This window comes from Nicotiana tabacum, chromosome 1, assembly GCF_000715075.1.
Source record: "Nicotiana tabacum cultivar K326 chromosome 1, ASM71507v2, whole genome shotgun sequence".
Lineage (NCBI taxonomy): Eukaryota > Viridiplantae > Streptophyta > Magnoliopsida > Solanales > Solanaceae > Nicotiana > Nicotiana tabacum.
The window spans coordinates 69,084,149-69,156,237 of record NC_134080.1 but is presented as its reverse complement, the minus strand read 5'-3'; the positions used below and the strand labels follow the sequence as shown (position 1 = coordinate 69,156,237).

Here is a 72,089-nt window from a genome sequence, read left to right as displayed (position 1 = left end):
ATTAAGTTATGACAGTGTTGCACCCACCAGTATTATGTGTTGAATTTGTTGTAAGATAATTGACATCAGTCCAAGGAAAAGATTATTTGGAGATTATAAGGATTATGCTATTTCACAAGTAATGAGTAAATTCGTGAAGGTGAGAGGGGAAGCAAGTCAAAGAAAATAAATTTTCGTCCAAGTTTGGCATATTGGGATAAAATTCGGGCCGACCGTTAATATCTGGATATTTACAGACTAGTACCATACAACGTACCATATGACCATGATAGTAGGATGTATAAAGTGTATTAAAAATAAGTAAAATTTTAAGTAATTTAAGATAATTTTTAATTATGTGGGTAATTGGTTAATTACCGGGTAACGAAACACTACCTAATTACCTAATAAGTGGATAAAGATTAAACCTTCTCAACCCCATCCCCATATGGCGGCGTGCCACACCCTAAAGAAATGACTCTTAGTCATTTCTCTTTAAGTGGCTTAATGTGTTAATTACACATTCACGTCACTTTCCAACGTTTTCTCTATCAAAGTTTCACATTCAATTCTTATCACTTTACAATTCTCATCTTCAAACACATCAAACCAGAAGCTTAATGTGTTAATTACACATTCACGTCACTTTCCAACCTTTTCTATATCAAAGCTACACATTCAATTCTTATCACTTTTCAATTCTCATCTTCAAACACATCAAACCAGAACATAGCAAAAGGAATCCAACGTATCAATTTTTGCAACCAAAAAGAATCCAGCGGGCATTATGAAAATTATAGCAAGGTAAAAAATTTCGGTTCTAAAGGAGTACGGTGCAACCTTTTCCAAGAACATCATACGGATTTTTCCCTACTCCAGGTATGTTAAGGCTATACCTTCTTTCTTTTTGGAATAATCCATACAATATAAATGAAACGAGCAAAATACGCAACTTTCATAAATGGCTCTATTCATAGAAATACTAGGGGTGTCTATATTCTTGGTTCCCCATGTGAATTATTATTATATCTTCTGTTCATGAGTCTCAAAAAAACACATATTCGATAAAGTTTATCCAAAAGGCATATTGATTTTTTTATGGAATTCCGAAAAAAAATCTTATTAACGTATTTCTTATGCATTTCATGCATTTATACATATGCATTGACCCATGACCAGATGGCGTTATATACGCGTATATATACCTGATCAGCTGGTATACGTTGATGATTTTGCCCACAGTAGACCACCACTCTCCTTCGCGAACGCGTAGAATAAAATCACCACCACAGAAGACACCCTTCGCGAATGTGATACACCCTCCGCGAACACGATGAATAAAAATCTCCGCAACAGAAAACCAACAAAATTTGCAACTCTCAAAAACCAAGAATTGGTCCGTTAATCACCCCAAACTCACCCCGAGACCCTCGAGACCTCAACAAAATATGCCAACACATCCCATAACATCATTCCAACTTGTTCCAACCTTCGAAATGCTCAAAACAACATCAAAATATCGAATCACCCTCGGATTCAAGCCTAAGAATTTCAAATCCTCCGAATTCCGAATTTGATCAAAAAGTCTATCAAACCTCGTCCGAATGACCTGAAATTTTACACACATGTCACAAATTACACGACGGACCTACTCCAATTTCCGAAAGTCTATTCTAACCCCGATATCAAAATTTCCACTACCAACCGAAAAATCTCAAAATTCCAATTTCGCCAATTCAAGCCTAAATCTACCACGGACCTCTAAAATATATTCCGGATGCTCTACCAAGTCCAAAATCACCTAACGGAGCTAAGCAAATCATAAAAATCCAAATTCGAGATCAAATACTAAAAAGTCAAAACTTGGTCAAACCTTTCAAACTGAGAATTGTTCTTCCAAATCTATTCTGATTATCCTCAAAACCAAAACCAAAGATTAGTCCGTTAACCACCCCAAACTCACCCGAGGACCTCGGGACTTCAACCAAACTTGCCAACACATCCCATAACATCATTCCAACTTGTTCCAACCTTCGGAATGCACAAAACAACATCAAAACATCGAATCACTCTCGGATTCAAGCCTAAGAATTCCAAAACCTCCGAATTTCGAATTCGATAAAAAAGTCTATCAAACCTCATCCGAATGACTTGAAATTTTGCACACACGTCAAAAATGACACAACGAACCTAATCCAATTTCCGTAATTCCATTCCGACCCTGATATCAAAATTTCCACTACCAACCGGAAAATACCAAAATTCCAATTTCGCCAATTCAAGCCTAAATCTACCATACACCTCCAAAATACATTCTGGACGCGCTCCCAAGTCCAAAATGACCTAATGGAGCTAACCAAATCATAAAATTCAAATCCGAGATCGAATACTAAAAAGTCAAAACTTGGTCAAACCTTTCAAATTTAAAGCTTCAAACTGAGAATTGTTCTTCCAAATCTATTCCGATTATCCTGAAAATCAAAACCGACAATTTATATAAGTCATAATACAGAACATGGGGCTAGTCATGCCCGATAACGGGCGAGCGAAATGCAAAAGCTCAAAACGACCGGTCGGGTCGTTACATCCTCCCCCACTTAAACATACGTTTGTCCTCGAACGTGCCCGGAGTTGTTCTGAAAACCATCAAATCGATGTGTAACCTTACCATGCACATACCCGGGGGTGATCCCACGTCACCCTATCTCATATAGGTCCGATAACAAAGTGTAACTGAAATTTCACAATCCAACCTAGCCCTTAAACCTTAGAACCACATTTCCACTTCTGAAATCATCTACAGGATCATAATCTCACATCTATACTCTGAATAAGCCCGAACAAGTTGTAACAAACCATACCTGCAGCCTCAGATGCAATTACATGATATACCACATAGCTCAACTCTCGTAGCGATAACTTCTAATCACAATAGTTGCTCAGAACAACCGAATATTGATAATAAACCTCTTATCAAATAGAGCCTCATTCCAACACTTCCGTATACTGCCAATAAATGAAACACGTAGAAAGTCATAAACATTCCTCAGATCAACTATTCGTGAAGCCACTTCTCCTTTGGCAAGGACCATAGCAAATTTCTGAGCCGAACATCAATATTATCTTTCCAACACGCTGAAACCGAATCCATTTGTATTCATTCTAGATCCCAACGATCGCATCTAATCCAACACAACTACTTTGGTGACATGACACATCAATACAATCTAAAGCCACAACTCGTGCAATCTGCACACGAATAAGCAACAATCTGAACGTACCCAAATCATGAAAAAATGACTCAAATGAGAGAGTTGTACCGCAAGCTCACCAGTACCACCACAACACAATGCTGAGAATCCATCACACATCGTAGAACCAGAACACACGAATCTAACCCGAAGGATCATACCTCCACATAACGTTGCTCCAATGCGCGACCTCATCCAAACACTGGTCCACATGAAACACCTCAAGTCACTATGCTCAAAATCGACAACCACGCACAATTTGATGTCTAGAACAAAAGCAAATCATCAAAACCACAGCGAAGCAATTGACATAATATCACACAAACTCGAAAGGACACAACCGATATGCCATCCGTTGAGCAATACCCAATACTCTTCCCGCTCGAATTCCACTGAGAGACCCTAATAAAAATGCACCATATGTGCCTATAACCAACAAATCTGAATGCCTCACAACATGGAAAGGTAACTCATAAATCTCCCCAGATCACTAATAAGCTCAATAACAATCGAATCAACTCATCCCTCAACAATACAACTCAAAGTCAACGAAGCCGACTTGATGTAGAACATACATACATCCATATTGGCCTACCAATGAACCCCTTTATCAAGGAGTTCCTGAAGCTCCTCCTTCAACTCCTTTAACTCCGTCGGTGCCATACGATACGGTTCCCGGTACCAAATCAATACCAAAATAAACAACCCTGTCCAACGACATGTTCGGTAGCAGGTAACACATCCAGAAAATCCCTCACCACGTGAACTGAATCAATGGTATGAGTCTCTGCACTGACATCCATCACGAAGGAAAAATAAGAAAGACAACCCTTCCCAACTATCTGTTGGGTCTTCAAAAATGAAATCACCCTACTGGGAACATAATCTGTCGAACCTCGCCACTCAATATGTGGCATCCCTGACATAGCCAACGTCGTCGTCTTAGCGTAACAATCCAGAATAACACGACACAGAGACAACCAGTCCATACCTAATATCACATCCAAATTTAACATACTAAGCAACAAAGGATCTACTCGGGTCTCCAAACCCCTAATAGTCACCACACAAGGCCGATACATGCGACCCACAACCACAACATAACCTGTCTATGAGAACTCCCGGTCTCCAAATCCATGAGGCACACGAATCACCATATCCGATCCCAGCTCCACTACCCGAACATCTAACACTATCATTCCACGAGGGATATTCCTATAAATCTTCTGTGCTACCAAGCAAATTTGAATATCAGTAGACGATCCAATAAGAGAGTGCCACAATACTAATAAAGTATCCTCAACTCAAACACTTGCCCTTTTCTGAAAATGCATACTCTCATCAAGCCATACCAGTCAGTAATATCATTTACCTAGTCATCTAAAACTGCCCGTGCTACCTAATAATTTATGACCTTCCTCTCAGAACTGAATCGTGACCTTACACATGTAAATCTCAACTCTACACAACTTACCGCATATACCATACCATCATATGATAAATATGAGAACTTCATAATCCACTCCGAGCTACAAGCAACTACGTACTCCACCAGCCAAGGACTTTTCCATTTGATCTCATCTAGGAGAAAATCACTATACATCTCATGCTCGTTATGCCAGTAGAAAATATACACCTCCAAACCGTGGTAGAGGTTATCAAGAACTCTCCGAATTCCCCTTGCACAAAACCAAATCGTCAGGACTGACTCCTTCTAACTCAACCAAGCTACGCAAGCCATCAAAACCTAAGAGCATTGCCACGAAACACCTGTAGAAACCCACCGCATCATAAGCACCCAAGAACATATCATATCCATTACCATGCCGATCTAGCCTACTACCAAGTTGTACTAATTCTCTGAGTTCCTTTCGAATTACCTTCAAATTGATATGTTTCCTTGCTAGTACACCACTATCCTTAACTAAAACTTTCCCCACGAACTTTAGCATAAAACCACACCGCTCTAAGGCTCATAAACCGTTGTATTCTTCTGAAGCAGCCCCAAAAGTACCACAACCGAGATACTCGCTCTGAAGAGACCTTCTGCGAATCTAAAGCCATTACCTTTGCCTTCATGATACCAATATGTAGAATCCATAATGACATAGAAATGCCACAAGTCCTGACATCCTACCATATAAATCTCAGTTTCTAGTCAAATACACACCTGAAATCCCAATTATTACATGTAAATTCTTGAACCGTTAGAACCATTATCGAGAGTCATCCACTCTACTCAAACCTCAATTAGACTGACCAAATGGACCGAACGACCTGTGCCCCATTAGAACAGCAACACATATGGAAGTAACCCCACCTTAATGCAATCAAACAACTTCATGTTCTATGCACCGTACATCCTTTACCTATAACAACTCAAGTCATTCTGTGATTCTCATAAACCCATATAGCATAACATAACCTTTATTGAAATTTCCTTTATTCGAGCCATCCTCGATCTCAACCTTTGTAAGCCATAACTAATTCACTGGTAAGCCTCAAACTAGGGCAAATACAGCACATAACAGCGCAATCAGCTGATCAATAGTAGACTCCTCCACTTGGCTCAAAGCCACAGATCAAAACACACAATAACTCACAATGATTATACTCTAATACCGCCATAATACCACTGTGAGATTAAACTCAATCCTTCATAAGCTTGTGCAACACAAGTCATCTAGTATTTCAAATCATCTGTAAATATTGCGTTCACCCCTCGTAACAGACAAGCCCACTCTCATAAGCGATCCAAACTCAAATTGCAACACATATATTTCACTAGTAAAAGAGGACTCCCCACCAACTACATAAGGATCACACAAACCTCGAAACACCCCGCATGAGATAATCCACCTGCTTAGCCTCAAATTGGTATCTCTCTACTCTTCCATAAACATAACTATTACACCATTACTTAATCTTCCTAAGTCTGAACTCATATCACAATATGAAATCTACTTCACTTCCCAACTAGACAACATGAAAAGATCCTTCAACACGCCCACAAATCGGGTTATACATCAAATCACGATAGAAATCAAGCACCGGGTAGTTCTTACTACTCCCAAGCAGACCCTTCTTGTCTCATTCAAATCATATGAACACATCTCGCAGTCACCTCATACTCATCACGTAGTTATCCAGCCATCACTTCCCTTAATAGGGACACTATCGAACATATAAATCCAAAAACACGTGCTCACACAATCAACAGCTCAGGGATCAAGCTACAGGCAAGGCCCGACCTCAAGTCCTTCATACTATCCCAACATCAACACACAGAAATCACATCTCGCCCCTCGATCAGGTAATCACAAGCCATCGATGCACAGCCAATACCGAGCACTCATGCGCGCATACGAACATGTAGAAGGAATTTCAAGAGTTACATTTCAAGCTGAATCAAGGATGCACGATAAGAATTCAAGAATATGAAGTTTTCCTAAAGGTTCTATAGCCTCTCGAGGATAAATACAGATGTCTCCGTACCGATCCACGAGACTCTACTAAACCTGCTCATGACTCGTGAAACCTATGTAACCTAGGCTCTAATACCAACTTGTCACGACCCTAAAACTGACCTGGACGTGATGGCGCCTATCGTGAAACTAGGCCAGTCGACACAATTCCCAAATCAACCATTTTTCAATAAAAGACATTTTAAGCCACTAATTTAACAAGAAATTTCCATAATAAAGGTCTAAACAATCAGTACAAAAACATAACACAAGCCCGACATCGGGGTGTCACAAGTCACGAGCATTTACTAAGGTCTGAATACAATGAAGGGTCTAAAAATATACTAAAAACAGTCTAAGGAAGATAAGAAGGAGAAGAGAAGGGCTACGAATGTCGGGTAGCTACCTTGCTAACTCAGATGATTTTATCACTAAGCAATCAACACCCACTATGGAGTTCAGAAATACCTGAATCTGCACACAAGGTATAGGGAGTAATGTGAGTACGTCAACTCAGTAAGTAATAAAAGTAAATGAAAGCTGAGCAGTAAGAAAACACGTAAATCATGTCATAACGCTACAGCAAATACAGTAAGTTTCCAAAACAGTACAAAAATCATTTATTTTGTAAATCAAACTCAGTTTCAGTAAAAATCCTTTCCTTATGAAAACATCTTCCAATAGTTTCAAACGAGTGATAAAACAGTGAGTAAAAATGACAGAAACGTAAACAGCCCCTCTAGCAAAACCATGTACCATAAACCGCCCATCGTGCATAATATCAACAAAACCATCCCCTCGGGCTACCTCACAATCACTCGTAATCAGCCCCTTGGGCATAACATGAATCAAGAACCGCCCCTCGGGCAAAACATGGATCAAGAACAGCCCCTCGGGCAACAATATGAAACAACAGCCCCCCGGGCTACATCATATCACTCACACTGGGTACCCGTGCTCACTAGAGGTGTTCAGACTCCGGAGGGGCTCCTACAGCCCAAGCGTTGTAACAAGCCATCTCGTGGCATAATCAAACTGGCCCTCGGCCTCATAACAAGCTACCTCGTGGCATAACAATTAGGCCTTCGGCCTCATAATCGTGAATCAGTAACAATATGTTGTGGCGCGCAGCCCGATCCCATAATATCCTCACAACACAGGCCATCAACCTCACTCAGTCAGAAATCTCTCAAGCCACTTGAGCAACAGTAAAACATGATGTTCAGCTCAAAATATCATTTAAAATATCAAAACAGAGTAAATACGGCTGAGTTATAAAAACAGTAAAGTACAGTATGACTAAGTACAAATATTAAGTCAAAACAGTGAGTAATAGTAGTAAAAATCCCCTAAGGGTCAAAAACAGTTGGCACGCGGCCCAAATATGGCATTCAGCCTAAAACATAGTAATACTTTCAAAAACACAATGATATCAAACATTTTTCAATCAAATATGTGACTTAACAGTTGTTGCGGGATGGACCAAGTCATAATCCCCAACGGTGCACGACCCTACGCTCGTCATCTAGCGTGTGCGTCACCTCAAAACAGCACAACGATGTGAAATCCGGGGTTTCATACCCTCAGAACAACATTTACAATCATTACTTACCTCAATCTAGTCCAAACTCCAGCCCGCGATGCTTTGACTCTCGAATCCGTCTCCAAATGCTCCAAATCTAACCAAAATCAGTTCCACATCATTAATACACGCTAAAGGAACAAAGCCCAAGCAAAAATAATCGAATTAACTCAAAAATTCGAAATTGGCCAAATCTGACCCCGGGGCCCACATCTCGAAATCTGATAAAAATCACATCAATAGAATTCTTATCCTCCCACGAGTCATACATACCAAGAACATCAAAATCGGACCTCAAATGGCCCCTCAAATCCCCAATTTACACTCTCCAATTTCAAGCCCTAATTCCCCAATTTTGAGCTTTAAATCCCACTAATTTCATATCTAATTAGTTAGAAATCACCATAGAATCGAGTATTGAGTTCAAAAATCTTACCTCCAAGTGTTTCCCTTCGATTCCCATACCAACTTGTCACGACCCTAAAACCGACTCGGTCGTGATGGCGTCTATCGTGAAACTAGGTCAGCCGACACAATTCCCAAATCAACCTTTTTTCTATAAAATTCATTTTAAGCCATTAATTTAACAAGAAATTTCCATAATAAAGGTTTAAATAATCAGAGCGGAAACATAACACAAGCCTGACATCGGAGTGTCACAAGTCACGAGCATCTACTAAGGTTTGAATACAACGAAGGGTCTAAAAATATACTAAAAACAATCTAAGGAAGACAAGAGGGAGAAGAGCAGGGATGCGAACGTCAGGCAGCTACCTTCCTAACTCCGATGACTCTGCCACTGAGCAATCAACACCCCCCTACCGGGTTCAGAAATACCTAAATTTGCACACAAGGTATAGGGAGTAATGTGAGTACTCCAACTCAGTAAGTAATAAAAGCAAATGAAAGCTGAGCAGTAAGAAAATAAGTAAACCACGTCATAACGCTACAGCAAATACAGTACGTTTCCAAAATAGTACAGAAATCATTTATTTCGTAAATCAAACTCAGTTTCAGTAAAAACCCTTTCCTTTTGAAAACATCTTCCAATAGTTTCAAACGAGTGATAAAACAGTGAGTAAAAATGACAGAAACGTAAACAGCCCCTCGGGCAAAATCATGTACCATAAACCGCCCCTCGGGCATAATATCAACAGAACCAGCCCCTCGGGCTACCTCACAATCACTCGTAATCAGCCCCTCGGACATAACATGAATCAAGAACCGCCCCTCGGGCAAAACGTGGATCAAAAATAGCCCCTCGGGCAATAATATAAAACAACAACAGCCCCTCGGGCTACATCATAACACTCACACTGGGTACCCGTGCTCACTAGGGGTGTTCAGACTCCGGAGGGGCTCCTACAGCCCAAGCACTATAACAAGCCATCTTGTGGTATAATCAAATTGGCCCTCGGCCTCATAACAAGCCACCTCGTGGCATAACAATCAGGCCCTCGGTCTCATAATCGTGAATCAATAAGAACATGTTGCGGCGCGCAGCCCGATCCCATTATATCCTCACAACACAGGCCCTCGGCCTCACTCAGTCAGAAATCTCTCAAGCCACTCGGGCAACAGTAAAACATGATGCTCAGCTCAAAATATCATTTAAAATATCAAAACGGAATAAATACGGCTGAGTTAAGAAAATAATAAAGTAAAGCATGACTGAGTATAGATATTAAGTCAAAACAGCGAGGAATAGTAGTAAATATCCCCTAAGGATCAAAAACATTTGGCACGCGACCCAAATATGGCATTCAGCCCAAAACATAGTAATACTTTCCAAAACACAATGATATCTAATAGTTTTCAATCAAATACGCGACTCAACAATCGTACGGGACGGACCATGTCACAATCTCCAATGGTGCACGACCCCACGCTCATCATCTATCATGTGCGTCACCTCAAAAAAGCACAACGATGTGAAATTCGGGGTTTCATACCCTCAGGACAACATTTACAATCATTACTTACCTCAATCCGGTCTAAATTCTAGCCCGCGATGCTTTTGCCTCTCGAATCGGTCTCCAAATGCTCCGAATCTAACCAAAATCGGTTCCACGTCATTAATACACACTAAAGCAACAAAGCCCAAGCGAAAATAATCGAATTAACTCAAAAATCTCGAAATTGGCCAAACCTGACCCCCGGGTCCACGTCTCGAAATCCGATAAAAATTACATCAATAGAATCCTTATACTCCCACAAGTCCATACATACCAAGAACGTTAAAATCGGACCTCAAATGGACCCTCAAATCCCCAATTTACACTCTCCAATTCCAAGCCCTAATTCCCCAATTTGAGGATTTAAATCCACTAATTCCATATCTAATTAGTTAGAAATCACCACAGAATCGAGTATTGAGTCCAAAAACCTTACCTCCAAGTGTTTCCCTTTGATTCCCTCTTCAATCCTTCTCAAAAAGCTCCAAAACCGCTCAACAATGGAAGAAAATGGGCTAAAAATCGCGAAGGCACTATTTAAACATTCTGCCCCACGTAAAATTTCCTTCTTCGCGAATGCAACCGCCCTCTCGTATTCGCGTGGACCAAATTATATTACCTCTTCACTTTACACTTTGCGAATGCGAACACTACCATGCGAATGTGATGCTTCTCCAGCCTAGGCTTTCGCGAATGTGACCCTAACCTTGTGAACGCATAGACCAAGGACTTGGGGTCCCCAACGGCCTCACTCCTCTTAGCGAACGCGACCCCAATCACGCGTCCGCGATGCACATGCTACCTTAACCTTCGCGTTCGCGTTCTCTCCTTCGCGAATGCGTAGAAAAAAATTACCACCATAGAAGACACCCTTCGCGAACGCGATACACCCTCCGCGAACACGATGAATAAAAATCTCCGCAACAGAAAACCAGCAAAATTTGCAACTCTCAAAAACCAAGAATTGGTCCGTTAATCACCCCAAACTCACCCGAGGCCCTCGAGACCTCAACAAAATATGCCAACACATCCCATAACATCATTCCAACTTGTTCCAACCTTCCGAATGCTCAAAACAACATCAAAACATCGAATCACCCTCGGATTCAAGCCTAAGAATTTCAAATCCTCCGAATTCCAAATTGATCAAAAAGTCTATCAAACCTCGTCCGAATAACCTGAAATTTTACACACACGTCACAAATTACACGACGGACCTACTCCAATTTTCGAAAGTCTATTCTAACCCCGATATCAAAATTTCCACTACCAACCGAAAAACGTCAAAATTCCAATTTCGCCAATTCAAGCCTAAATCTACCACGGACCTCAAAAATATATTCCGGATGCGCTACCAAGTCCAAAATCACCTAAAGGAGCTAATCAAATCATAAAAATCCAAATTCGAGATCAAATACTAAAAAGTCAAAACTTGGTCAAACCTTTCAAATTTAAAGCTTCAAACTGAGAATTGTTCTTCCAAATCTATTCTGATTATCCTGAAAACCAAAACCGAAGATTTACATAAGTCATAATATAGCACACAGGACTAGTCATGCCTGAGAACTGGCGAGCGAAATGCAAAATCTCAAAACGACCAGTCAGGTCGTTACAAGTTATTATTATCTTTTCTATCATTGCTTATCCTTCATTGAATTTGTTGTATATCTTCTGTAATTGCTCGACCCTAAATAAAGTTTTGTTATCCATTATCATTGTTGACTTATCCTTATTTGGTATCATTGATTCATGTTATCTCTCTTATCGTCCAATTGTACTTTTGTGGAGTTATTGCTACACATTATCTATTCCTTTGTTGAGTTATTCTTGTTGAGACCATTCTTTCTTGTTGTGTCTTTCTTTGTGAGATTTTTCTACCATTTCTTTATGTTCTGAAGTTCTTGAGTTGATTTACTTGTCGTATCCTCGTGTTATTGTCGTTGTTATTGTTGTATTCAGTGTTGTTGAGCCGAGGTCTATGCGTGGTTGTGATATTGAATTATTTAAGGAAATATTGTGGTATATGAGCACATATTGTGAAAATCATTTTATTGAGTTGTCATGTTTTGGCATGTGTGCTATTGTTGAGAGGATTTGTTATTGTGTTTGTACGAGGTTTATGCGTTGTTATTGTGTTTGCATGAGGTTTCTGCCGTGCTGTTGAATTTATTAATACGCATGCAGTGGTATGAGGTCTAGGTGTTGAAACGCAAGCGGTGAGATAAGGTGGGCTTGAAACGCATCGCTAGTAGGGGAACTACTAGAAGTCATATGGTGTGATAAGGTGGATTAAAATGCGGGATGATATTTTGGAAAAAATGATTTTAAAAAACTAAATATAAAGGTTCCTGTGGGGATATAAGGAAAGTTTGTGATTCATTTTATGATTTGAGATTATGAGGCGGTACCTCGGTTGGGCTATTGCTGTCATTCTCTATTCTTTTGTACTTGTCTTTGATTGTTGTTTTTCTTGGCATACTATTAATTGTCTTCCTCCGTGTTGCAATATTTGCTTAGTTATATGTAGCCAATCTTGTTGTGTTTGTTATTGCTTCCACTTCATTGTTGTCTTATTTACACTGTACATTTCGTGGTGATCGTTTTTATGTGCCATTTATTGTCTCAACTCTTATTTGTTGACTTGAATTGTTGTAACACTTGCACAAACATACATGTAGATAAATCACCCATATCGATTTAAGAAGATGAATCCTGACATTATTGACCATTATATGTACTCTTCTCCACTTGTCTTCTGTGTGAAAGTTGTTCTCTTGGCACGTGAGTCGTCCTTGTGGCTATAAATTTCAATATGGGCACAAGATTCCAAGTAATTAGGGTTCATGAATTGGAACCCGCGAGCTGTGATTATGAGGTTTAATACCTCGTTGAAATGTTTGAAAGATCCAGTGTAATAATGGTTGTCCTTATTGAGTTGTTGTTAGTTTTTCCTTTATTTGGTTTCACCGGACTTGACTGTGTTCAATTTACTCTATGGCATTTTTTTCTGACTACTTCTTGTTAAAAATTGTTGTTACTAGTGTATTGCAAGTGTTGTTTCGTATTCCTTATCTTGCTTAGCTTTATATTAGTAACATTGTTTCTCTATTAGTTCACCTTCACACTTGTTCAGGTTAATTAGTCTAGTAGGTGTCTTGAATGTGAGTTCTGATGGGGTTGCTCTGATGGTAAGCAACCTCCACTTCCAACCAAGAGGTTGTGAGCTCGAGTCTCCCCAAGAGCAAGGTGGGAAGTTCTTGGAGGGAAGGATGTCGGGGGCCTATTTGGAAACAGCCTCTCTACCTCAGGGTAAGGGTAAGGTCTGTGTACACACTATCCTCCCCAGAACCCACTAAGTGGGATTATACTGGGTTGTTGTTGTTGTTGTTGTTGTTGTTGTTGTGTAGGTGTCTTGAATGTCCCCCGTCACTACTCCACCGAGGTTAGTTTTGATACTTACTAGGTACCACTGTGGTGTATTCATACTACGCTTCGGCACATTTTTGTGCAGATCCAGGTGTCACGGTTGTTATTGATTATTAGCTAGTCGGTCGAGTATTATTGTGGAGACTCAAGGTAAATCTGTCATCACATTCACCGGCCTCGGAGTCACCTTCTGATATTGTACTTGTACTGTTTAATTCGATTCCGAATAGTTGTATTTAGGGATTTTCTAGCAAACACAATAGAGCTTATGACTTGTACTAGCGGTTTTGGGGTTGTAAGTTATGTATAAAGATTTCTATTTCATATTTATCATTTGATGGTTGAATTCTTCTATTAATTTAGTAAGTGTTAGGCTTAACTAGTCTTAGAGACTAGGTGTCGTCACGACATCTTACGGAAGGAAATTGGGGTCATCACAGTAGGTTGATGGTTGCAAGATATGTTAGGATCGAAATAATAGGTGTTATGTGGAAGCTAATAATGCATATATTCAACGACGATAAATCAGATAACAAAAGAAAAATATACCGAAAGAGAAATAAATTGTCACGACCCAAACCGATGGGCCGCGACGGGTGCCTGAGTCTTACCTGTCAAACACCCCTAAGCATGCATCTAAACTATGAACTCATAATATAATAACTGCAAGTAGCTGGAAGTGAAAAATAATCTGAAGATATGCTTACTTGCTGATACTGACTCAACTCTCTCAATATAGTAAGTAAAATAATTGTCCGGCCCTATAAGGCTCGGTATACATATATATATGCCATGCAGTAGTAGGCTCGCTCATAAGCACTCGGCCATACTATGCTCTGTATCTCGACCAACTGGGCTAGCTCATATGCGCTCGGCCACAGTAGGATCGTCATATACCTTACCATCTGATCAGAGGTTGCCCAATAGAGGCTTGCCCATCGATTATAGCTCGATGGTAATGAAAATACTTTTATACTATATATTTAACTCTCCGCTCTCTTGACTAGAAGAATGAAATACTCAAATGAATATAAAGTCCCGATAAGGAGAATATTATAACTTACAATACTAGGAAAATATACGCAATTTGCGAGACTAGCAAAATATGCGTAAATTCTGGGATATGAATATAATGACGAGATCATGCCAAATGAAAGAAGAGCTTAGCCTTAACATACTTGGAGTAGGAAAAAAGTCGTATAATATTCTTGGCGAGGATTGCACCGTACTCTTTTGGAACCGCAAAATTTGGACGGAATTAAGCTTCTGCTCTTGGCATTACAATGTATGAACCAATCAAGAAAATGTTCTTGCTATTGTTTGTTTTCACGTTTTTGTCTCAATACATAATACAATGTAAATTGTTGTTGCTTTTGAAATTTCAATCAAAATTTCCTAAGGGATTGAATTTTATTTGCACAAAATGGCTTGAAATGAAGCTTTAGTTGTTTGAGATTGTGTTTCTGCTTTCCAACGTCCTTGGCATTAATACCAAGGGTAGATTATTGTTTTTGAAGCCTTTTCAAGGCATTTCCACTAAATGCTATGGATAAGACTTATGTTATGACAAGCCATCTAGCAAAATGAATTCTTAGTCATTTCAAATCTTGTGGCTTCTTGCCACGTGGGGTGGGGGTGGGATAATTTATTAATTTTTTTATCCACTTATTAGTTAATCGGGTAATGTTATGTTACCCGGTAATTAATCAATTACTCAAATAATTTAAAAATTACCACAAATTACTTAAAATTCTATTTATTTTCAAAATACTTCATATATACTTTATATATTATACTACTGTGGTTATATGGTACCTTGCATGGTACTAGTTTATAATTATCGGGTATTATCGCGTGACCCGTATTTTCCAAATTGGCCACTTTCAACGAAACTCGTTTTCTTTAATCCGTGTACCCCTTTATCCTTCGTAACACTTATTTATCGTTTTCTATAAATAGCGTAAGTATGTTAACGTCAAGATGATCTCATCCCCGATTCTACGTCAGTTGACCGAAGACGAAACTTTTAACGTACGAAAATGCGAGATGTAACATCCTTCCCCCCTTAGAAACATTCGTCCTCGAATGTTCCACTCTCCGTGATCCATATAACTTTGGCAAGTTCGCCTTTTGTTACAATACTACTACCAACTCTCCCCGTAGAAGCTTAATAATTCAACGACACACAGGACAACGACAATAATCAATAGAAGAATTTATACACACACCTTGAGGTTATGACGTCTCAGTTAGACCCTTCTCTGGAAGAGGAAATAGGTAGGGATATCTAGGCTTCATGTCATCCTCAGCCTCCCAAATCATTTCTTCTACATTGTTGTTCCTCCAAAGCACTTTCACGGAGGCTACCTCCATATTCTGCAGCTTGCGGATTTGTCGGTCTAGAATGGCAACCGGAATTTCCTCGTATGACAAGTCCTCTGTAATCTGTACATCATTCGTGGGAACTACTCGGGTAGGATTGCCAATGCACTTTTGTAACATAGATACGTGAAAAACTGGATGGACAGACTCCAATTCCAAGGGAAATTCTAACTCATAAGCTACTCAGCCCACTCTCTGAATAATCCTATAAGGCCCAATATACCGTGGGCTAAGTTTACCCTTTTTGCCAAATCTCATCACACCCTTCATAGGCGACACCTCAAGAATACCCAGTCATCAACCCCGAACTCTAAATCTCGACGTCGCACATCTGAATATGACTTCTGACGACTCTGAGCTGTCAATAGTTGATCTCAGATAAGCTTTACTTTTTCTATGGCTTGCTGAACCAGGTCTGACCCGTGTAATCCAGATTCTCCAACGTCGAACCACCCTATAGGTGACCTACACTTTCGTCCGTAAAGACCTTCGTATGGAGCCATCTGAATACTGGAAAGGTAGCTATTATTATATGCGAACTCAATAAGCAGTAGATGACAATCCCAGCTACCTTTGAAGTCTATTACACAAGCTCGCAACATATCCTCCAGTGTTTGAATAGTACGCTCAGTCTGTCCGTCTGTCTAGGGATGAAATGTTGTACTAAGACTTACTTGAGTCCCCAATCCCTTTTAGAAGGACATCCAAAAGTTAGCTGTAAATTGAGCTCCTCTATCTGAGATAATAGATACAGGTACACCATACAGTCGTACTATCTCCTTAATATAAAGCCTCGCATAATCTTCTGAGGAATACGTAGTTCTAACGGGCAGAAAATGGGCTGACTTTGTGAGCCTATCAACGATCACCCATATTGAATCGAACTTACACTGGGTACGAGGTAAGCCTATGATGAAGTCCATATAGATTATTTCCCATTTCCAAGTCGGAATCTCCATAACCTGCAATAATCCACCGGGTTTTTGATGCTCAATCTTAACCTGCTAACAGTTAGGGAACTGAGCAATAAATTCTGCTATATCCTTTTTCATTCCGTCCCACCAATATATTTCCCTGATTTCATGATACATCTTTGTCATTCCTGGATGGATAGAATAACGGGAATAGTGAGTTTCTCCCATAACCTGCCGATGCAACCCTGCAACATTAGGCACACATAATCGCCCTTGATATCTGAGGACCCCATCTTCGGTAATTACAAACGGTGTCTTCTCCTTCTGAAGAGTGGTATCTCTATAATGAATTAGCACAGGATCCTCGTACTGGCGTTCCTTCACTTCAGTTACTAAAGATGATGTTGTCGTATCCTGAAGAGTAATTCCAATGTCACCTGAGTCCAGTAACTGAACTCCAAGACTAGATAGCTGATGAATCTCATGGGCTATTCCCCTCTTTTTTGGCTGCAAATACGACAAGCTACCCATAGATCTATGGCTGAGAGCATCGGCAACTACGTTTGCCTTCCCCGGATGGTATAAAATATTAACGTCATAGTCTTTAAGTAGCTCCAACCATCTCCTTTGACGAAGATTTAATTCCCTTTGCTTGAAGATGTACTGAAGGCTCTTATGATCCGTATAGATATGAACATGAATGCCATACAAGTAGTGCCTCCACATCTTTAGTGCATGAATCACTGCAGCTAACTCTAAATCGTGGGACGGGTAGTTCTTCTCGTGCTTTCTTAGTTGTCTAGAAGCATATGCCAAAACCTTACCATGCTGCATTAGCACACAACCCAATCCAATGCCTGAAGCATCGTAATAGATGACATAACTATCGGTCCCTTTTGGAAGCGTTAGAGCCGGTGTTGAAGTTAACCTGTCCTTTAATGCCTGGAAACTCCGTTCACAAGCATCAGTCCATTGAAACTTTGCTCCCTTCTAAGTCAACTTTGTTAAAGGTGCTGAAAGGGAAGAAAATCCTTCCACAAATCTCCTGTAATATCCTGCCAACCCAAGAAAACTATGAACCTCTGTTGGTGTTGTGGGCCTAGGCCAAGTCTTTACTGCCTCAATCTTTTGTGTATCCACCAAGATGCCTTCACCCGAAATGATATGCCCAAGGAAAGTTACAGAGTTCAACCAGAATTCACACTTAGAAAATTTTGCATACAATTTCCTTTCTTGTAGAACTCTGAGCATCGTACGCAGATGACCAGCATGCTCATCCTCTGAACGAGAATATACCAATATATCGTCAATAAATACAATTACAAACAGATCTAAGAAAGGCCTGAACACACGGTTCATCAAATCCATGAATACTGTTGGGGCATTGGTCAGACCGAACAACATAACCCGAAACTCAAAATGCCCAAATCTAGTCCTGAATGATGTCTTCGGAATATCTTCATCCTTAACCTTTACTTGATGGTACCCGGACCTCAAGTCTATCTTTGAAAACCACTTGGCACCTTGCAACTGATCAAATAAGTCATCAATCCTCGGGAGTGGGTACTTATTCTTGATCGTCACCTTATTCAGTTGCCTATAATCAATACACATTCTTAAGGAACCATCTTTCTTCCTTACAAACAACACAGGTGCTCCCCACGGTGACGTACTAGGTATGATAAAACCTTTTTCAAGTAAGTCCTTTAGTTGTTCTTTCAACTCTTTCAGCTCTGCGGGGGCCATTCTATAGGGAGGAATAGATATTGGGTGAGTATCTGGTAGTAGGTCAATAGAAAACTCAATTTCTTGCTCTGGCGGGAGACCCGAAAGTTCATCAGAGAAGGTATCTGAAAACTCATTTACCACAGGGATGGACTGAATGGTTGGTGACTCTACTTCCATATCATGAACCCGAACTAAGTGATAAATACAGCCCTTTCTGATCATCTTCCTTGCCTTGAGATAGGAAATAAATCTACCTCTCGGCGATGCCGTGTTACCTTTCCACTCCAAAATAGGCTCCCCCGGAAATTGAAATCGGACTATATTCGATCTATAATCAACATTGGCATGACAAGAAGTCAACCAATCCATACCCATTATAGCATCAAATTCTACCATATCTAACTCGATTAAGTCTGCTATGGTAGGTCGACCATGAACTATTATTATACAACCTCTATATACCTGCTTAGCTATCACCGAGTCCCCAACAGGTGTAGACACCTCAAAAGGTTTAACAAATTCAGGTTTTATTTCAAACTTACTAGCAATCAATGGAGTAACGTATGATAAGGTCGAACCTGGATCAATTAGTGCATATACATCGTAGGAGGAGACTGATAATATACCTGTAACAACATTAGGCGATGACTCTTGGTCTTGTCGTCCTGCCAATGCATAAATGCGGTTCTGAGGGCTGCTTGAGCTAGATGCTCCGTCTCTGCCTCTACCACGACTCATTGGTGCTTGGGGACTTTGCCTAGGGGGGCGTACTGATGATGACGATCCAGCCACAGATCTTGCTGGCTGAGCTATGCTGGCTTCATCTCTCATTGGACAATCCCTCATAATGTGGCCCGGATAACCACAAGTATAACAAATATCTAGTCCCATACGGCACTGCCCGGTATGCTGCTTACCACATTGAGTACATCGTGGCAAGGGTGGCTTCATCTGATTTGACTCACCCCTATACTGAGAACCTGATGCCCTAAAATTCTAACCAGGCCTTGAATATGTAGAACGATCAAATCTCTTTCCTCCAAACTGAGGGGCGCGCTAGCCGAGGGCTGGGATGGATATCTCAAGTACTGCTGCCTCTGACCATCTCGAAATTCACCAGAAGGACCCGAAGACCTCGCTCTTTTATTCTGGGCCCTATCATGCTCACGATCGGCCCTCTGTTTCTATTTACGCTCCTCTACACCCTGAGCGTACGCCTGAATACAAGAAATAGCCATGTCTGGATGAAGTGAAACCGACATACAATCGTTAAGCAAGTAAGGCTCTAATCTCATCACGAACCGGTGAATCCGATCCTCCATCTTAGATACAATAGTGGGAGCATACCTAGACAACGAATCAAACTGAAGGAAGTACTCCCGAACACTCATGTTTCCCTGTCGAAGGGTCAAGAACCTATCAACTCTGGCTCGCCTAAGCTCTGGTGGCAGATAATGACAAAAAGCTTCTGTAAACTCCTGCCATACCGCTGGAGGGGCATTCTCACCTCTGTACAATTCCCAAGACTCGTACCAATTAACTGCAACATCTCGGAGTCTATAAGAAGCTAGCTCAACTGACTCAGTCTCAGTGGCCTTCATTACCCGTAACGTCCTCTGTACTCTATCAATAAATACCTGAGGGTCCTCATTCGGGTCTGCTCCAGTGAATACTGGAGGGTTTAAATTAATAAAGTCACGAACCCTCGCGCTCACGGACCTATCTGCATGACCAATACCCGCTTCCTGACGCCGAGCCTGTGCGGCTACTAATCGGGTCAATAGTTGAACAGCATCTCCTCTCCTGACCCGGCGTATCCTGCTGAGGTGCTGAATGTATAGGGGTGGGTGCTGGAGCTGGTGCCCTTCGAAACTCTTCTGGAAAAGGCGGGGTATGTGAAGTCTGAGATGGAACCTCACCATGAGATTTTCCCCGAGCCCTGGTAACTCGTAGTGCTCTACTAGTAGTCTCACCAGCCATGGACTTTCCCTTCTGGGCGGCCGTACTCTTTGGAGGCATTAGTGAAAATATAACGTATCGTTAGGAACAAGAATTCTTGTATTGCACGATCTTGAGATAAAAAGAGAGAATAACATCCTATATGTCCTGTAGCCTCCTGTTTATAAGTGTGGTGCACGACACACCCATAAACAAGACTTCTACTAGACACAGTCTGTAGACAACCCTAGGACAGAACTGCTCTGATACCACTTTTGTCACGACCCAAACCGATGGGCCGCGACGGGCGCCTGAGTCTTACCTGTCAAACACCCCTAAGCATGCGTCTAAAATATGAACTCATAATATAATAACTGCAAGTAGCTGGAAGTCAAAGATAATCTGAAGATATGCTTACCTGCTGATACTGACTCAACTCTCTCAATATAGTAAGTAAAATAGCTGTCCGGACCTATAAGGCTCGGTATACATATATATATCTGCCTTGCCGTAGTAGGCTCGCTCATAACCGCTCGGTCATACTAGGCTCTGTATCTCGACCAACTGGGCTCGCTCATATGCGCTCGGCCACAGTAGGATCGTCATATACCTTACCATCTGATCAGAGGTTACCCAATAGAGGTCTGCCCATCGATTATAGCTCGATGGTAATGAAAATACTTTTAATACTATATATTTAACTCTCCGCTCTCTTGACTGGAAGAATGAAATACTCAAATGAATATGAAGTCCCGATAAGGTGAATATTATAACTTACAATACTAGGAAAATATACGCAATTTGCAAGACTAGCAAAATATGCGTAAATTCTGGGATATGAATATAATGACGAGATCATGCCAAATGAAAGAAGAGCTTAGCCTTAACATACCTGGAGTAGGAAAAAAGTCGTATAATATTCTTGGCGAGGATTGCACCGTACTCTTTTGGAACCGCAAAATTTGGACGGAATTAAGCTTCTGCTCTTGGCATTACAATGTATGAACCAAGCAAGAAAATGTTCTTGCTATTGTTTGTTTTCACATTTTTGTCTCAATACATAATACAATGTAAATTGTTGTTGCTTTTGAAATTTCAATCAAAATTTCCTAAGGAGTTGAATTTTATTTGCACAAAATGGCTTGAAATGAAGCTTTAGTTGTTTGAGATTGTGTTTCTGCTTTCCAACGTCCTTGGCATTAATACCAAGGGCAGATTATTGTTTTTGAAGCCTTTTCAAGGCATTTCCACTAAATGCTATGGATAAGACTTATGTTATGACAAGCCATCTAGCAAAATGAATTCTTAGTCATTTCAAATCTTGTGGCTTCTTGCCACGTGGGGTGGGGGTGGGATAATTTATTAATTTTTTTATCCACTTATTAGTTAATCGGGTAATGTTATGTTATCCGGTAATTAATCAATTACTCACATAATTTAAAAATTACCACAAATTACTTAAAATTCTATTTATTTTCAAAATACTTCATATATACGTTATATATTATACTACCGTGGTCATATGGTACCTTGCATGGTACTAGTTTATAATTATCGGGTATTATCGCGTGACCCGTATTTTCCAAATTGGCCACTTTCAACGAAACTCTTTTTCTTTAATCTGTGTACCCATTTATCCTTCATAACACTTATTTATCGCTTGCTATAAATAGCGTAAGTATGTTAACGTCAAGATGATCTCATCCCCGATTCTACGTCAGTTGACCGAAGATGAAACTTTTAACGTACAAAAATGCGAAATGTAACACAAATATTAATGTGGTTCGATCAGTTGACCTATATCTATAGGCAGAGATGAGAAATCCACTATATAAAAAAGAGTACAAAATATTGAGAAAACAACCTCACAAAAAGGCACATACAAGGGACATAATAACACTTGTCTCAAAAAAATTTCCCCAAAAGAAGACCCCCAAACACATTATGACTACATTGCATAGGTTACTAAATGAAAAAGAAGGATTTTCAATTTATAGAAGTCCAAAACTTTTTCCTTCAAGAAAAAAACACTAGCCAAATATAAGAAATTTATAATTTTCTTTAAGTACAGAAAAAATTATTTATGGTAAATATGTTGTCCTTCCTTTAAGAAAAATAAAAATCAAATGTAGTAAAAAAAAAATAGGGCAAACACCTAATAATTCTCTCCCTTTGCTTGAAATTTCGAACAAAATAAACTTGATTCACATTTTTCACATAACATTCAAAAGGTTGCATCTCCAAATCTGTACCACAAAGTCTTTGTCTCCAAATTGTCAAATTTCTCACACTAAAATCTTCATTATCATCAAATAGGTTGTGGCTAAACTGAACTCGCCTTAAACATGTCTTCAACATCGCTCAGATACCACTTGTTATGATCGAAATAATCAAGTATCATGCGAAAGCTAACAGAAGATACCTTCAACGAGAATAAATTATATAGAAAAAAGAGAAATATTTCGAGAGATACACAAATATTTAATATAATTCGATCAATTGACCTAAATCCACTATACAAAAAAGAGTACAAACAAACGAAGAGGTACAGACAAGACTCTCAATAAATAAAACTCTCAAATATCGAGAGCACTTGTAACTTTCCCCCTAAATTAGACTCTCTCCATTATATTGCGAATGCTACTAAAAGAGAATAAAGGATTCTCAATTTATGAAAATTCACAATATTTTCCTCCAAGAAAAAGACTAGCCAAATATGAGAGATTTATAAAAAAAAAATTAAAAATAAAAAATCAATTATGATAAATATTTTTTTCCTTCTAAGAGAAAGAGAAACCAAATATGATAAAAAGATCAGGGAAAATTAAATACCTAATAAAGTAGACATTGCAATACTTATAGAATCGTCTGTCAAGGGTACACGTAGAATTTTGTTAATACAATTAGAAGAAGAAAAATAATATTAGAGTTCCCAAACCTAAATAAAAGGGTAAGGAGATATTTACTCTACTTTTTAACATATAAACCAACTAACATACCATAACTCACATATGGGTTGTTTCTCTTCCGACATTCATCAGCAATTGGGGGGGCTTTGAGAATTTTGTTAAATTATAAGCACATCATCTTTTTTCTTTTCACAAAATAAATTCTTCTGTTTTTTTTTGGTTCTCTCTTTTGCTTACACCTTTTCTTACCTAGATTAACGACACATTAACTAAGATTTAACAACATCTTCGACCTTATGAATAACTTCCTCAATTATCCAACTCCACTTTCGATTTCAGTGGTTATTTTAATTTTCAGAGAAATAGGAAAATAAAAATTGATGCCTACTTAAGCCTCTGTGTGTTGGAGCCAGGGGCGGATTTAGGGGCGCAAGGGTGTTCACCCTTTGCCGAAAAATTACACTGTATATATAAGGCAAAATCTGTTTTTTATTTCTATATTTTAAATTGTGAACACCCTTAACACAATCCAAAAGTGTAGTTTAATGGTCAAGGGGATTCAAAATTTACCTAAGGTCATGGGTTCAATTCTCACTAGCTAAAAAAATATTTTTTTGAACCCCCTCCGTGGAGATCCTGCCTCGTTGGAGCATAGCCATTTTAGAAGATTTTCCCACGAGTGTTACTATTTCTTGTAACAAACAATACGAAGCTACATTCACTAATTTTTCTCGCTTGAGTATTCAGAATGATATTTAATTCTTCACTATGTAGCTAATAGCAGCCCAACTACCCGAAATGAACACAGTTTGTTTAAACTAAGTCAATATTCATCGTCTACGCGTTTTGAATTTTTAGATTTTATTTAATGACATATCTTCCCTCATTCTATAGATTTACACTATGTCAGGAACAAGGGCCACCTAATTAATTTTCTTTCTTGTTATTTTTTCCTTTTTTATCGTAAACTTTTATTTCATTGACTTGGTTTGTCATCTTGTCTCGAGGATAATTGTTCCATCAGTTGATATTCTAGAAGACTCCTAATGAAAATAAAAACATAAATATGTCATTTGATCAGTCCTATGTTAGATGTTCGAACGTTGACTCGAGATGAAGTGTGGTAGTCAAACAAGCTATTTACTAATTCAGTGTCCGTTGAATCGTGAATAGATTATAAAGATAAAATTGGGACATGATTAACATGACCTTGTTTTATAAAAGATATAGACATTATCCAATCAATCAGAAGAACAAATCAAAACAAATTATCTTCATTCCAATTTAGTTCTTTTAAGCATTTCTTATTACTTTTATTTACAAGCTTCCTTACAACTTTCCTAAGTCGTATCCTAAGCTAACTTATAGCCCTGTTTGGCCAAGCTTTTCCAAGCAAAAAAAAAAGTATTTTTTTTTTTTTTTGAAATGTTTGGCCAAGCTTTTAGAGAAAATAAAAGTATTTTTGAGTAGAAGCAAAAACAGTTTTGGAGAAGCAGGAAAAAATAGCTTGTCTCTAAAAATACTCTTTTAAAAGCAGTTTTTAAAAGCTTGGCAAAACACTAATTGTTGCTAAAAGTGTTTTTCAAATAAGTTTGCCAAACACAAATTCACCAAAAATACTTTTGAAAAAAACACTTGAGAAAGAAAAAACACTACTCAAAATAAGCTGATTTTTGCAGCTTGGCCAAACAAACTATTAGTTTATCATCGGATTCAAGCTACTCCTAGTTAAAAAGCAAAGCTTATGCATTCTTACACTAGCTGGTGCATCTCTTCCTATCTTGTTTAAACTTCTGTTTTGTTTTTTTTCATCATTTGGTTATAAAATAAGTTGTGAAAAGTGAAGCTTATCCATTGCCTATCTTCTCTGAGTTGTATAAACTTCCGTTGCCTCCTTTAGCTTTAGCAGCTCAAAGCAAGAAAAAGAACAAATATGGGCATTTAGGTTGTAGCTGATAATAAATATTGCTGTCTTTTCAACCTTTATCATGCCTAACTTCCTAATATTAATATAGTTTAAATTAGATGTGGGGTTAGAATGCCGGCCCCTCTTTTTTGTTTTTCTGTTCGAAATATAAATGCATGCCGGAGCAGTTGATGGATAAAATGAATAAATAAATAAACTAGTTGATGAATACATAACATAAGCCCTTTGACTTTGAATTTTAGCAAATCGTAATTTCACAGCAAAAGAACAGACTGCAGTTGAAAATCCAAAAGGATATATCAGCAATAGTCATATGGTTGAGAAAAGAGACGTATGTAATGCAAGTTGCGACGACCACCCTACCGTTGACCTGCCATCTGACTTCACTTAATGAATATGGTTGGAAGAGTTACCCAAAATAGATACAATAATATGAGCCGTTGTATAGTACTGTAGTATTTATTATGTTCTGAGATGGATGATCTTAATACTCTAATCACGATGTGCAGTTTTAAATATTGTTGGAAAAAAACATTGGGTAGTCTAACATAAAGGATGCTCATTCGCCCCTAAACACAACTAATTATCTATAAATACACCATTATAAGTGGGACACAAACAGCGGCTACAGTTTGTGATAGAACATAAATCATGAGATTCAAGTAACTTAAAGGAAACCCGGACAACTTACAAAAACACACATGAAGATGATGGAACAAGAATAAAGGATAGGAAGAATGAGATAAATTAACAATGAGACAAAATCAAAAATTATGTTAGGGTTTGGTTACATGTTCTCCTACTTAAGGAATTTCCAACATAAGGTAAGGGATTGCTGCATGCCTGCTCTGATGTGTAACTTTGAGGTGCTCTTCAAGGTATAACTCCCAGAGACAGGTGCTTGATATGAGGTTTATGTGTATGCAAAAATTTCAGCTTGAGGGCCTGAAAGTGGAGTTGGAGGTAATTGCTCTTGATTTATCTTCTCGTGTTCTTTTGCATTTCCGTACACCCTTGAACTGAATATACTAATTAGTATTGCATCATGTAAAGAATATACATGCTTTGGAACAAAACATCAGCAGTTACATTGTCCAAGCTACAATGGACTGGCCAGAAAATGGTATAACATCTTGGAAAACTATATTGCACAGTACCAAATGCAATCTCAAATTGCTACAACAGGAAAAATGCAGAAAATTACTGCCATTTCGTGCTGAATAGATCAGTCCAAGAGGCACGAGACCATTGCGTTGCTGGATTCAGGTCCATGATTATTTACACTAGGGATGATGTTAACAGGAGATACAAACTTAACGAACTCTTTGAGTTCTGAAAAGCTGCTGTGTTCGCTGTACGGTACTTCATACCTGAGAGCAAAACAAATGATGTTTTCATCAATCAGTTGTGTTTAACCCATGCTAATCGGAACAAACACATGTTGGTTCAGTAGTTAAATGTCATCCATTGATCTAGTACATTGACTCAATTATAATTACATATGTAGCTACTTTGACTCATAAACAAAGTTAAGTAGACAATAACCTGATGATAGTACCCTGCTGCCACCTGCTTCCAGTTGACTTCTTCTTTCCTTTACCAAATGACCAACCAGTGGGAGAGAAAGCAACAATAAGACTATACCGTCCCTGGAGAAGTAACAAACTGTTACATCACCACTCAAATTTGGATCAATACATAAATCAAACACTTAACAAGTTAAAATCATTGAGCCATAGTTTCTGTATATGGTGATGCAGAAACTTATTGGTTGGAGAGTTCCCCGTAAAATGTAATGGATAAGGCACATTGTAAGTACCAAAGGCTTTAGTAGTCAACACTTTATTTCCTGAGGTCAATGACAAAGCTAGTGTAGATTTAAGAAGCAGCCAGGAAAATTTCAGTTTTGGTAGAAAAATGACACAAGTACACAAAAAGTTTACCAAGAAGTAGTCCATCTTACTGTTGATTAGCGTTCTAAGTAAAAGAAAGACGAAAGTCATCCAAGAGAAATGCTAAAGCAATAACTTATACTTCCTCCGATTTATTTTATGTCAGTGTCTGCTATTTTAATCAACTTACATAATTTGTTAATGATGAGGAAAGAGAATATTAACATAGTGGTTGAAAAGAGAGCAAACAGCACATCAAAGTTTTAGTGTGTATAATTTAATAGAATGGTGTCAAACATTTTGAAACGGCCCAAAATGGAAAATCATATTAATTAAAACAAAGTAAGCAACTATAAAGAGAAAAATATAATATTCTAGGGTGCATGGGATGCTTCTTAGGGTAGGCTACCTACGCGGCCCTCCCCGGACCCTGCGTGAATGCAGGATGCTTCGTGCACCGAGCTACCCTTTATTAAGTGCATGGGATTACGGCGTATAGGAATGAGGAGACGAAGTTAAACATAAATACTGAAAAAACTTAAAGAATGGCTAAAGGGTTTGAATGAGCGCAATCAAGACTAACAGAGGTGTACCAGTGAAAGAATTTAGCTCTAGAATTTTGTGCAAACATTTGGCTAGATAACTCTCCTGGGTCTTGCAGAGAGAACCCAACAACACCGAGAAAGCACCAAAATGATGTCAACGAACCTGACATATTTGTAGTCTAGAACAGAGAGCAAGTTGAAGTGAAGAAGACAACTTATGAGCAGAGACGAAGCCAGGATTTAAAGTTTAAGTATTTTGAACTTGTCATCGAACTCATAGCTCGTCTTAATTATTGGGTTCGCAATTGCATATTTATACATATTTAATGAATTTCCTAATAAAAATACATGGTCTAAGTAAAAATTACCGGGTTCGTCCGAATTTGGATTAACCAAGTAAAAATTACATGGTCTGGATTTTTTAATTTTTTTAATGTAAGTGAATCAAGCAAAGTTGCGATTTGATCATGGCTCCCCATTATCTCAAGACCTTAGTGGAACGGCATTAACCAAAACATGGCAAAATCTCATATGAATTTGGATTATTTTAAGCATCCAAATCATCAAGTCACCTTCTTAGTTTAGGCTATATAACCTCCTAGTTACTCCATTCTCAAATACACAGAAAAATAAATCTATCCAGTCAGCCTTAGAATCCAAATATTCTCAATGGGGAGCCAAATAAAGAAGCAATGGCCTCAATTTGCTTCTGCTTTGGCACTTTTCTTGATTGCAACTTGCACTATGGCATATTCATCCGATTCTTATAAATCACCAGTTTCAACATACAACAAAGTACTAAGCACAGTAACCAAAAGTGACAACTATCATATCCAGCCACTATCACAAGACAATTATGAAGTGCCACAAGTGTCCAAGAACCACTACAACGTACGCTCAATGCCTAAGCAGGAATACAAAGTACCATCTTTGCCAAATAATGGCTACTACAACAAACCATCAGTTCCAAAAGATAACTACAAGAAGGTGCCATATCTTACAAATGATAACTACTACAAGACACCCTCAAAACCTAAACAAGAATACAATGTGCCATCTTTTCCAAAGAATGAGTACTACAAGAAACCATCCGTTCCAAAAAATAACTACAAGGTGCCATCTCTTCCAAAAAATTACTACAAGGTACCCTCAATGCCTAAACAGGAATACAAGGCACCATCTTTACCAAAGAATGACTATTACAAGAAAACATCAGCAACAAAAGATAACTACAAGAAGGTGCCATCTCTTCCAAATGATAACTACTACAAGACACCCTCAATGCCTAAACAAGAATACAATGTGCCATCTTTTCCAAAGAATGACTACTACAAGAAATCATCCGTTCCAAAAAATAACTACAAGAAGTTGCCATCTCTTCCAAAAGATTACTACAAGGTACCCTCAATGCCTAAACATGAATACAAGGGACCATCTTTGCCAAAGAATGATTATTACAAGCAACCATCAACTCCAAAATATAACTACAAGAAGGTTTCGTCTCTTCCAAAAGATAACTACTACAAGGTACCCTCAATGCCTAAACAGGAATACAAGGCGCCATTTTTGCCAAAGAATGACTACTACAAGAAACCATCAATTCCAAAGGATAACTACAAGAAGGTGCCATCTATTCCAAAAGATAACTACTATAAGGTTCCCTTAATGCCTAGACAGGAATACAAGGTGCCATCTTTGCCAAAGAATGACTATTACACGAAATCATCATCTCCTCCTCCACCATCTTACTACTATAATTCGCCCCCTCCTCCTTCACCATCACCTTCTTACTATTATCAATCATCCTCAATTCCTTCCTCATCACCACCTCCTCCATACTATTAAGTCTTCATCTTTCATGTTCAACATGTTTCCAGAAGGTCCTTCTTCAGCACAAAACATAATTCTGAGGGATTTCATTCTGTGAGTTAAAGGCACCATATCAAAATTTGTAATTATTCATTTATTGTTTTTCTTTCCTTTTTTTTTTTTTTGTGGGGGGGGTAGCAGGTGTTATACCATTTAAATTGTATGTTTGATTGTTTGCAGAGAATTATTCAATTGAATACAAATTCTTTTTATTGAGATTTTATGTACTACTATTTTTTATCCCTCCAACAATTGTAGCTCGACTGGCACTATTGGGATTGCAAAAGTTAAGTATTATCCAAATAAATTTAGCCAATCTATTGAACTGATCAAAGATGGAAACACACAGCCTGCAGGCATAATAATCATACAAAGTCATTTATATACAACAACAACATACCCAGTATTATCCCACACCGTGGGGTCTAGGGAGGGTAGTGTGTACGCAGACCTTACCCCTACCTTGTGAGGATAGAAAGTCAATTATATATTTTTATTAATATCATATACTCACTCCTCCTAAATATAAGCACTATTACTATTTGAAAAGATCAAAACCAACTTTTTTCCCATCTCCAATATACTTAAAGCATCAGATTGGGGCTGCATCAGAATTTGGAATCATCACAAAACACTTGGACATCAAAAAACTTACCGCATACTGATTAGAAACATACTTCAATCTTTTGAAGCTAGCCAGTGTCCACATAGGCACAACATGAATTTGGCTTTCCTGCTCATTTAATGTGAAAAACTGCATATCTTCTTGAGGAAAACCCAAACACTCCAAAATGCGTAACTTCGATGCAGTGATATAGACTTTCTTCTGAAGAGCACGAGCAACCTCAACAAACAACCTCTCTTTTCCTGAACCAATTAGTGCAGAAACCATGAGAAAAGCCTTCAGATGAAAGCACTTGACATGCGATACTAGGTAGGTTTTGAGCTTTTGGTCATAATATTACCAAGCAATGCAAAAACTCAGATATGAAGTCTACCTATAGTATAGCTACCAATGAGAAACAAGGTCTTTGAGTTGAAAGTTTCAGCTTGTATTGATTCTATAACAAATTGAATAACAGCCTCCTGTTTTGGAAAGTCATACTGCAAGGTAAGAAAACTCTTAGAGCATTTGAAGTATTTAAGGAAACATGCTGTTAAAACACTGAAATGTATCTAACTGTATAAACAAGAGTTTGGCAGTATCTGCTTCTCAAGCCATAAAGAAAGAGTACCCAATATTCAAGGGGATTTTTGTTAATATGACTGCTTTCTGTAATTGGTCCAGAGAAAATAGAGCTTGTACCATGTACACTTAAATAGTTGTACCTTAACTGATAGCCAGAACACACCCAAAAAAGCAGCATGTGTTAGACCTATTAACTATTAAAATACCATGAATCAATATATTTGGCATTCAAATACTTGATATTCTACAAGTTAATAGTAACTTCCTATAACTAACATATATCCATTTAACTTCCTATAACTAATATATGTCCATTTTAACTATGTCATAGTTAGCATGATAATACTAATAATTGCTACTCCCTTTTGTCCCATTTTAAGCAACCAAGATCGACTAGGCTTAAGTTCAAATTTGGTTTGACCTGTGTATTATATTCATATGAACATAAGAAAAAGTTAAAATATCACATTCCTGCTAGAATTGAATTTATAAAGAATATTACAACAACAACCAACCAGTGGAATCCCACAAGTGAGGTCTGGGGAGGGTAATATGTACGCAGACCTTACCCCTACCCTGGGGAGGTAGAGAGGTTGTTTCCAAAAGACTCTCGGCTCGAGAAGAAGAATTTATAATGAATACAAATTTTAGAAATATGTGAAAGTTTAATGCGATATTACTATTTGTAGGGGAGGAACATTCTGTACCATTACAAAATAGGAAGTGTCACCACATAAGCAAGCACATAATTATTGGTAGGTTATTTGACTTCATAACAAATTAACAATGAATGAACTATCAATCTAAAATACCTGAGGGTCACAGTATGTTGTATCTAGGATCAGAGTGTGGACACCACAAGTCTGCAAGATTGAATTCCTTGTCATTTCTTCACAAAATCGGAAATCCCCCGTGTGTAGGACAGCCTATTGCATGAAACAAACAAGATATCCTCACAAGAACAATCAATCTAGAACTCAGGAAAAGCATAGGGCAAACCAATTTGTACCACACCTTACCATTGGGTGGCTCAAAAAGGATTATTAGGGAACCCGGGCAATGGTTTGCATCAAAGCATATGACATCAATCCCTGCGATGTTGATCTTCTGGTTGATGGGTAAAACTTGTATCTTGTCCCATGGGATTCCAATCTTCAGATTAACAAGCTTTGCCGTAATTGAGGAACAATAAATTTTTCCATGACAGAAGGACTTAGTAAGGCCTTGATAATCTACAGAGGTATAGGACAACAAAATTCAAAGCTAGACTGATAACCAATTGCTGATAACAGAAGCGTCAAACTAGACTATCATATACACATATAAGGATGCATTCTAACAGTTCTCAATTAATGCCATTCCAGCAATCAATCAAGACAGGACTTAATGCAGATTAATATCTACATGATGATATCCTCATTACAAATGTAACATCCTGAAATAACTCTTATAACTAAGATACAAAAAGTTATCAATTGACTTTCATGATAGAAGAGGAAATTCTACAAGAAGAATTAAAAAGGTAATCCAATTTTGTAAAGAAATATAGATTTATATGCGGTAACCATTGGGAAAACCGGCAAATAATTTAGTACAGCATGCCCTTAACATGAACATGGAGAATAAGCATACACGAAAATGAAGATAACGCAACCTTGACAACTTCATTTTATTGACAAGCACATGAAAATTGTTAGCGGAAACGTAAAAGAAAGAACACAAGATTTAACGTGGTTCGGATCAAAATAATCCTACGTCCACCAGAGAACAGTTGTCTTTTTAATATTAACAAAGGAAAGGGAGAGTTCCCAATTACACTTAAGAGAATTTCTCTCTTAATTCTCTACTCACTACAATGTGTTGTATTATTTTTGGGATGGTTTCTACAAATGAAGGAGTGCATCTATTTATAGAGGTAAAGACCTCCCCTTGATGTCATTGGTGACATCAAACTACCTCCTCTTGATGTCATGGGTGACATCAAAGGAGGAAGCTTCCTCCTAGCATCCACACCAACTCTTTCCACCAACTCTTCCAATTGGCATGCCATTGTTGACTAAACATAAACCAACACCTTCAATCTCCACCTTGGTTTGCGTTTCGAGCGTGCGTGTGAACAACTCTGGCCAAAACTTCTAAGCTTACTGGGCAACCCCGTTGTAAGAAACAAGAAGAATCAAACCATTGTTGAACATACCACCTCCACCTAACAATTGTTCTCTTCGAAGTTGCATCAGTTGATGCACACCCCCGCCAAGTCGTTGCAGTGTGCAAACTTAGTGAGTGGGACTATCTTGGTCAACATATCTGCAGCATTATCGTCTGTGATAACCTTCACGACCTTGATAGTTCCCTCTTCAACAACATCTCGAATAAAATGAAATCTGACATCAATGTGTTTAGTGCGCTTATGAAATCTCTGATTTTTCATTAGATGAATTGCACTCTGACTATCACATCTAAGAGTTGATTCCAGCTGAACCAAACTCAATTCCGCTACTAAACATTTCAACCAGATAGCTTCCTTCACCGCCTCCGCTGCTGCCATGTATTCTGCTTCTGTCGTAGACAAAGCGGGCAATCGACCGCAGAGTCGACTTCCAACTAACGGCACTGCCAACGAGGGTAAAGATGTATCCAGTTGTGGACCTTCTTCTGTCAAGATCTCCTGCATAGTCAGAATCTACATAACCGAGAATTGAAATACCTCCACCACTTTTTTGAAAGGTCAGACCAACACCAGAAGCTCCTTTGAGATATCTCAATATCCACTTGACAGTTTCCCAACGCCTCTTTCCTGAGCTGGACATGTATCTACTTACCACACTTACAGATTGAGCAATATCTGGACGTGTGCATACCATAGCATACATAATGCTACCAACTGCACTGGCATAAGGAATCTTTGACATATGCTCCACCTCATCCTCGGACTGAGGCATTTGTAACTCTGAAAGTTTAAAATGAGGAGCTAATGGTGTACTTACAGGCTTGCACGTATGCATATTGAATCTCTTGAGAACCTTTTCAATATACCTCTTCTGAAAAAGATGTACAACATCGTCTTCTCTTGAAATCTCCATACCAAGGATTTTCTTTGCAGCTCCTAAATCCTTCATGTCAAATTCCTTACTCAACAGTTTCTTCAAAGCATTTATCTCAGACATCTTCTTGTGATACACACAGCTATCAAATGCACTCATTGAGAATTTATGTGTAGTCATGAATGCATCAAACCTCTTGTATCACTGTCTAGGGGATTGCTTCAAATCATACAAAGACTTCTTTAGTTGGCATACGTGATCTTCTTTTCCCTCAGCTAGGAAACCTTCAGGCTGATCCATATAGATTGTCTCTTCTAGATCACCGTGTAAGAAAGCAGTTTTGACATCAAGTTGTTGAAGCTCCAAATCAAATTGGGCAACCAATGCTAGTAGCACGCGAATTGAGCTATGCTTCACGACTGGAGAGAAAATCTCATTGTAGTCAATTCCCTCCTTCTGACTGAATCCTTTTGCAACCAATCTCGCCTTGAACCTAGCATCTTCCATTTCAGGAATTCCCTCTTTCTTTCGGTAGACCCACTTGCATCCAACTGTCCTCTTCCCCTTTTGTCTTTTCACTAAAACCCATGTCTGATTCTTGTGAAGAGACTCCATCTCTTCAGTCATGGCTAACCGCCATTGTACAGCATCCTTGCAAGAAGTTGCTTCAATATACGAGGAGGGCTCCAGATCCTTAATCTCTTCTTGTGCAGCTACGAACGCATATGCAATCAAGTTTGCTTGATCTATAAGGCGTTCCGGTTCTCGTGTCTGCCTCTTCTCCCTCCCATTTGCAATTGTGTATGGTTCATTGACAGCAAGTTCTTCAAGGTCTACATCTTCTGACTCATCTTTAACCTGAGTCTCTTGATCCTTTTCCTTGGCAAGCTCCACCGGAAGCTCCACCTGCTCGTCGTTCTTATTTCCTGAAAACTCCACGAAAACTTTACGGGGATCAAGTATAGAGGATTCATCAAAGGTGACATCTCTACTAACTATAAATTTGAGTAAAGACAAACACCAAAGTTTGTACCCTTTTACTCCATCCACATACCCTACGAATATGGCCTTCTTAGCCCTTGGTTCAAGCTTTCCTTCATTAACGTGATAATAAGGTGGACACCCAAATACTCGTAAGTATGAATAGTTAGAGGGTTCACCTGACCATACCTTATTCGGAGTCTTAAAGTCAATTGCCGATGCTGGAGATCGATTGACAATATGAGCAACAGTGTGAACTGCTTCAGCCCAAAATACTTTGGACATTTTGCTTGTAGAAGCATACAACGAGCCTTTTTAAGAAGAGTTCTGTTCATTCTCTCGGCAACTTCATTCTGCTGTGGGGTATGCCTGACAGTCCTATGTCTTGAGATCCCATGAACCTTGCAGAATTCATTAAACTCTTCATTGCAAAACTCCAAGCCATTGTCTGTGCGAAGATACTTGATTTTCCGCTCCATTTGATTTTCAACCAAAATCTTCCACTCTTTAAATGCTTCAAAAGCATCACTTTTTGCCTTCAAAAATGCACCCAAACCTTTCGTGAGAAATCATCAATAAAAGTGATAAGATACCTCTTTTTGCCCTTCGATGGAAGTTTAGATGGACCCCATAAATCTGAATGGAGGTAGTCTAGCACTCCTCTCGTCTTGTGTTTGCCAGTGCTGAAGCTGACCTTCTTTTGCTTCCCTAGAACGCAGTGCTCACAGAAGTCAAGTGTGCTGATCTTCTCACCTTCCAAAAGGTTACGATTGCTCAACATCTCCAGTCCACGTGCGCTCATATGACCCAATCTCATGTGCCATAGTTTTGCCTTGTCATCATTAGATAACTGCACGATAGATGCATTTGTAGAGCCAACAATGGTGCTTCCGGCCAATGTGTAAAGGCCGTTCTCCAGCTTGCCTTTCAGCATGACTAAAGAACCTTTAGTCACCTTTATAGTTCCTGCTTCGCTCATGTACCTGTAGCCTTGTTCATCTAGAGTACTCAGGGAGATCAAATTCTTCTTCAGATCAGGAACATGACGGACTTGTGTAATAGTCCTCACGACTCCATCATGGCAGCGAACCCGAACTGAGTCAATGCCAACTATTGCACAAGTTGCATTATTGCCCATTACCACGGTTCCTCCACTTTTCTCATAGCTGCTAAACCAGTCTTTTCGGAATGTCATATGCAGAGTACAAGCAGAGTCTAACACCCATTTGTTTTCATAACTACTATTATTATTACACGATGTTGTTAGTACATAATCATTATCAAAATCGTGTACTTGTTCAACTGTGGATGCACTCGCCTTTTCCTAGGACTTTAACATTGGGCAGTCTCGTTCAAAGTGCCCCTTCTTGCCACAACCCCAACACTCTGTATTCTTCTTGTTCACACGAGACTTTGATCTGTGCTTTGATTTGCTCTTTCCCTGTTGGCTAGTCTGGCCTCTCACAAAGAGCCCACTTGTCTGGTCATCTCTATCTCCTTCAATGTGCCTCCGCACATCACTAGAGTTAAGTGTCTGCCGCACTTTCTCAAGCTTGATAGGCTCCTTGCTATACATCATTGAATTCTCAATATCACGATATCCTGAAGTCAATGAAAATAGCAAAGCACATGCAAGCGTCTCCTCCTCCTTTTTAATTCCTGCAATTTGTAAGTCCATGACAAGTTTATTGAACGCATCTAAATGATCTTGTAACGAAGTACCTGACCCCATATTAAATGTGTGAAGACACCGTTGTAACAACATCCTTGTTGTCACTGATCGGTCTTGGTATAGCCCTTCTAGCTTTTCCCATAACTGTTTGGCCGTCTCTTCGGTACCCGTACTCACTTCACAAAGCACGTTAGGTGCAAGGGATAGTTGGATTGCACTCAATGCATCCCCTTCAATCTTCTCCTTGTCGGGAGTTGATATATCCTTAGGATACTTTCCGTCAATAGCATGGATTGAACCTTCCCTCCGCAGTAACGCCATCATCTGGATCTTCCAGATATTGAAGTTGTTGCGTCCACTGAATCTATCAATTTCAAACTTCATGGAACTCATCTTTGCTTGTTCTTCCTCCTTGGATCGTTAAAGAATCTTGTTGCTCTGATACCAATTGTTAGCGGAAACGTAAAAGAAAGAACACAAGATTTAACGTGGTTCGGATCAAAATAATCCTACGTCCACCAGAGAACAGTTGCCTTTTTAATATTAACAAAGGAAGGGGAGAGTTCTCAATTACACTTAAGAGAATTTCTCTCTTAACTCTCTACTCACTACAATGTATTGTATTATTTTTGGGATGGTTTCTACAAATGAAGGAGTGCATCTATTTATAGAGGTAAAGACCTCCTCTTGATGTCATGGGTGACATCAAAGGAGGAAGCTTCCTCCTAGCATCCACACCAACTCTTTCCACCAACTCTTCCAATTGACATGCCATTGTTGACTAAACATAAACCAACACCTTCAAAAGTAAATGTGCTTCTCTCTAATTGTTAAACATGTAATTACTCAATCAACTGACAGTGTACTTTAAGACTTCTGCAAGCAAATACGTGAAAGCTCTAAAATCTCATTAGAGGGTCAAAGTCAAACCAATTATTGCCTCCATCTTATTTTTATTGTAGAACTTAACACTGTTATTAAGAGAAGAGCCGAAAATGTTAATTATTTAGCATTTGTTGCAGGAAGAGAAAAATGGACCTTTGTGCATTTGGACTGCAGAGATGTTATATCATAGAGAATCAAAAGAAGGTTCAGCAACCTTTTTTGATCCTTTAAAGGAAAGTGAACACACTTTTGGAAATGTCCCTACAAGCAGAGTTAAAGGAGACTGGCCTGCAAGTTGATGCTATTTTCGTTGTTTCTATTTGTACTGGTTCAGCTATAAACATTCGAAAAAATGGTTAACAGAAGAGGTCTTACGATCTAAATGGAAGTGGCTGAGGAACCAATGAGAACAATCTCTTCTCAAGTACTTGAAAGCATCCTGCAATGATGTAAACAAGACACTTTTCGCAATTTATATCAAAGTTGAGGTAAAGAATAACAAGTTTACATCCTAGCAGTTGAATAAAAGCCCGGTCCTCTATTGACATACTGCAACAATTTTCATTAGCAATAACCAAATTCACAAGCATTAAGATGCAGGAAATCATACAACTAGTTTAGCCACTAATACAGTATAAAATATGCATTGGCATTGCTTTGAATCAGAACTGTACTCTCCACTATATGAGATCCAAATAAATGTGTGTATACTATGGAGAGCTTCCAGTAACATATGTGCATTTTCAGCATCCAACTTAAAATTGGCAAAACGGATGCTGTTGAATAGTAAATTATGCAATTTTTCCAAGAACTGAGATGATACAAAAGTCCATGTAAGTAGGTTATTTATTTAGGGTATTTACCACTCGGAATGGTGTTCCTGGTACAGAACACCACACGGGAATATCTTTAGATTTTGCACTCTTGGCTGGATTTTTCTTCTGAATTCTCTTATGGGAAGCATCTGAACACGTTCTTCCAACCTCCATTTGTGCCCTACCAGTAGCACAAACTCTCTTTCTTTCCGAAACAGAACCAATAAAATAATCTGTTATCAACTTGCTTGGTTTAGTACAGGCATCATCATGTACAACTTTTGTCGCATCTCGCCGAGCTACTTTTTCCACGGCAGTTTCCTTTCTTAGCTCCAAAATAGAGTTAATAATCTTTTTCCTCGGACCAAGAGCAGTGACACCAATGCCAAATAAATCCTGCAACATAACTTGAAATAGTGGTATTAGATGGGCAAAAATACAACCAACGGGAAGTAGTTTGAGCACCAACTGAAATAAACAGCTTGAATATTTTGGTCACCAAATCACATAAATAAGATAACAGTGGAAATAGCAAGCGCAACTCAGCAAAGCCTCCCTTTACAAGTCCAATTTGGAATGGATTTAGTTTGAAGGAAAGTAAAATGTACTAATTGCTTTTGCACATAAATCACCATGAGAAGTATGTTCCATGAATACATGGCAGAGAAACAAGTCTTGATTTATAAGGTATGTGAATTTGCCAGGTATTTTCCCTCTAGGGAAGAAAATTCAAGTCTTACTTTTACCATTATCTTTTTTGGCTTGAACCTAAAACAAATTCTTTTGGGCACAAGAATTTAAAGAGAAGCTCCGGCAGTACTCAAACAATAATAACCAGGGAGTTGTCACTTCAGTTATCTTGTAAATGATTCTTCAAGACTACTTTTGGTTTCAGTTCTCACTGTTCCAGCCTTGTTCTGAACCTCCAACGGCCAACTCCAAATAAGAATTTGTAGTTCAAAACTGGTAATGAGAAACAGACAATGAGATCGATGGTTGTCATATACATTTTTCTTTCATGTGTCTCGGGGGTGCATTTAAAGGAGGCAAAGGCTGCACCATTTTCTAGAAGGGAAAACATATGAAGGAGAATCCTTGAAGCCATGCCCTCACCCTGCCCTTGAATATCCCACCTTTGGTGCCATATAGCCAATTAGAGAAATAATTGCCCTTCACATATTACCTAGGGACATAAACACATCAAATTGTTTCAAACTTTAGTATGCTCTAAAGCATTTTAATCAGCCCAATCCGTGTTTAAAATTTTATGCTTACAACAGAGTCTTTAAAGATAACCATGAATAATAGCCACGTAAAGATTACAGGTGCATTTGTGCATAAAAGCTGGACGTAATCTTTTTTTTCTTTTTTGGTACAAAAAGCTGGACGCAACCACCCTCACGGCACAAGCGCACTTTCCAAAGCAAAGAACTCCGCCAGTAACAGCCAACAAAAACATAAAACTTATACTTCCTTTTGTGTTGCCGTGACTTTAGAGATATCGTTCATTTTATAGTGAGCACAAGTATATTAAAAATGAAGAACAATAAGTAAACCTCTTCTGTCAGGGATTTTAAAGCGTCCCAATCAATCTCCTCCCGAACAAAGATTTCTTCATATTTAGCAAGTCCAAGATTTCGTAACCATTCCACAACAGGTGATACACGGATAACCTCTTTAGGAGATTGACATGGGGAATCATTAAGCACTTGCCCAGGACACTGAAAAGATACATCATTATTGGCAGTAACCACCTGCAAGATGATCAACAAATTCCAACTTAGGTAAACCAAGTTTAACTTCCCATATCTTCATTAAAAATCAGGAAACACTGGTAACGTCACTGATGAACTATAACGGCAGCAGTGACACTTGAACTAGAGACAAAAAAATGGGAAATGCAACTGAAACAACGATGTGGAAATACATTTATATTTTTAGGTGTTGAATTAGGCCCAAATTTTATGAAAATTTTATACCTTTAAGTAACAAAGATCATACAGTGGTAAATGAGGATTAGACAAAGAGCATCTTACATGAGCTGGAGTCTCCTCATTGTCAAGGCACTCATTAGTGTGAACCTCTCGCATGTCACCACTCAAATCTGAAATATCAGCTCCACAAAGGGGGCAACAAAGGAGACCATATTCATCCTCTAAGCCAAAAGACTCTACACCATCTCCTTCATCCTCCTCCTCGCCGCATAATTTGAGCAGCAAATCAAGCTCAGAGCACTCCTCCGATTCCTCCTTTCTCTCTTCAAATCCGCCATCTGAATTGAGCAACCTCGCCTCTATCGACTTAAACAAGTAACCCTTCTTTAATTCTTTCTCATTCTCCGTTCTTTGGGCCCTAGAACAACAATCTATAGTCGATTCTATGCTATCCAATCCATGACACAGATCCAAATCCTCAAACTCGGACTCCGATTTCTCGGAAATTAGTGGTTGTTGTTTTGGATTCTTGGTAGGACGAGAATTATCCAATCTATGACCCGAATCCGAATCCTCAGCACACTTTCCAACAACAATTAAGTTCTCCTTGCCGCCGTGTAGTGGATGCTGTTTTGGCTTCTTGGAAGGGCGAGCACTGGCAGTATTATTATTATTCTTATTATAAGGTGCAAGAGGCTTACGGGAGTGAATTGTTGAGGTGGGTTTTGGCAATCGGAGCTGAGAAGGAGATGGATCTTGAAAATCGTCATCGTCCACGAGAGCTGAGTGTAAGGATTGGGATTGTGAAAGAAGAAGGGTTTTGTTTAGGGTTTTGGGGTTGGAAGCACCGGCCATTGATGTGAGGAAGGAGAAGCTTCTGGAGAAAGAGGCAGTAGGTGTTGTGTGAGTGGTGCTTTCAAATTTGTAACGAAGACTGGTGGAAAACAAATGGAGGGAACCGCCAAAATTCAATCGGTGTGGGCCTAACTTGATTAATGATAAATAACATAAATGATACTCTAATTTCAAAGACCTTCCTTCAAATTTGGCTTCGTAACACTATCATATTTGTTATTTATTAAACGATACTAATGCTGCACTGTGGGTCGGTCCTGAACCGGATCGGACCGGGCCTGCGGGCCTAACGGGCCTGGTGGGCCGGTCCTAACGGTGCCTTAAAGCCCGAGGCGGGCTGGTCTTCCATGTTAAGCCCACGAGCCCGGGACTGGTTAGCCCCGGACCGGCTGGCGGGCCTGGTCCGGGACCAGCGGGCCTAACGACTATAATTTAAAAAAAATAAAAATAAAAAAAACAGCCCTACGTCCATATTTAAAAAGTAGCCGTTTGGGGCTTTTTTCTGATTGTTTGGTAGTTTATAAAATAGTCATTTGGCCCCCAAACTTTATATAATTACACTTTTTCATTTTTCAACTATCAATACCCCCTAATTCTTTCATTTTTACTCACCAATTCATCAATCTCTCTACTAGAATTGCTTATTTTATTGTTGAAACTTCGTGAAAAATTGTGAAGTTAATGAATTGAAGTCATCAAGTCTTCAACGATTTTCAATTTTCAAGAAGTTGTTCGGCAATCCGGTAAACTCGTTTCAACTCTTAAGTTTTAAGAATATATTTTTGTGTGTTTTAGTTTGCATAATTGTAATTAATATGGCATTTTCTTTGAAAAAAATATTTGGTAAGGGAAAAGATAAAACCGGTGAAAGTAGTGGTCAACCAACTACCCTTCCCCCCGGCTCCCCGACCTACAAAAGATAAGCAAGTTGAAAGTAGTCGCCAACCTAGACGTCTTCCTCCTCCCGTAATTCTTGATAGTGATCACCCTTGTTTTCAATTTACCGATAGTGAATTTTGCCATAATGTTGCACCAAGTGAAAGATTAGATGATGAAATTATAAATGCTCTTTATCCTAATGAAACTATCTTAGAAAATAATGAGGAAAATGAGGATGATGATGAAACCAAGCACCAGATTTAGATGATACACCTACTAGTCCTGTTAATAACCCAACTGATGCACCGGCCGACCCACCTGTAGAAACTCCTACTTTTAATAGAGAACCTGCTAAACGCCTAGAAACATCATTAGTTTGGAATTTTTTTACTCAAGTAAGAGAACAAAATAAGGCTAAGTATAAAACTTGTGGGAAATTAATGGCGCATAAATATACTGGAGACCGTAGCGGTATGGGTAATTTGACTAGGCACATAAAAACACACCCTAGAGATAAAGCTAGATTTTTACAAATGAAAGCGTAGCTAGAGGGGACAAGTGTAGATTCTACGGTTAACCCTAGTACAGGTTCAAATCTAGTTCAACCCGGAATTAACACTGTGACCGGAGGTATTTTATATTACGATCCTAATAGAGATCGTGAAGAGTTAGCAAAGATGATTACCGTTATGTGCTTACCTTATACTTTTGCTTCTAATCTTAATTGGATTCATTATATTAGAAGAGTTTTTAATCCTACTTATAAAGGTTGGCCTCGCGCAACAGTTAAGAGTGATATTTATAAATATAAACATGAATATGAACAATATGTGCGGTATTTATTTACTCATATAAGTAATCAGATTTCTATTACTACTGATATTGGTAGAAGTGGTAATGATTGTGATTATGTAACTGTTACAAATCATTGGATAGATGAGGAGTGGACAATGCAAAAACGCATTATTGCGTATTGAATAATTAATTCATGTCACACAGGTAAGTTTATAGCTAACACTGTTGCAGATATTTGTAGATATTTTTGCTTTAGAGATAAAATAATATCAACTTCTATGGATAATGCTTCTAGTAACACTAGTGCTATAGGCATACTTACAACAACACTAAATCCCGCATTTAGAAATATATTCCATGTTAGATGTATTTGTCATATTTATCATTTAATTGTCGGTGATGGTATGCGAATTTTAAATTTAGAAATTGAAAAGGTTAAAATGACTCTTAATTGGCTTTTTTATTCAAACCGTAGAAGTAGACTAAGAGAATATTTTAAAAAATGTGATGAATATGGCCTTAGAGAAAGAAAGGTTCCTAAACCTTGACCGACTAGATGGAATTATATGTACGAAAGTTTAGTAGTTGCATATGAATATAGAAACTCAATTAATGGAACGTTTAATGCTCGGGTAGGTGGTGAGGATGATGATGAAATGCTTACTACTCAAGATTGGACGAATGTTAAAATTCTTATAGATTTTTTAGAACATTTTCAAATTACTACAAATGCATTTTCTGGGCAATATTATCCTACTATTTCAAACTGTTTAGTTTATATTGCAGCACTATGTGATTTGTTTGTTGAATTTTCGGAGGGTGGGGAAATTTATCAACTTGCTATAAATGCAATGAAAGAAAAGTTTAAAAAATATTTTTTCCCTATCCCTCCTATTTATGGTGTTGCTGCAATGTTGAATCCTACAATGAAATTAGGAGGTCCTTATTTTTGGTACTCAAATATTTATAAGGCTTTAGATCTTTCAAATGAGGAATTTGCTACACTTGCAGATGCAAAAGCATCAATTAAAATTAATGCTGAAACAATTTATAATGATTATCAACTTGCCTTAGAACATGCTAGGCCAAATGTTCCAACCCCTACTTCGTCTAGTTCACAATCGTCTAAAAGAGCTGCGGGCTTAAAAGTACTTAAATGTTGGACGGAGTTCAGGGGTTCTCAAGGTGATAATTATGATGAAACTTCACATCTAAATGAGCTTCAAGTTTATTTGTCGCAGGGACTTGAAAAGGAAAATTCAGACGGTACTTTTGATCTTTTGGAATGGTGGAAGGCAAGGAAAAACATTTCCCGGTTCTTGCAAGGATGGCTCAGGATATTTTATCTATTCAAGCTTCAACTGTTGCATTAGAGAGCGCTTTCAGTCAAGCAAGACTTCAAATAGGTGATCATAGAGCGTCAATGAGGGAGAGCTTGGAAAAATCTGTACTGTTTAGAGATTGGATCCGCTCGGAAAGAAGGAACTTTGGAATTGCGGAATCACAACCGGCGATAGATGAAGCTTATGAAGAAATGATGGCGGAAATTGCGGAGGATGCTGCTTCGCCCGGAAGTGGTGATGAACAAGCTTCTTTTCCACCACCACCAACGCAACCTCCTCTGAACCTTGAAGGATTTATGAAATTTGTTAGAGATACAATGTAGATTATGGTGTACCTTGTACTTTGACATATCTTCTTTTAGTTTTTTTCCCTTTTAATGGTGGTATTAGTACCTTGTTGTGCTCATTCCATTGGGAGGAAGAAGACTAAGAAAGATATGCCATTTTTGGTAATAAAAGTTATAAGACATAACCTTGAATATCTTTTTGCAATATTTTTTTGGTCTTTAACTTGCAATTATTTATAAGCTATAATATATACACATAACATACAATATATACTACAAGAAAATATATAAGGTAATATATACACATAACATACAATATATACTACAAGAAAATATATAAGGTAATATATACATAACATACAATATATACTACAAGAAAATATATAAGGTAATATATACACATAACATACAATATATACTACAAGAAAATATATAAGGTAATATATATACATAACATACAATATATACTACAAGAAAATCTATATATATATATATATATATATATATACTATACTAGTATACTATAGAAGTCTTCAAAACAAGATTTTTCAAAATCAAAATGAGGGCCCCACCTCCAATGACCACCAACGGCCATATTGCACAAATAGCCATTTTTTTCAATTTACAAAAATGATTTGATTTCTATGTATTGAAGCACTTTAATAATTTGATTTCTACATATATATTATTTATATAGCCATGATATGGTTTACAAGAAATTGCCTTTAAAAAACGAAAATTAAAAAGCCCGTTGGGCCCGCTAAGCCCACGAGCCCGGCCCGTTTAGCCTAGGACCATATGGGCTTAGGCCCGTCACGGGCTGGTTCCACCCGTTGAGCCTACGAAGCCTGGGACCGTGAGGCCCAAGACCGCCAGAGCCCAGGCCCGTTAAGCCCGGGCCCGTTAAGCCCAGCTCGTTTGGCCCATTTAGGCCCGGGCCCGACCCAAGGTACAACATTAAACGATACTATGCTTAAATTTATTTTTTTATTATAATAATTATTTTAATCTATGTATTGATAATTTGTATGTTATTAGGCCATAATATTGTGCTAATTGATTAAACTACCGAGAGTGTCATCCAAAAGTTTGACCTATGGAAAAGCACATTAGAGAATAAGGGTCGTTTGATTGAGGAATAAGTTGTTTCGGATTTTAATGACGTGATTATAATATAGAAATTAAATAGTAACGAGATTATTTAGTGGATATATTTTTTATTGGGGATGTTTGGTTCGTTGGACTAAATATTCGATAAAGTATAATATAAAATATATGTTTGGTGTATATTAGATAAGTTGGGATAAAATTTTATTTCTAATTTTAAACTTGATTTTTTTAAAGGAATTTGGGGGGAGTGCGTTTGAAAAGGGCATATTTGTCATTGTAGTATTTTATCCCGAATTAAATAATCTTTAAACTATTATCCCACCATCAATGTGAAATTAAATAATTCATAACTATGGAATAAATTAATTCTGATATTGCTAATTTTAGATTACAAATTCAATCAAACACATGATATAATAATTTCGCATCTTATCCCGGGACTATTATCCCTTGTCCTACCAACCAAATGACCTAAAGGGTTTTACGAAGTAGAAGTAAAACTGAGTACATGCATTACAAGTTTAGTCAGCATGAGAAGAACAAAGTTGATGTGAAACTAAATGAGTTTATGGTGCCAAAATGCAAACAATTTAGATATATAGGCTCACCGTTTCAAGAGAATATAATAATAGATGAAGATGTTACTCATATGATTAAAATTACATAGTTGAAACGGAAAAGTACTACTAGGATATATATGATAAAAGGATGTCTACCAAAGTGTAAGGTAAGCTTTATAGAATAGTTAAAAAATTTGCTATGTTATATAATAATGAATATTGGGCTGCTAAAGTCCATTATTCATATTATGAGTGTTGCAGAAATATGGATGATAATACGGATATTGTCACGACCCAACCCGATGGGCCGCGATGGGCACCCGGTACCTTACTTAACTGAGTACCAACATAACGTATCTTTTCGTATCATGCTATCATAGGTAAATGAGACAGAAAGGCTGTCATATGATAACTAAAATAAAATATGTAATACTAACTTATACATAAGATATACAGGCCTAAAAGACCAAATGACCACTCATATACTGAACATAGGCCGACAAGGTCATACAATACTTTACGTACATGACATATGTCTACAAGCCTCTGAGAGTAGATAAATACCATAAAGGTCGGGACCATCGATTAGAAAAAGCAAAAATACAATTAGAGGAAGCCTGATTCTGACTTTCTCTCTGAGTTACATGATAAACCCAACTTCAGGACCATCGATCCAAAGCCTTTCTCCAATTTGAGTGTGTCAAGGTTCCCTAAGAGCCTTAATGGGACTCCGGGCAATAATTACACCCAAATTGCATTATCAAGATAGGGGCAAGTGCAGTGTGGAAGTACAAGCCCTCAAGTGTCCAAGTTTAGAAGGAACTCAATGGGTCCCAAGGCGAGGATCACAAGAGGGGGGCGGAACTTAAAGTCTAAGAGAGAGTTCAAGCGAAGAGTAGAGTTATGGGGAATAAAGGAGAGAGAAACAGCTACAAACAGGTGCACAAAAGAGGTTCAAGGGAATAGGGAAATTGTAAAGAGCCTATTGCTTAGGCAAGGGCAAGCTTTAGGCATGACCAGCAATGGAGGATGCTGGCATACCTATAAGCTTGCCAGAAACACACACTATTAGAGGCTAGGATCCCAGGGGGATCAAGTTTGAGTTATGGATAATAGTTTATAGTATTTTCATGCCTCAAACCAACCATAGCATGAACACATAGGGGTAGGGGTTTGGGATTCTAATAGAACAGGCAGAAAGAAATTTCAGCATGCTAGAGTAAGTGTTGAACTATACAGAAGTAGTAGGCAGACATGCATACAAATGTAGTAAATAAACACATTGTTGTGGTGCTGAAAACCTTAAATAGGACATACCAGTTTCAAAGAAGCGGATAGAATAAAAGCAGGCAGCAGGACTTAAAAGAAAACATGCCACAATACAAGTAACAAGAGAAAATATTTTTGAGTATGGGTATAGGTTCAAAAAGACTATGAGTGTCCGTGTCTTTGGGGCAATGAAAGAGCAGATATTTATAGTATGAAAACGGGCAGAAAATGAGGTAAGAAAATAATCATGTACCAATTAAGATCAATCAGTAGAAGACTTCCTTTAATTAACGAGTTCAAACTTAAAGGGTAATGAGCAAAAAATTATTTAAGGAAAGAAGTCAAGTAAGCATCTTGTGTAAAGTAGGCAATTAAAGGTAAATACATAAGAGTTCAATTAAGGGAAGAAATTTTGAAATACACGGTTACACAGATAAGGTAAGAATCAATCAGTAGAAGTAAATCAAGGAGTTAGAGATTTGAAATTACTGGTTCATGAATAAACCAAGTTAGAAAGGCTAAGGAAAGTTTTCGACTCAAACCAAGTAACAGGGAAATTAGCAAAACAAGGAAAGAAATCAATCAGACTTACACAAAAGGAAGTCTGAAATCAATCAAAAAATTGAAAGTAATTTTAGAGGGAAGTTCAACACATATAAAGAGTACACAAATATTAGGCATGTGAGGCTGGATTTAGGACAAACAAAGGTGTCATGCAATTGCAAAATTAGTGAACTATAGGAGCATGGCAGTCACATAGTAACTCAGCAAGAGAGAAAGTATCAAATAACATGCAGAGGGTCCAGTAGAAAGACCTTAGAAGAGTTTAGCAGGGAACCAGAATCATATAAAGAAACAAAGGTCGAAACAAAGATTTCGAAGCTCAATCGAGCAGTAGATGAAACAACTTTAGAAACTCGACTAGGTCCAAAGAATTTAGGGTTTTGAAATCGAACAAGTTCAGAGATGAAGAACAAGCAAATCATACAGCAAATGGTCTCAAAACTCGAATGAATCCCTAAATTGTAGGGTTTTACCACAATCGAGCATAGAGATGAAAGGACGAGTAAATCAGGTAGCAATACTAATGAAATAAGTTCAGAAATCCCAAAAAGGGAACTAAGACTCTTAGTATGCGTATTCCAGTAGAAGAACATAAGAAACACAGTAGAGAAGCAACATAAGAAACATAGTAGAAGAATCAACATAAGAAACACAGTATAAGAAACACAGAAGAACATAAGAAACACAGTGGAAAAACCAACATAAGAAACACAGTAGAACATGCTAAAGATCAGAGAAACTTTTTAAATAACTCAACAAAACCCTAGATCGGAAAAGATAAAAGTTTTAAAAGCAGAGTTTTGAAAGAAACTTTGAGAAAATGTTTGAAAGCTTAGGGTAAGCACAGATCTACAACGGATCTAAAAAAATCAGAAAAACCTCAAAGGTTAGGGTTTCAGAAGAAACCTAGAGGGTGAGAAAGGCTTGGAAATCATTGATCTAAGCAGGAGAGGTCGAGATCAAGCTCGAATAACCATAGCTGGCCGAAACAAGGTCGAAAATGGCCGGAGATAGCCATAGCACTGAAAAACATTCGAGGTCTGGACCAAGCTTCTTCATGGTCAGGCCTTGAAACTATAGTGACTAGGAGTGTAGGAGTTATAGAAGGCCGATATAGGGCTCCAATGGCCTTGGAAGCCATGGATTCCAGTGATTTTAGGGTGGAAGTGTAGGGAGGCGGCTAGGGTTTGAGAGGGGAGTTGAGAGAGAACTAAGAGAGGAGGGAGATTGAAGGCGGCTACATGTGCAAATGACTAGGGTTTGGGGGGTAGGTCGGGATTAATTTAGGAAAGGTTAAATGGTGGTAGTTGATCATTTTGATCAACGGCCTGAATTGAATGGGGATCCGGGCGGGTTATTCAAATGGGTTGTGGGTTGGGTAGATTTAGGATTTGGGATGGGTAATTGGGTTTGAGATAGGGTTTAATTAGGGGTTCAAATCTTGCCAAAATTGAAATACAAATGGGCTATCATTTAAATAGCCATTTTCCCTTATTTATTTTATAAAAAATAGTAAAATGATTTCCAGAAATAAATTGAAAGCACTAAAATGATAAATAATACATAATTATCAAATTAAAAATACTGAAGTTAATTTTATAAATATAAATACAATTAAATCTTAAAAGAGGCCAATATTGCAATTATATGCAATTTAGCTTTAAAAATGCCAAATAAATTTGTAAACATATGAAAAAAAAATTATGTTAGCTGTATTGTAGTATAAATATGAGAATCCAATAAATGAATCACAAAAATAATAATTTTAAGAATAATAATTGGGTTTTATTGCTAAAATAGGGCAATAAATTGATTTAAAAATCCTTAAAAAAATAAGAGAAAAATATTAAAATCTTGGGACATACTTACATATGCATATACATGCTATTTTGAAAGTATTTTGCATATAAAAAATATACAGGAAAAAATTGGGTATCAACAGCTACCCCTCTTTACCCGGGAATGATGAAAGAGTTGTCGGGTAAAGATATGATGGCCAATTTTGACCGAACGAAATGGTTCGAGGAGACTTAGGCCGTAAAATGGCTTCTGATCTGCCTACATATCTCTGGTTCTATAGGAATTAGGCTGTATGTAGTTCGGGATCCGTCGACGGAATATGTCGATGGAGATTTCTGAAGAACGGACGCAATTTTCAGGTTGGGATGGATGGTTGAAATCTGATAGGGCTGCGGGAACTGGAGCGGGATCGCTCCTGTTGAGATGGTCGTTGCTCGCTGGTCTACCTGCAAATAAGCAATACAGGCATATATTCTGCGTAAAAATTAAACATGATGCAAGTTTCCGTCGGACCATGAATGCTGTCTTTGGACGGTTAGGATGACGTCCATTGACCATGACGTCCTGGGCCATGAAGCGCATAATAAAGGATTCGCAGGCCATGAAATGATGCTCTCGGGCTATGAGAATGATGTCTCCTAACTATGATGCCTTTGAATAATGATATGCAAAAGATAAAAGGGGTCCTCAGGCCATGACATGGCGTTCTCGGGCTATGAAGATGGTGCCTTCGAACAATGACGCCTTTGGATAATTTTGCGATCTTTCAGCCCATGAGATGCAGTGTTTGGCGATCTTTCAACCTATGCAAATGCAGGAGGTGGCGATCTTTCAGTCGTGCTAATGTAAATAAAGCGGTGGTCTTTCAGCCATACAAGTGGAAATAAAGCGGTGATCTTTCAGCCATGCAAGTGTCAATAAAGCGGCGATCTTTCAGCCATGCAAGTGGAAATAAAGCGGCGATCTTTAAGCCATGCCAGTGTCAATAAAGCGGCGATATTTTGGCCATGCAAGTGTAAATGAGGTGGCGATCTTTCAGCCATGCAAGTGGAGGTAGGGCTTAACCTCGGAAGGTAGTAACTTTATGCAATGTAGAAAAATGCAGATGGAGGTAGAGTTTAATCTCAGAAGGCAAAATAGTAACCTTATGCAATGCAGAAAAATGCAGATGGAGGTAGAGCAACCCTCGGAAGGCAGAACAGTAGCCTTATGCAATGCAGAAAAATGCAGATGGAGGTAGAGTTTAACCTCGGAAGGCAGAATAATAGCCTTATGCAATGCAGAAAAATGCAGATGGAGACAAAGCTTAGTCTTGGAAGGCAGAATGGTAGCCTTATGCAATGCAAGAATGCAGATGGAGGTAAAGCTTAACCTCGGAAGACAGAAAGGTAGCCTTATACAATGCAAGAATGCAGATGGAGACAGAGCTTAGTCTCGGAAGGCAGAATTATAACCTTATGCAATGCAAGAATGCATATGGAGACAGAGCTTAGTCTCAGAAGGCAGAATAGTAGCCTTATGCAATGCAGAAAAATGCAGATAGAGGTAAAGCTTAACCTCGGAAGGCAGAATGGTAGCCTTATGCAATGCAAGAATATAGAAGGAGACAGAGCTTAGTCTCAGAAGACAGAATGGTAGCCTTATGCAAGAAGTAAAAGGGCAAAATGATAATAGAATTTTCTTAGTTGATAGCGGATTGCGATATTGCGACTGCTGGGGATACTGTGTCCGCTGGGGATACTGTGTCCGCTGGGGACACTACGTGCGGATAGCAGCTGTGAGTAAGTGTAACAGTTCTGAGAGTTGTATAGTACATTTGATGATTTTGCAACTCAAGTGCCTGCATCCAAAGAAAAATCATGAGTTTTGTAAAAGGGGGAGGTTAGTTCGTATCCCCGCTGGCTCTGCTTGACCTGCTCGGCTTTGATCTGGTGACGTTGTATGTATCGTTGGGGGTAGCGTTGCTAAATAGAGCAATTTCAGAAATAAACATGCATGATTTAGTGAAGAAAATGTAACAATAAATACATACTTATTGGGTCCTCCTCAAAATTCTATCCCAATTTACTGGGTTGATGCTTTTGACTATTGTTTGCGATGATTGGCTGAAATTACTTCGGAATTTTGAGGGTCCTCCTCAAAATTCTACCCAAGTTTCCAATTGCGGGGGGAAATGAAATTTTTATTGCATTGTGACCGAACCCATAGGGCTGCCTACGTATCCCCTCTTAAACGGGAATCAGGTCAGGCGTAGTTCAAATTACATCATATAGGAAAGCATAAAGATTACACATAGTAACGCTGGATTGCATCTGAATTGATCGGCTTCGGCCAGACTTCTCCGTCCATTTCTACAAGTATGAGGGCTCCTCCCGTTAGAACCCGGTGAACCATGTACGGACCTTGCCAGTTGAGAGAGAATTTCCCCTTGGCTTCATCTTGATGCGGAAAATTTTTCTTTAACACAAGCTGCCCCAGGGTGATCTGTCTCAACTTGACTCTTTTGTTGAAGGCTTTGGACATTCTGTTCTGATAAAGTTGACCATGAAAAACTACATTCATCCTCTTTCCGTCTATGAGGGCTAGCTGCTCATAACGATTTTTTCACCCATTTTGCGTCGTCGAGCTCAGTTTCCTGTATGATCCTTAGGGAGGGAATTTCTACCTCGGCGGGAATGACTGTTTCTGTACTATAAACCAACATATAGGGGGTTGCCCCAGTTGATGTGCGAACTGTGGTGCGGTACCCCAAAAGAGCAAATGATAACTTCTCGTGCCACTGTTTATGCTTCTCTATCATTTTCCTCAATATCTTCTTGATATTCTTATTGGCGGCTTCTACTGCTCCGTTCATCTGGGGTTTGTAGGCTGTAGAATTCTTATGTCTGATTCTGAAAGTGTCACACATAGCTTTAATCAAGTCACTATTGAGGTTGGAGCCATTGTCGGTAATGATTGACTCTAGAATCCCGAATCGACAAACAATGCGGTCGCGCATGAAGTCTGCCATAACTTTCTTAGTCACTGCTTTGTAAGATGCTACTTCGACACATTTGGTGAAATAGTCAATTGCTACTAGGATAAACCTATGCCCGTTGGAGGCAGCGGGTTCGATTGGTCCAATAACATTCATTCCTCAGGCGGCGAACGGCCATAGTGAGCTTGTTGCATTGAGCTCATTTGGAGGTACCTTTATCATGTCTGCGTGTATCTAACAGTGGTGGCATTTTCGGACATACTGGATGCAGTTCGTTTCCATAGTCATCCAAAAGTAACCAGCGTGGAGTATCTTTTTTGCTAAGACAAAACTATTGATATGTGGACCGCATGTCCCTGTATGAATCTCCTCTAATAGCCTAGATATTTCTTTCGCGTCGACACACCTTAGTAGTCCCAAATCAGGAGTCTTCCTATACAGGATTCCTCCGTTGTGAAAGAAATTGTTGGACAACCTTCGAAGTGTACGTTTCTGAGTAGGATTTGCAAGTTCTTGGTTTTCTCCTTTCGCCAAGTATTCCTTGATATCATGAAACCAAGGTTTTCCATCTGCCTCTTCTTCAAGATGAGCACAATAAGTAGGTTGATCATGGATCTTTAATGGAATGGGATCAATGAAGTTCTTGTTTGGATGTTGTATCATGGATGATAGGGTAGCCAATGCATCGGCAAACTCATTCTGGACCCTGGGAACATGTTGGAATTTTGTCTTTACGAACCTCTTTCTCAATTCCTGTACATAATGCAGATATGGAAGTATCTTAGAGTTCTTGGTCGCCCATTCTTCTCGGACCTGATGTATAAGCAAGTCTGAATCTCCAATCACAGCAACTCTTGAATGTTTATGTCAATAGCCATCTTGAGCCCTAAGATGCAGGCTTCGTACTCGGCCATGTTGTTGGTACACGGGAACCTGAGTTTGGCAGACATCGGATAATGCTGACCGATTTCTGATACTAGGACTGCTCTTATGCCAACTCCCTTGAAATTTGTTGCTCTATCGAAAAACATTCTCCAACCATATATCATAGGATTCTGCAATGTCTTCTCCTATGAACGACACCTCTTCATCAGGAAAATATGTTTTTAAGAGTTCGTATTCTCCATCCACGGGGTTTTCAGCAAGGTGATCTGCTAGTGCCTGTCCTTTGATTACCTTCTGAGTGACGTAAACAATGTCAAATTCGCTCAACAGGATTTTCCACTTGGCTAGCTTGCTAGTGGGCATGGGCTTCTGGAAGATGTACTTTAAAAGATCCATCCTTGATATGAGATACGTAGTATAGGCACAGAAGTAGTGCCTCAGCTTTTGAGCTACCCAAGTCAAAGCACAACAAGTGCGCTCTAACAGAGAATACCTGGCCTCATATGGGGTGAACTTCTTACTGAGGTAATAGATGACCTACTCCTTCCTCCCTGTTTCGTCATGCTACCCCAGAACGCAACTGAAAGCTCCATCCAATACTGCAAGGTAGAGTAATAGAGGTCTACCTGGCTCTGGCGGGACCAAAACAGGTGGTGTTGACAGGTACTCCTTGATTATGTTGAAAGCTTTTTGGCAGTCATCAGTCCATTTGGTAGCGGCGTCCTTCTTCAACATCTTAAAGATTGGCTCACAAATAACTGTAGATTGTGCTATGAACCGGTTGATGTAGTTAAGTCTCCCCAAGAAACTCATCATGTCCTTCTTGTTCTTTGGCGGTGGCAATTCTTGAATAGCTTTGACCTTTGATGGATCCAGTTCTATTCCTCGGTGACTCACAATGAACCCAAGTAGTTTCCCGGTAGGAACCCGAATGCACACTTTGCGGGATTTAGTTTCAGGTTTTACCTTCTCAATCTATTGAAGAACTTCCTCAAATCTTCCATGTGATCAGTGGATTTTTTGGACTTGATGATAACATCGTCTACGTATACCTCTATCTACTTGTGTATCATATCATGGAAAATGGTAGTCATGGCCCTCATGTAGGTGGCCCCAACATTCTTTAATCCAAACGGTATCATCTTATAACAATACATCCCCATGGTGTAATGAAAACCGTTTTCTCAGCATCTTCTTTATCCATCCAGATTTGATGATACCCAACAAAACAATCTACAAATGATTGCAGCTCATGCTTGGTGCAATTGTCGATCAGGATGTGTATATTCGGCAAAGGGAAGTTGTCTTTCGGACTAGCCCGATTGAGATCCTGGTAGTCGACATAGACTTTGATCTTCTCGTCCTTCTATGGTACTAGCACGATGTTGGCTAACCATGTTAGATATTCTACTACCCTGAGAACTTTAGCTTTAACCTGCTTAGTGACTTCTTCCTTGGTTTTCAGACTCATATCAGGCTTGAACTTTCTGAGCTATTACTTTACTGGTGGACATGTTGGATCGGTTGACAGTTTGTGATCCACAATAGATGTACTCAGACCAGTCATGTCATCATATGACCAGGAGAATATGTCCTCATATTCCCTTAGAAATTCTGTGTACTCTTCCTTTTCTGACGGTGACAAATGGACGCTGATTCGTGTTTCTTTGACATTCTCTGCATCTCCAAAGTTAACGATCTCAGTCTCGTCCAAGTTGGACTTAGGTTTGTTCTCAAAATTTTCGATTTCTTTAACAATATCTTCTGGTATATCATCTTCCTCTGAATCTATGTCTGTTTGTTGCGTTGTCTCGTTGCATGTCACAGTCATCGGTTCATTAAGATAAGTAATAGTAATGCTGTATAAGTAAAGTAATGAGAGAAAACAATAGTAATAAGTGTTGATTCATAAGAAAAATGCTTTGATAAATTGCATAATTGTTTTAAACATTGGAGATCTTATTGCAGGAATTGAAAACATGGGAAAAATAAAATCTTTCCATAAATTAAAATAGTGCTTGTTTTAGCCTTGCTACCCCGAGGCTCGTCGGGCTCTAGTTGTCCTGATGGTCCACTTATTGAGGCGGGGCCCTCTGCTTACGGCCTGTATGGAAGGCCTTCCTCCCTCTCCTCCTCGACAACAACACAACAATCTATGTCATTGTCCTCTAAGAACAAGTACCTTACAGCTGTCAATGCTTCATCTTCTTCTGATCCGTAGATAACATCGGCTGATTGGAAAGTCTGCTACAAATGCGGTGTTGGCTGCTCCAACGGATAATAAGGACTGCGCCATGGTGGCGACCAGCTGTTGAATTCCTCCCAGGTATACTCATATCCTAGACTGAAGGTGGTGCCATATTTTTTGAGTTTTATGGGCTTAGCAATTCTTTGGAGGTTTTTACCGAGCCCTTTGCCAGGTTCGTACCCACACCAATTCAGTATACTCTCGATCTTGTTATCCCACCATTTGTCCTTGTCAACAGCATTCACCCTTTTGATGTGATGGTAAGTTTCTCCTCCTAGCTTCCTTCTTCCTTCGATAGACGGAATGGTCTGGCGACTGTATATAGGATTGCTTCTGTCGCCGTGAATGATTACCTCTTGATGGTTCCATTCGAATTTCACCGCATGATGTAGTGTCGATGCCACAGCCCCAGCAACATAAATCCATGGTCATCCCAGCAGCAGATTGTAAGATGCTGGTACGCCTATAACTTGGAAGTCAACATCGAACCAAGTTGGCCCCATTTGCAAACACAGACTAATCTCCCCAATGGTGGATCTTTGGGAGCCGTCGAAGGCTTTCACATTGATAGCTCCGTCCTTTATCTCGTGCAATCCTTTGCCCAATTTCTTGAGTGTTACTAGTGGACAAATGTTGAGGCTGGAACCCCCATCAATCAAGATCCTGGTGATAAAGTAGTCTTCGCATTGCACAGTGATGTGCAACACTTTGTTGTGACCTAACCCTTCCGACGGTAGCTCATCCTCATGAAAAGTAATTTTGTGACTTTCCAATACCTGTTCGACCATGTTGGCCATTTCCCCGCTAGTAATGTTGCTTGGCACATATGCTTCGCTCAGCACCTTCAATAGAGCATTCTTGTGTGCCTCAGAATTTTGTAGCAAAGCAAGTATGGAGATCTGCGCCGGTGTTTTGTTCAACTGGTCGATGATCGAGTATTCCTTGGCCTGTATCTTTCTCCAAAGATCATCTGGACCCGTTTCAATGATGGGCGACCGATTGGAGGCCTGCTTGCTTGACTCGACTAGATGTTCAGGGGTATAAACTCTACCAGTTCTTGTCATACCCTGTGCGGCAACAGTTTCCTCGGTCCTACCCTTGCCTTTTCTTCTTGCCTCGGCTATATAGTCCCATGGTATAGCCTTGGTATAGAATGGCGTCATGGTGGACATCACCACTGGGATCGGCGTGGACATCTTCACTCCGAACAGAACATGTGCTTTGGGAGGTAAAACTGCAACTTCAAATGATGGAGGTGCATTTGCTGGAGTCACGAATTCGACCTCAATTGGTGTTGGTGTCTTTGTAGTTGCTTCGAACTCAAGTGGCGCAGACATATTTACCTTAGCATCCCCAGGTGGCTGAATCTGGACTATGATTGGATTAAGAGTAACTATTGGTTTCTTTGGATCATCACCTTCTGTGATCAACCTAATCGACCCCTCGGGATCCCAATTATCCTCTATTTCTATCATGTGAACACCTTCACCCTTATGGTCTGGCAGAGGGTTATTGCGGACATTTGGAGCAGGTTTCTTTGCCACAATAATTTTGTTGTCAATCAGATCCTTGATCTTGTCTTTCAAAGAACGACATTCGTCGATGGTGTGTCCCTTCATGCCGGAATGGTATGCACAAGATTTGTTTGGATTAACCCACTGAGAAGGGTTCTCAGGGGTTGCGGCAGGGATGTGGGTGACGTAACCAGCAACTTTGAGTATTTCATATAACTAGTCAATAGGTTCAGCAATGGCTGTGTATTGTTAAGGAGATCTATGATCGAAATTTGGTCGAGGTCTAGGGAAGTTTTGGTGTATAAGGGGTGATTGATAGTGGGATGGTTGAGAATTGTAGGCTTGGTAAACAGGTGCGGGGTAGGAATATCTGGGTGAAGTAGGTTGATATGTGGGAGGCGAAGGTGATTGATAAATGGGTGATTGAGTTTGGTAAGAGGGTGAGGGTGCTTGGTAATTTGGTATAGGCTGATATGTGAGTGGAGGCATCGGATAGGTTTGGTATTTTATGGGAGATTTGGTTCTCTGTGCAACCATTACGGCCCCTACGTCACTTTTCTTGGACGCACTACCAGACTGTATGGCCTTGTTTGTAGCTTGCAAGGCCTCAAAGTTCGTGACCATACCGCTTTTGATGGCCTCTTCAATCCTCTCACCCAGCTTGATGATGTCAGAAAATTTATGGCTTTCAATCAACATTAGCCGCTCGTAATACTGCGGGTCCTAAGCCCGGACGAAAAACTTGTTCATTTGTTCTTCCTCTAAAGCAGGTCTGACCTTAGCAGCTTTTGACCTCCAGCGAGTAGCATACTCGCGGAATGTTTCTGTGGGTTTCTTATTTAGATTCTAAATGTAGAACATATCCGACATATTTTCTGTGTTGAACCTGAACCTGTCCATAAAATCGAATGCCATACCTACCCAGTTTGACCATTTCTTCGGATCTTGGCTAATGTACCAGGATAGAGCATCTCCTTTCAGACTCCTCATGAACAACTTCATGCGAATTCTCTCGTCTTTCCCTACTCCAACCAGTTTGTCGCAGTATGTTCTTAAATGGACCCTCGGATCACCTATACCATCAAACATTTCAAACTTCGAAGGTTTGTACCCCTCGGGCAGTTCGACATCGGGCTGTATGCAAAGATCTTCATAGTTCAGCCCTTTAATTCCCTTACTTCCTTCAACGCCTTGAATTCGGCTAGTCAATTTTTTGAGTTCTTCAGCCAGGTTCCTGATGAGAAAATCCTTGTCATTAGACTCGGGTGTGCTTGAGATAGGTTGGGTGGAGTGTGACATAGTCTCCACGTAGATAAGGGTGTTATGGTGGGTGTGAAAGTGGTCATTTGTGGAGTTTCGGGGTTTCGGAATGAGCAATGGGTATTGTTGGAAGTATGGAAAGTGTTGCAGTGGTGGTGAGGAGTGGGATGGTTCTGTGGCTTCGGGATATTTTGTGGAGGTGTGGGGTTCTGAGCATTTGGGAAATTGATATCGGGAGTGGTGAGGGAAAATGATAGGTTTGCCAGGTTCCGAACCTGATCAAGTTTTTCTTAGAACTTCAGCAGTTTTTGTTCGAGTTGTGATGCATTTTATTTAGGAACCAAACTACCATGACCATGAGTGACCTCTACCCGTTCAGTTGAGTTCTCCTTTCTGGTGTTGTTCAGATCTTCCATCTTCCCTCTGTTCTTGTTTTTGACAGGACTAAAAGGAGGAGTGCATGGAGGACCCCTGGATCTCGTGGAATAAGATGATGTTGCCAGATTGCACGAACTAACCTTTAGGGAGGGGAATAAATAAACAAAAAGTAAAAACAAAAAGGTAACAAGTTAGTGAGGATTATAAGAAAATGCTGTGATATTTAAACACATAGTGCAAGAATGTAAATTGTGTCCTCTTTGGGAACTTCTTTGTGCCCGAGGTAGGCCTAGCGACAACTTGATTTGGAGAACTTAGAATGCTAAATGCCTCATTTTATTGATATAAAGTAGACGAATCCCAAATCGACACCAAATAACAGGAAATAAGATATCACTAGTGGCTGTTGGCCTTATTACATTCATAAAATGAAAAAGTAAATTCCTATCTACTTGATCCCAGAAGGACCTTCCTCAAGTTGAATATTTTTGTTGATCAAATCCTCCAGTTCGCGTAGGTTCACCAGTAAAAATGCCCTTGCCAGGTGTTTTCCTTCGTTTCCCTCAGCGTTCTGGCAGTCGGCGACTCTCTTCCTCACTTTTCCTTCTAATTCCAGCAGACTGTATTCCAGATATTCCAACTTTTCGCTAGCTCTGGCGGCCTTCTCTTTCCACTCATTGATTTGGTCATCTTATGGAAGACTCTTCCACCAGTCTAACAAAAGTGGGGGCGTGCTAACCATACCGAAGTTGGGGACCTCGTTCTTTATTTTTTGCAAGACAAACAAGGCTAGGCCCTTACCCCCGCCAGACTAGACTATTTAATATCAACAATTGACATAAAAACATTTATTTCTCCAAATAAATACACAAAACGTGATAATGTCCATTTAGGTTTTAGGGAAACCTGGTGGACTTTGGACAAGGCTATCTTAAAGAGTCATTATGCGGACAACATAACTGACTTGGCTAGGTTTGACCATGATGCATGAACATTTAAATAGAGGAAGGTTTCTATGAGGTTTTAGACTGATACCCTTGAGCGGACAACTCAAGGGAAAAAGTCACGGAACCGTCGACTACACCGTTAATCGACTGGTTTTACCGCAAATATGCCTTTTTCGAATTTAGGGGGTGATAATATCGGAAGAGCTCAACCACTCATTATAAGCGTTGCTATGGTATTTTGTTTGGCACGAGTGGAATATGATGTTGAGCATGATTATGCAATAATTAAAGCAGGTTGTCACGTATTTGCACGTTATGAAAGCGGTAAATACAACAGTTCTTCATAATTTAAAGCAGTAGTAAAGGAAAGCAGTAAAGGAAAGTAATAAAGGAAAGAAACAAAAAACACAAGTCAATTTTGCAATCGAAAAGAAAATTGAATGCTTAAAAGAAATAAATAAATAATTACGCATAAATTCACAATAATAGTCAAAAATGGTAAAAGCCTAAAAATCCCTAGCAGAGTCGCCATGCTGTCGCGCCCCCTTTTTCTAGAGAGAAATTGGGTTTATGACATTTGGAAGGACAACTCGTTTTTTTGCGAACTGGGTTTGAATTTGAAGAGTCGCCACCTAATGATTAGGGTGCATTAGGACACCAAAAGAGTTTGATTTTGAACAACCAGAGATAGGGTAAGGGCTTGAAATTATTCTAAGGGGAAGGTGTTAGGCACCCCTCAGAATCCACTAGTGTGGTTCCCGGTCAAACAATTATTGTGAATTTGGGTGCAATTAACATATAAGCAAATAAGGCTCAAATAAGAGGGGATTTCAACACAGAATGGATTTGAAAGTAAACCAGTTTTGAAAGATCAATTAGAAAAGCTGATTTTTTTAAAAATAAAGAATAAAAATGCTAGAGAATAAAAGAAAGGGGTCCTAGGTTTATGAAAAATATGGATCACCCCACACAATGTCCGGTAATCACTCCTCAATGAGGGGCTACACGTGACATTATCGCGTGGTCATCATATCCATATCTACCCTTTTCACCCTGTTAAGGTATTAAAGCGCGGATTGGTCTCGATTACTTATTGCATGCTATTACCCATCCCATTCCTATCAGTCCCGGAGGCACTTACAACTACTAATCCTAAAAGGGAGGGATGATGGGCTTATTTGGAGTTTCAAAGGTAAAATTTCTAAAGCGACATACAAAACACATATGCATGTTTGGGGAAACATATAAACAAACAGAGGCTCATGTATACCTCATCAAAACAAAACACATAAAATAGTATGTCTTGCACGTACTATTTAGGTCTGATTTAAAAGCATTAAAGACGAGGGAGATGAGGTTGTTGAGGCAGTTTTAGTTTATTGCATAACTCAGATAAGAAGTCCGAATCAGAACTGCTTGCTGGTTGTAATAATTAACAGAAGCAGATTCGGTTTTCAAATATTGCTCTAAGTATTCCCTAAGTGTTGGACAAAGATCCTATAGGCATTGTATCTACTAGATTCAGAAGACGAAACAAGAAGGTTCGAAGCAAACTGTTTGCATGCATATTTATTAAACTGCTAAGCGATAGAATCAGATTATTAAAAGAGAGACAAGATTTAGACGAGTTGGTTATAGATTCCGCCAACTGACAGTATTCATTACTACTGATTTTAATGTCTAACACCGAGTGAGGCGAATCAGATCATAGGCATGCTTTCTATACGTTGTTGATTTTAAAACGTTATAGACGGTGTGTAAAAATGCAGAAGCCTTACACACATAGTATCTAAATGCGGAAGACTGGTTTTAAACCTATAAACATGGTATCTAGATGCAGGATGGAATAATTCTATAGGCATAATTTCTATATGAGTTTGAATATGCAAAATTCAGAATGGACCTATAGATATGATTTCTATATGCATAATTCAGAATACCTATAGACATGGTTTCTATATGCAGAAGCCTTATAGACATAGTATCTATATGTAGTTGAATTAGAACAGTCCTATAGGCATGGTTTCTATATGTAGTTGAATATGCAGAATTAGAACAGTCCTATAGGCATGATTTCTATCCTTTGCATGCATAGTCACCCACCCTTTTTCACTAGCCATCCCCAAGTGTTTATTACAACTTATTACGAACCAAAATAAATGAAACTACATCAGAAAAAGCAAAATACAACTAGAGGAAGCCTGATTCTGACTTCCTCTCTGAGTTACATGATAAGTCCAACTTTAGGACCATCGATGCAAAGCCTTTCTCCAATTTAAGATTGTCAAAGTTCCCTAAGAGCCTCAATGGAACTCCGAGAAATGCTTACACACAAATTGCATTATCAGGATAGGGGCAAGTGCAGTGTAGAAGTACAAGCCCTCAAATGTCCAAGTTCAGAGGAAACTCAATGGGTCCCAAGGCGAGGCTCACAAGAAGGGGGCGGAACTTAAAGTCTAAGAGAGAGTGCAAGTGAAGAGCAGATTTCTGAGGAATAAAGGAGAGAGAAACAGCTACAAACAGGTGCACAAAAGGGGTTCAGGGGAATAGGGAAATTGTAAAGAGCCTATTGCTTATGCAAGGGCAAGCTTTAGGCATGCCCAGCAATGGAGGATGCTGGCATACCTATAAGCCTGCCAGAAACACACACTATTAGAGGCTAGGATCCCAGGGGGATCAAGTTTGAGTTATGGACAATAATTTATAGTATTTCCATGCCTCAAACAAACCATAGCATGAACACATAGGGGTAGGGGTTTGGGATTCATAATAGAACAGGCAGAAAGAAATTTCAGCATGCTAGAGTAAGTGTTGAACTATACAGAAGCAGTAGACAAACATGCATACAAAGGTAGTAAATAAACACATTGTTGTGGTGCTGAAAACCTTAAATAGGACATACCAGTTTTAAAGAAGCAGATAGAATAAAAGCAGGCAGTAGGACTTGAAAGAAAACAGACCACAATACAAGTAACAAGAGAAAATACTTTCGAGTATGGGTATAGGTTCAGAAAGACTATGAGTGTCCGTGTCTTTGGGGCAATGAAAGAGCAGATATTTATAGTGTGAAAACGGGCAGAAAATAAGGTAAAAAAATAATCATGTACCAATTAAGATCAATCAGTAGAAGACTTCCTTTAATTAAGGAGTTCAAACTTAAAGGGTAATGAGCAAAAAATTATTTAAGGAAAAAGGTCAAGTAAGCATCTTGTGTAAAGTAGGCAATTATTGATAAATACATAAGAGTTCAATTAAGGAAAGAAATTTTGAAATACACGGTTACATAGATAAGGTAAGAATCAATCAGTAGTAGTAAATCAAGGAGTTAGAGATTTGAAATTATTGGTTCATGAATAAACTAAGCCAGAAAGGCTAAGGAAAGTTTTCAACTCAAACCAAGTAACAGGGAAATTAGCAAAACAAGGAAAGAAATCAATCAGACTTACACAAAAGGAAGTCTGAAATCAATCAAAAAATTGAAATTCATTTTAGAGGGAAGTTCAACACATATAAAGAGTACACAAGTATTAGCCATGCGAGGCTGAATTTAGGACAAAGAAAGGTGTCATCCAATTGCAAAATTAGTGAACTATAGGAGCATGGTAGTCACATAGTAACTCGGCAAGAGAGAGAGAGTATCAAATAACATGCAAATGGTCCATTAGAAAGACCTTAGAAGAGTCTAGCAGGGAACCAAATTCATATAAAGAAACAAAGGTCGAAACAAAGATTTCGAAGCTCAATCGAGCAGTAGATGAAATAATTTCAGAAACTCGACTAGGTCCAAAGAACTTAGGGTTTTGAAATCGAACAAGTTCAGAGATGAAGAACAAGCAAATCACACAACAAATGGTCTCAAAACTCGAATGAATCCCTAAATTTTAGGGTTTTACCATCAATCGAGCGTAGAGATGAAAGGACGAGTAAATCAGGCAACAATACTAATGAAATAAGTTCAGAAATCCTAAAAAGGGAACTAAAACTCTTAGTATAAGTATTCCAGTAGAAGAACATAAGAAACACAGTAGAAAAGCAACATAAGAAACATGGTAGAAGAATCAACATAAGAAACACAATATAAGAAACACAGAAGAGCATAAGAAACACAGTGGAAAAACAAACATAAGAAACACAGTAGAACATGCTAAAGATCAGAGAAAATTCTTAAATAACTCAACGAAACCCTAGATCGGAAAAGATAAAAGTTTTGAAAGCAGAGTTTTGAAAGAAACTTTGAGAAAACGTTTGAAAGCTTATGGTAAGCACATATCTACAACGGATCTAAAAGAATCAGAAAAACCTCAAAGGTTAGGGTTTTAGAAGAAACCCAAAGGGTGATAAAGGCTTGGAAATCATCGATCTAAGCAGGAGAGGTCGAGATCAAGCTCGAATAACCATAGATGGCCGGAACAAGGTCGAAAATGGCCGGAGATAGCCATAGCACTAAAAACATCCGAGGTCTGGACCAAGATTCTTCATGGTCAGGCCTTGAAACTATAGTGACCAGGTGTGTAGGAGTTATAGGAGGCCGATATAGGGCTTCAATGGCCTTGGAAGCCTTGGATTCCGGCGATTTTAGGGTGGAAGCATAGGGAGGTGGCTAGGGTTTGAGAGGGGAGTTGAGAGAGAACTAAGAGAGGAGGGAGTTTGAAGGCGGATATAGGTGCAAATGACTAGGGTTTGGGGGGTAGGTCGGGATTAATTTAGGAAAGGTTAAATGGTGGCCGTTGATCATTTTGATCAACGGCCTGAATTGAATGGGGATCTAGGCGGGTTATTCAAATAGGTTGTGGGTTAGGTAGATTTAGGATTTGGGATGAGTAATTGGGTTTGAGATTGGGTTTAATTAGGGGTTCAAATCTGGCCAAAATTGAAATACAAATGGGCTATCATTTAAATAGCCATTTCCCTTATTTATTTTATAAAAAATAGTAAAATAATTTCCAAAAATAAATTAAAAGCACTAAAATGATTAATAATACATAATTATCAAATTAAAAATACTGAAGTTAATTTTATAAATATAAATACAATTAAATCTTAAAAGAGGCCAATATTGCAATTATATGCAATTTAGCTTTAAAAATGCCAAATAAATTTGTAAAAATATGCAAAAAATTATGTTAGCTATATGTTAGTATAAATATGAGAATAAAATAAATGAATCACCAAAATGATAATTTTGGAAATAATTATTGGGTTTTTCTTGCTAAAATAGGGCAATAAATTGATTTAAAAATCCTTAAAAAATTAAGAGAAAAATATTAAAACTTTGGGACATACTACATATGCATATACATACTATTTTGAAAGTATTTTGCATATAAAAAATATATAGGGAATAATTGGGTATCAACGGGGTGTCTCGCAAGGAGATCTATTAGCACATTTGCAATATCCTTGGAAATGTCAACTAACGCAAACAATCCATCCACAATTTTGGGTTACTCTAACCCCAGCCAGATCCTGATATCCGTACTTCTCTTATACTACTTCTGTTAGCCCCCATGGGGCATAAATGAGATGGGTGTGGCCAATTGTACATACCTTTGTTATTGTAAAAGGTAACTCGATTGTGACTTGGTCCGTCTCGTGCTACTGTTAAGTCGCATATTTTATTGAAAACTGTTTGATATCATTGTGTTTTGGAAAGTATTTCCATGTTTTAGGCTGAATGCCATATTTGGTCCTCGTGCCAACTGTTTTGGATCCTTAGGGGATTTTTACTACTATTCCTCACTGTTTTGACTCAATATCTGTACTTAGTCATGTTGTATTCTACTATTTTCATAACTCAACCGTATTTACTTCGCTTAGATGTTTTCATTTTGGGCTGAGCATCATGGTTAGCTGTTGCCCGAGTGGCTTGAGAGGTTTCTGACTAAGTGAGGTCGAGGGCTTGTATTGTGAGGATATTATAGGATCGGGCTGTGCGCCGTAGTATGTTGTACTGATTTGCGATATATGAGAGGCCGAGGGCCAGATTTGTTATACCACGAGATGGCTTGTGATAGTGCTTAGGCTGTAGGATCCCCTTCGGAGTCTGAACACCCCCAGTGAGCGCGGGTACCCAGTGTGATAGATAAGATATCACCAGAGGGGCTGATGTTGTTTTACGTTGTTTCTCGAGGGGCTGATTACGAGTGATTGTGAGGTAGCCCGAGGGGCTGGTTCTATTGATATTTTGCCCGAGAGGTGGTTGTGGTACATGTTTTGCCCGAGGGGCTATTTACGTTTCTATACTTTTACTCACTATTTTCATCACTCATTTGAAACTATTGAAAGATGTTTTAAAAAGGTTTTACTGAACTGAATTGTTTTTACGAGTTTATTGATTTACTGTATTGTTCTGGACATTTACTGTTTTGCTATAGTGATATGACGTGAAATTACCTATTTTCTTACTACTCAACTGCTTTTACTTTTATTACTTACTGAGTTGGCATTCTCACATTACTCCTTGCGTGCAGATCTAGGAGTCTCGGGACGCGATAGTGAGTCCTGATCAGTCTTCCAGTAGGTCTCCAAAGTTGACTAGGTAGTTGTTTGGCGTTCACAACCTTGTGTTTCTCCCTCCTATCTTATTCAGATTGTCTTAGTATTTTATTTTCGGACTATGTTGTCCTTTCTTGTTCCTAGACGAGTTTGTAGTTGCTCATGACTGGTGACACCCCGTTATCGGGCTTCTGTTATATTTTTGCACTGCTTGTTTAAACTTATATTATGGGATTTTAGTTAATTAATGGTTTTAAATGACTTCTTATGATTTTTTGGTTGGTTTTGGGTTTTCTGTCGGCTGGCCTAGGTTTATAATAGGCGCCATCACGACAGGGTCAGTTTTAAGGTCGTGACAAGTTGGAAATAGAGCCTAGGTTACATAGGTCTCACGAGGCATGAGCAGGTTTAGTAGAGTCTCGCGGATCGGTACGGAGACGTCTGTACTTATCCTCGGGAGGTTGCAGAACCTTTAGGAAAAACTTCATATTCTTGAAAGTCTTGTCGTGCGAATTTGTTGATCCTAGTACTAAACTTCTGTTATCCCATTCTCTCACAGATGGTGAGGAGATGTGCTACCAGGTAGGATGGACGACCACCAGTACCACCAACTGGGGCCACTAGAGGCCGAGGACGCGGTCGAGGCCGTGGTAGGGGCAGAAGTGTAGCCCGCACAGCAGCTAGGGCATCACTTGCAGATCCACCAGCCGCCCCAATTCATGTTCAGGTCCTAGTTGTGGACGCTCCAACAGCACCAGCTCAAGCACCGGCTATGCCTATTGTGATTCCAATCCTTCAGAAGGCCCTGACCAAGATTCTATCAGTGTCCACTGGCCTAGATCAGGCGGTCTCAGTTACTACAGCTGTAGCTACTTCTCAGGCCAGAGGAGGCACTCAGACTCCCTCTGCTCGCACACTTGAGCAGGTCGTGTAGAGACTTCAGACACTAGGGGCACCTCCAGCCCAGCCGGTTGTAGATGCTCAGTACTATGTAGCTCCTGTTATGCCAGAGGACGAGCATCGTATATTGGAGAGGTTTGGGAGACTTCAGCCTCCGACTTTCAGTGATGCAGAGGGCGAGGATGCCCAGGGTTTCTTGGATAAGCGTCAAAGGATGCTTTGGACTGCAGGTATTCTGGAGACGAATGGAGTCTCATTCCTTACTTTTCAGTTCTTTGGGGATGCACTTAGTTAGTGGGAGGCTTACGAGAGGCGTAGACCAGTTGGCACAATGCCCTTTTCTTGGCAGCAGTTCTCCATTCTCTTTCTGGAGAAGTTTGTACCTGAGTCTCGCCGAGAAGAGTTGCGCAGTCAGTTCGAGCAGCTTCATCAGGGCGACAGATCTGTTACACAGTATGAGATGTGGTTCTTTGAGTTGGCTCATTATGCGGCCTAGTTGGTTCCCACAGATCGAGAGAGGATCTAGAGGTTTATAGATGGCCTCGATTTTCAGCTTCGGTTGCTTATGACCAAAAAGAGAGTGTCTGGTGCTACCTTTGATGAGGTTGTTGACATAACTCAAAAGATTGAGATGGTTCGTGGTCAGGAGAGTATTGAGAGGGAGGCTAAGAGGCCTCGTGGTCAGGGTGGATTTAGTAGTACTCCTCATGGGGGTCAATTTCAGCATGACAGAGGCCGTCCATTCAGGCATGCTCAGTCAGCTCGCACAGGTTATCGTGGGGCATCATCGGGCCATGGTTCTCAGAGTTATCATCAGGGCCATTCATCACTCAATGCCCTTCCAACCCAGAGTTCATCCTGTGCTCCATCAGTTCAGGACTCTTCTATGCCAAATTCTTCTGCTAGTCATCCTGGTGCTAGGGGTTCCCTTCAGTCCCTGTCTCCAGCACTAGGAGGTTGTTATGAGTGTGGAGAGTTGGGGCACATGTGGAGGCAGTGTCCTTGTCCTCTTGGGGGTTCATCTCAGTATAGGAGTCAGCCATCGACTTCAGCACCAGTTACTCTACCGCCCACCCAGCCAGCTAGAGGTCTCCCTAGAGAGGAAGGTCGATCATGTGGTGGTCAGGCCCATTTCTATGCACTCCCACCTAGACCCGATACTATTGCTTCAGATGGTGTGATTACAAGTATTATCTTAGTTTTCCACAGAGATGCCTCTGTGTTATTTGATCCTAGTTCCACTTTTTCATATGTGTCATCATATTTTGCTCGTTATTTGGATACGCCCCGTGAGTCTCTTATTTCATCTGTTTGTGTATCTACTTCGGTGGGCGATACTATTGTTGTGGACCACGTATATCGATCGTGTATGGTGATTATTGGGGGTTTGGAGACCCGAGTGGACCTTCGGTTGCTTTGTATGGTGGACTTTGATGTGATATTAGGCATGGATTGGCTATCTCCATTTCGTGCTATTTTGGACTGTCATGTGAAGACAGTAACGTTGGCTATGCCGGGTGTGCCGCAGATTGAGGGGTGAGGTTCGACTGATTTTGTTCCTAGTAGGGTGATTTCATTTCTGAAGGCCCAGTGGATGGTTGGAAAATGTTGTCTTTCATACTTAGCTGTTGTGAGGGATGTCAGTACAGAGGCTCCTACCATTGATTCGGTCCCGGTAGTGAGGGACTTTCCGGATGTGTTTCCTCCAGACCTACCGGGCATGCCACCGGACAGGGATATTAAATTTGGTATTGAGCTGGTGCCGGGCACTTAGTCCATTTATATTCCACCATACTGTATGGCACCATCATAGTTGAAGGAGTTGAATGAGCAACTTCAGGAACTCCTAGATAAGGGGTTTATTCGGCCTAGTGTGTTGCCTTGCGGTGTGCCTGTTCTATTCATGAAGAATAAGGATAGCACGATGAGGGTGTGCGTTGACTACAGGCAGTTGAACAAAGTTACAATCAATAACAAGTATCTTTTGCCTCGTATCGATGATTTATTTGACCAGTTTCAGGGAGCAAGAGTGTTCTCCAAGATTGATCTCCGTTCAAGGTATCACCAGTTGAAGATCAGGGACTCGGATATTCTTAAGACAGCTTTTAGGACCCAATATGGTCATTATGAGTTCCCTGTGATGTCTTTTGGGCTGACCAATGCCCCAGCAATGTTCATGCATTTGATGAGCAGCGTGTTTCGGCCTTATCTCGACTCGTTTGTGATTGTTTTCATTGATCATATTCTAGTGTACTCGCGTAACCAGGTGGAGCACGTTGAACATTTAAGAGTTGTGTTGTAGCGGTTGAGGGAGGAGAAACTTTATGCAAAGTTCTCCAAATGCGAGTTTGGCTTAGTTTAGTGACTTTCTTAGGGCACATGATGTCCAGTGAGGGTATTCAGGTTGACCCGAAGAAGATAGAGGCGGTCGAGAGTTGGCCCAGACCGTCCTCAGCCATAGAGATTCGCAGCTTTCTTAGATTGGCAGGTTATTATCGTCGATTCGTTCAGGGATTTTCATCTATAGCATCACCCTTGACCAAATTGACTTAAAAGGGTGCTCCATTCAGGTGGTCGGATGAGTGTGAGGCAAGCTTTCAGAAGCTCAAGACTGCCTTGACCACGGCTCCAGTATTAGTTTTGTCATCAGCTTCAGGTTCATATATAGTGTATTGAGATGCTTCGAGAGTGAGTATTGGGTGTGTGTTGATGCAGGAGGGTAGAGTTATTGCTTATGCTTCTTATCAGTTGAAGCCTCATGAGAAGAACTACCCTGTTCACGATCTAGAGTTGGCTGCCATTGTTCACGCGTTGAAGATTTTGAGGCATTATCTTTATGGTGTGTCTTGCAAAGTTTTTATTGATCATCGTAGCCTCCAGCACTTGTTCAAGCAGAAGGATATTAATTTGAGGCTGCGAAGATGGTTAGAGCTGTTATAGGACTATGATATCACTATCTTGTAACATCCGGGAAAGACCAATGTAGTGGTCGATGCCTTGAGTAGGAAGGCGGTGATTATGAGCAGTTTGGCATATATTCATGTTGGGGAGAGACCTCTTGCAGCTTATGTTCCGTCCATGGCCAATCGGTTTATGAGGTTGGATATTTTAGAGCCCAGTCGGGTATTAGCTTGTGTGGTTTCTCGGTCTTCCTTATTTAATCGCATTAGAGAGTGCCAGTATGATGATCCTCATTTGCTTGTCCTTAAGGACAGAGTTCAACACGATGATTCCAGAGATGTGACTATTGGTGATGATCGGGTATTGAGGATGCAAGGCCGGATATGCGTGCCCAATGTAGATAGGCTTCCGGAGTTGATTCTGGAGGAGGCCTATAGCTCGCGGTACTCTATTCATCCGAGTGTCGCGAAGATGTATCAGGATTTGAGACATCATTATTGGTGGAGGAGAATGAAAAAGGACATTGTGGGATTTGTAGCTCGGTCTCTCAATTGTCAGCAGGTGAAATATGAGCATCAAAGACCGGGTGGCTTGCTTTAACAGGTGGATATTCCAGAGTAGAAGTGGGAGCGGATCACCATGGATTTTGTAGTTGGACTCCCATGGACTTTGAAGAAGTTCGGTGTTATTTGGGTGATTGTGAATCGGCTGACCAAGTCCGCGCACTTCATTCCTATGTGCACTACCTATTCTTCAAAGCGGTTGGCAGAGATCTATATTCGAGAGATTGTTCGCTTGCAAGGTGTCCCAGTTTCCATCATTTCAGATAGAGGTACTCAGTTTACTTTGCAATTTTGGAGGGCCGTGCAGAGAGAGTTGGGTACTCAAGTCGAGTTGATCTCAGCTTTTCACCCTCAGACAGACAGGCAGTCTGAGTGCACTATTCAGATATTGGAGGACATGTTGCGTGCTTGTGTCATTTATTTTGGTGGTTCATGGGATCAGTTTCTACCGCTCACAGAGTTTGCTTATAACAAAAGTTATCAGTCGAGTATTCAGATGGCTCCATATGAGGCTTTGTATGGGAGACAATGTAGATCTCCAGTTGGTTGGTTTGAGCCGGGTGAGGCTAGGCTTTTGACTACCGACTTGGTGTAGGATGCTTTATACAAGGTGAAGGTGATTCAGGAGCAGCTTCGTACAACGCAGTCGAGACAAAAGAGTTATGCTGACAGGAAGGTTCGTGATGTGTCCTACATGGTTGGGGAGAAGGTTCTATTGAAAGTTTCACCCATGAAGGGTGTTATGAGATTTGGGAAGAAGGGTAAATTGAGTCCTTGGTTCATTGGGCCTTTTGAGGTGCTTCGGAGGATTGGGAAGGTGGCTTATGAGCTGGCCTTTCCACCTAGCTTGTCGAGTGTGCATCCAATATTTCATGTTTCTATGCTCCGGAAGTATATTGGCGATCCGTCTCATGTTTTGGATTTTAGCACGGTTCAGTTAGATGGTAATTTGACTTATGATGTAGAGCTAGTGGCTATTTTGGAGCGTCAAGTTCGAAAGTTGAGGTCAAAGGATATAGCATTAGTGAAAGTGCAGTGGAGAGGTCAGCCCATGGAGGAGGCTACCTGGGAGACCTAGCGGGAGATACGGAGCAGATATCCTCACCTATTTGAGGCTTCAGGTATGTTTCTTGACTCGTTCGAGGACGAACATTTGTTTAAAAAGGGGAGGATGTAACGACCCGGCCGGTCGTTTCATGAGTTACCGCTCTGTTTCCCCCATTTCTGCTTCTTTATGTCTCGTTCAGCTGTATTATGTGGTATTGGGGTGGTTGGTTT

General features: G+C 39.5%; 2 protein-coding genes across 3 annotated transcripts; one reads left to right on the top strand and one right to left on the bottom strand.

The window, feature by feature from the left end:
- Window positions 1-26,184: 26,184 nt before the first annotated feature.
- LOC107817206 (uncharacterized) lies at window positions 26,185-41,322 on the bottom strand. Of its 2 annotated transcripts, XM_075251406.1 has the most exons (10): window positions 40,384-41,322; window positions 39,904-40,101; window positions 38,396-38,743; window positions 37,908-37,971; window positions 31,965-32,182; window positions 31,763-31,876; window positions 30,760-30,865; window positions 30,417-30,628; window positions 27,001-27,104; window positions 26,185-26,825 (listed from the first exon to the last, which is right to left on the bottom strand). In XM_075251406.1, exons 1-10 carry the CDS (start codon window positions 41,134-41,136, stop codon window positions 26,681-26,683), a joined length of 2,262 nt encoding a protein of 753 aa, XP_075107507.1. In that variant the 5' UTR covers window positions 41,137-41,322; the 3' UTR covers window positions 26,185-26,680. The 2 variants fall into 2 exon arrangements, 1 of the variants encoding a protein (XP_075107507.1); XR_012708524.1 differs by lacking the exon at window positions 30,760-30,865 and having other exon boundaries at window positions 40,384-41,292.
- On the top strand, window positions 28,319-29,977 carry LOC107817205 (uncharacterized). Its single transcript, XM_016642993.2, has one exon. The coding sequence runs from the start codon at window positions 28,562-28,564 to the stop codon at window positions 29,735-29,737; it is 1,176 nt and encodes a 391-aa protein (XP_016498479.1). The 5' UTR covers window positions 28,319-28,561; the 3' UTR covers window positions 29,738-29,977.
- Window positions 41,323-72,089: the final 30,767 nt, after the last annotated feature.

Bases quoted from the DNA above. Each gene is read 5' to 3' on its own strand.
- LOC107817205 (XM_016642993.2), top strand. From the start codon at position 28,562: ATGGGGAGCCAAATAAAGAAGCAATGGCCTCAATTTGCTTCTGCTTTG.
- LOC107817206 (XM_075251406.1), bottom strand. From the start codon at position 41,136: ATGGCCGGTGCTTCCAACCCCAAAACCCTAAACAAAACCCTTCTTCTT. The intron at 38,744-39,903 runs GTTTACTTATTG...GTTATGTTGCAG, and splicing joins TAAAATCCCTGACAGAAGAG to GATTTATTTGGCATTGGTGT. The intron at 37,972-38,395 runs GTAAATACCCTA...ACATCATTGCAG, and splicing joins CAGGAACACCATTCCGAGTG to GATGCTTTCAAGTACTTGAG.